This window comes from Polistes fuscatus, unplaced genomic scaffold (assembly GCF_010416935.1).
Source record: "Polistes fuscatus isolate 324 unplaced genomic scaffold, CU_Pfus_HIC Scaffold11, whole genome shotgun sequence".
Classification (NCBI taxonomy): Eukaryota; Metazoa; Arthropoda; class Insecta; order Hymenoptera; family Vespidae; genus Polistes; species Polistes fuscatus.
The window spans coordinates 2010029-2068124 of NW_025113009.1; the positions used below are offsets into that span (position 1 = coordinate 2010029).

General features: G+C 40.9%; 1 protein-coding gene and 2 long non-coding RNA genes across 3 annotated transcripts; 1 reads left to right on the plus strand and 2 right to left on the minus strand.

The window, feature by feature from the left end:
• Positions 1–20635: 20635 nt before the first annotated feature.
• LOC122526318 lies at positions 20636–31698 on the plus strand. The gene is made up of 3 exons (XR_006306022.1): positions 20636–20709; positions 20786–20897; positions 31619–31698. It is a non-coding gene; the product is annotated as an uncharacterized LOC122526318 (long non-coding RNA).
• LOC122526317 lies at positions 29652–47858 on the minus strand. Its single transcript, XM_043649666.1, has 7 exons — positions 46168–47858; positions 45740–45970; positions 38387–38500; positions 38133–38219; positions 31627–31827; positions 31335–31517; positions 29652–31172 (listed from the first exon to the last, which is right to left on the minus strand). Exons 1-7 carry the CDS (start codon positions 46478–46480, stop codon positions 30460–30462), a joined length of 1842 nt encoding a protein of 613 aa, XP_043505601.1. The 5' UTR covers positions 46481–47858; the 3' UTR covers positions 29652–30459.
• A 339-nt stretch (positions 47859–48197) lies between these two features.
• LOC122526418 lies at positions 48198–52087 on the minus strand. Its single transcript, XR_006306049.1, has 2 exons — positions 52003–52087; positions 48198–48435 (listed from the first exon to the last, which is right to left on the minus strand). It is a non-coding gene; the product is annotated as an uncharacterized LOC122526418 (long non-coding RNA).
• Positions 52088–58096: the final 6009 nt, after the last annotated feature.

The following is a 58096-nucleotide window of genomic DNA, read 5'->3' on the forward strand; positions in this document are numbered from 1 at the left end:
TTTGTTTATTCTCAACTTTGAATACAAGTTTTATTTAAGGTTCATTAATTACAATCTTTTTCTTTACGCTTTATTATTTATATTATTATTTATTATTATTTATGTTAATTATATCACGGTGTATTGTATTATATTCAAAAAAAAAAAACAAAAAGGTCGATTATCTCGAACGAAAAGAAACGAGAAAAAGATCGTACGTATCGAGATATCGTTTCGTATTTCTTAGATCACGGCGCCTCCGATCTTAAACGTCGAATTCTAGTACTATGGTCGTCGTCTTAAAATTTCATCTGCCGACGGCGCCACTTCTTTAAGAAACTTTCCTTATATTCTTTACCTTTCTTACCGACTACATTGGACACATTTTTATCCTCCCGTTTCTTCCATGATCATCTCGGTTGATTATCGTTCCGTTGGAGACTATCGTTGCTTCAAAATATTATTGATCAAGTTGATCAATCGTCATCGCAAAATTTAACGTTTTAAGAATTTTTTTTTTTTTTTTTAAATTTTTCTACGAATCCCTTTTTTTTTCTTCTTCCCTCTTCACAACATTCTTAGAGAAAATCTTACCGACATTTTACTTCGTGAGCTACTTTACCAGAAGGGGCGTACGTTTCCTTTCTTACGACCCTAAGAAGGGCGGAAGAAACTCCGGAGGGGTGAGTCTTCTTAAATATCTTTGCAGTTTTACTCGCCGGAGGGCGACACGGGTATCTCGTCTTGTGAAAAAGTACGAAAGAAAAAAAGAAAAAGAAACCTACTGAAAGGTGGGGGCGGGGGGGCAAAAAGGAAAAAGAAAGAAAGAAAGAAAGAAAAAAAAAACTAGCCGTTCGTCCCGGAGCTTATCGACTATCTCCGTCTCTCTCTCTCTTCTCTTTTTCTCTCCTCCGCTTTATCTCGTCCGGCCGCGATTACAGAATTTCGATAAGCTGGTTTTATCGGAGCCAAAGTGTCGCCCGTAGCGACGTCAAAACGACGATAACGATCGCTCGACCAACCGCGGCCGATGTGTGCGGACAATCGATTTGGTTTTGCGCCGTCCACGTTGATTTAAATCCGAGCGGTTGACCTACAATTTAAAGTTATTTAAGAAAGTCAACCCAACGAGGAAAAATTACGATAACCGATAACCGACCGATTTCACATCGGATAGGAGAGAAACGCGGAGGGAGAAAGAGAACGAGAGAGAACGAGAGAGAGAGAGAGATAGAGAGAAGTTTGAGGGTGAGGGCGAAGTTTCGAGGGATTTAAAATAATACACTTAGCGGACAACGAAGTCAATTGTCAACGTTTCGTTAACGATCTGGTTCTATGTATAGCATACGAAAAGAAAAAATAGTGAACCAACATAGAGTAAAAGGAGCAGAAAGAGGAAGAGAGGAAGTTTATAAGAGAGTTTTATTTTTCTTCAACTAATCTTTCGACTTTTAATTAAAACACTTTCATAGAGAATCTTAGATCGTTATCAAAGACTTCTTCTTCTTCTTCTTCTTCTTTTTCTTTTTCTTTTTATCTACAAAGTAGATGCTCGAGATTATCGTAGATAGAGCATATGAGTGAGAGTAAGGAAAGACCGTTTGCAATTTTGATTTTTCGTCATCATCCATTCGCTGACGGTTCGGAAAAGCATCAAAGAAGAAGCTGGTCAAAGCCGACGGAGAAATATGCGAACCCGAGGTGAAGCAGTAGAGAGATCTCGGAGTATCTTGGCCGGGTCTCGCCGGTAGCTAGGCAACCCACCCCCAGGGCCACCACCTCCTTCTCCTCACCTCAATTCAACCCCTCCCAACCCCTTGCCACCTTTTCCTCCTTCTCCTCTCTATCTCCGCCTCGACCTCGACCACCGACCCTCTTTCAAAACCCTCGCCCCCTTTCTCTCCTTCTCCACCAACGAAGGCACCCGACGAAGCCATCCTCCCTTAACCTCCTTCCCCTCTCCTCCTCCGTCTCTTTCTAACTTCCCTTCCTTCCTTCCTACCTTCCTACCTACCTACCTACCTACCTACCTACCTACCTATCTACCTATCTACCTACCGTTCCTCCCTTCTCTCTCTCTCTCTCTCTACTTGTCCTCCTCTTTCCTCCTCTTTCCTCCTTCTCTTCCACGTCTCTCACGCATCGCGCGGGTGCGGCATCCCCCTGCCGTCGCCACAACGGCCACGCTGGGGTACCTCAGAACCCCAGGCTCCTATCCACCAGAGCTCGCCCACCTCCTCCGTCAGGTGCCAAGACTCGTGAGAACTCACCCAGAAAAATTCTACTCTATCACCGACCCGACGAAAGCTCTTTCTCTCTCTCTCTCTTTTTTTATTCTTTTCGTTCTTTTTCATTCCTTTTCTTTCCTTTTCCTTTTTCTTTTTCTTTTATTCGATACCTTCTCTCTTCCTCTTCTTAATATCTTTTTATCTTTTCATTTTCTTTCCTTTTTGTTGTTTGCAAGAAAAGAAATAAAGCGCTCTTCTCTCTTCGTCATCTCATTGAATGCACCTTTGATGACGACGATTAATCCGCGAGTCTTTCCTCGAATCGTTGCGTCCATTAAGAACGATCGAATTCATCCGTCTTTTTTTTTTCTTTATTTTTCCTTTTTTTTTTTTCTTGCTTTGCTTTTCAGAAGTGTATAAGTAGTATTCATTTTTATCAAGTAAAATGATGCAGCTTGACGTTTTCTAGAAGAATATGATTGAAATCGTTTGAGATTGGTAGAGGAACCCTTTTAGGGTGATTAGTTCGACGCCATCCGACGGGTCGGGGTCGACAAGTCGTTTGGATCCGCGGGCTTCGTTGACGAGAAGCCGACGGTGAAAAGCTTGTCTCGTTGTCGAGTCACCATTTTGTTTTGCGGTCGGAATGCGCGGTGCGTGCGTGAACGAGGCGGTTCTGCGCATCGTCTTGCGGTTGGTTTGTGGTCCTGGGGGTAGCTAGGCCCGATCATTGGCCGTGGGGGTGTCGAGGGTGGTTTTTGGGGGTGTGGTGGCACCTTGCGGTTTGCGGGCTGATCTGCCACCAACCAGCAGGGGGCGGCTCTCTTATCGACCTTCCATTGGCTTTTCTCGGACCGAAGACGAGTCGTTGACGTTAATAAGAGAAATCAAAGAAATCCATTATTGGCATAATTCTCTTATCGTAATTCCCTGTTCCTTCCTTTGTCAATTCGAACTGTCGATGATACTGTTTGCCGTTGTTAATCATTCGATGTTCGAAATTATACTATAACATTAATTTCAATAAGTTGAAATAACTGTAAAATAAATCTCGTATTTTATCAACGTACATTTGTTTAATTATGTAACTAATTGATTTTAGTTAAAATACGTATAAAGAGAAGGTAATTTGGAAAATGATCTCTCCCATCAATTCTCTTTCTACGTGGTACTAATAAATATATAGGTATTAGATGATTTTGTAGGCCACTCGCTCGAACTCGGTACTCCAATCGTGTCTGTGTAATCAGCACTGATACAACCCTCGACAGGGGTAGTTCCTGCCGGCGTTTAATTACGCGTCCCTTCCTAAACCAGGCGCGGAGGCTCCCTTTCATTAAGGCAATAATTTTAATAATTTTTATCTTTCCATATAATCTGCCTAATTAAAATTACGCTTTGATCGCGCCCGAGCCCGCGCCCGCGCCCGCGCCCTTAATTCCCCCTTCTTAAAACAGCCCGCGTATCTATCTGCTTAACGCGACGGAAAGAATCATGAAGAATAAAATCGAATAAAATAAAAAAAAAAAACGAAAAAAATATGAAAAGAAAGATAGGAATAAAAAAAAAGAAAAAAGAAAAGGAATAAATCGAAATGTTTGGAAAAATTTCGATGCTTGCAACGTATGGTCAATCTTGTACTTAAAATATGAAAGAATTCGAATCGAAGTGAAAGGATAAGAAGAAAGACTTGAAGCGAGTGGTCGGCAAAGACCTTTTTGTCTTACGAAATGCAAGTTCGCCACTCGAAGGATTTTCAACGGCGAAAATTCGTGGAAACTGGCAAAAAGGTCAGCGCAACAGTAGAGGAATGTCTTTTGGAACGCTCAGCTTCTGTGTTTATCGGTGGATTCGTCTAACGCTTTCTCGTTCCAAGCAACACTTTTGAAAAGTTTTCAACCTCTATCCAGTAGGGGCTCTGTCTCTACAGCTTTTCTCTACGTCTCTTTCCACCATCCCGTTTCGTCTATATCTGTTTCATCTGTTTCTCTTGCTTTCTCTTGCTTTCTCTCTCTCTCTCTTTCTGTTTCTATCTCTCCTTTTCCTTCTTTCTCTTTCTCACCGGGGCCATGCTCTTTTCGCAGACTGCCTGTCCGCGGAGGCAAAGAGATCTAAAGAGTCGGGAGTCGTTTTGGGAAGACCGAAAGATAGAAAGAGATGGTAAGAGAGGCTCGTATTCAAATGTTGATGAAATTGACCAGACGGGCTTTGATCTGGCCTCTTCAAATATTCGCCAAGAGATTGAAGTGAACATCTGAGGAGAGCGTGAATTATCTTCCTCGTTGGACCAGAAGGAAAAGAGAGAAATGCTTTACTTATCCGGGAAAAGCTTTTTACAATAGCCGATTCTACTGATTTCTTTTTCACGAGTCACAAACTTATGCGAACGACGATAAAACTCATTCCGGTTGATGGGAAAGGTGAACGGAAGGAACTGTGCACAACCTTCGTAAATCTTTAGTGCAATTGACCGACTTTTCTTTTTTTTTTTCCTACATTTTTATCCAAGTAGATAGTATTTTTTTTTGTCCTTTTTCTTTAATTTTATTTCTTTTTTTTTTCCTTTGCTTCTTCTTTTTTCTTTTTTTTTTCTTTTTTTTTTTTTTCGAATACGCATACGACGATTTCCCCGTTAGATCGATATTTCTCGAATATTTCTCGAATATTTTATCGGAAATATTTCATGTATCCTACATTACTTCTTTTATTTCACTAATGCTTTACTCTGAAACAACTTTTTATTTATCAGCACGGTTATCGAACATGCTATGGCGAGTTTGGTTAGGAATGTTGTAATCTCGTTCGGATACTTTGTACATCAGGATTACATGCATCAAATAAAAGCTTCGGTACATTTTCTTATTAAAAATCTAGCATTCATGAGTCATAGGGATATATTTCGTGTATATCGTACATAAGCTATACGGGGTGTTTGGAGTACCTCTCTCTCTCTCTCTCTCTCTCTCTCTTTTTCTCTCTCTTCGTAAGAGCATTTCCTGCATTAGTATGCTTTATGCTTGGAACGAGTGGAACGAAACGAAGGTCGGCAAGCTTCTATAGCGTATCCACCCTTGGTAGGATTTAATATTTAAAAGCGCATCTGAAATATGTCGATTCTGGTCTATAAACACGTAAGGGGTGGGTATACTCTCGTGCAATCTCTTTCTCTTTCTTTCCCTTACTCTCTCATTCTTCTCAGATTTTCTCTGTCTTTAACTTTAGCCTCTTAAGATCACGGAATACCTCGAATGATTTATTTCGTCGCATTATTTCCTGACCTACGAAATTTACCATCACCGAAATTTACATTTTTTTAAAATTATTTTCTCTCTATCTTTTGTTAAAAGCTACACAAATTTTGTCGTTGTTGTTGTTGTTGTTGTTGTTGTTGCTTCATTATCGATTCTAACTTGAAATATAAATCATCTCGAATCGTTTAAATTTTCGATTCATCGTTTATTTGTATTTAGATTATTAATTTAACATTTGTTTCATATCGCATTATATAAATTTATTTATCGTCACGAAAAAAATTCTAGCTGCGGAGCGTTGAAATAAAACGTATCTCCATTATTCATATTTGTTCTTTTACACACACATATATATATATATTTTTTTTTTAATTCATAAATATGTATAACAATGTGTATACGGTGTGCGTTCGAACGCGTGATACGAATCGAGTGAGTGTCGAATCTACGCGTAAAAATAAGTCGAAATAAAAAGAGTGATGTTTTTTTGTACGTTATTTCTTTTCCAAGAAAAAACACGTTGAAAAATTCTGCGAAGTATGCGTATACCTCTTCTTCTGTTATCTTATAGATCAACGATAAACATTTCCTTTCGTTAACGTTCTCACGTACATACTAACATTGTTTCTTGCAACGTTTACATTTAACCTTCGACCGTACGACTTGTTCCTTCGACGTTTAGTTTGCTTTCAACAGTCGAGCATGAATCATATCGTTACGACAGTTGCCGAATATTACGAACAATGATTTTCAAATCTTCACCGTCCGAATAAAAAGGTAATTGAGATATTTTTTATTTATTACCACGCATTAGAATTCGTACATTGTTCATCTTACTTCTAACAATTGACGAACATAATTTTCTCGAAAATGTAACCTCGAATGAAAAAACTGTTATTCTTACTATTGTTTTTTCGACTTACTTTTATACATGAAATCCCCACCAATCCTACCCCTCTCTTCTAACTTTTATACCTCTCTTCCGAATACAGCTGTGGTATATATTTTTAACGATATTTATTTTATTATGAACTGACGATGAATAAAAACCAAATGAAATATGAATAAAGGTTTATTATCCTGGCATGGTATATCTGATCGATAACCAATCATATTGATTGCTATATTAGAGATAAAATTACGTTAATAATTTGTAATTTTCGATTTCTTTTTATTTTATTATTGGACGATAGAAATGTTAGTAAAAAAAAAAAAAGGTATCTAATAAAACAATCAGATTCTTAGTAAATAATACGTTGCAGCGTCGTTTAAATATTGATGGAAGTAGAAAGAGTTGGAAAAGTTAGACGTGCACACGTCGGTAGCTCATCAGCGTTCTACCTAATTAGAAAGTTGTAGGAATAGGCAACGAAGAAGGGAAGAGTCCGGAAATTCCAGGAAGAGAAGATCTGGTAAGAACTCCCTCATCTCCTTTGGAAGTTATGTTCGCAAGGTTTCGCCCAGCCCTACAATACAGTAAATTCAACGGTAATGTGCACACATGAGACGAGAGCCCACCCCAAGGTGGCATTGCCTTCCACAGTCGCGCCCCTTAAACGCGAATTTGATATTCGTAAATCTGCCGGCCGTTCTCCATAAATCAAAAGGACCCTTCGTGGCTGGTCCGTGCATGCCAGACAGAGAAAGAGAAATAGAAAGAGAAAGAGATAAAGAGAGAGTTTCGTCAGCCCTCCATACAACACCGTTTAAACAACATCCGTTCGACATCTAACGTCTGCAACATTGATTTCTTATACTATTCTCTTATTTTTGTTAATAATTGTTAAGTAAAATCAACGTTTAAAAGTTTAACGGTGATCCTATGATCGATCGTAGGGACTTAGTTGGGACACTAGCCAACTCTTCGTTAGAAGTTTAACATGAGTTATTAAACAACGTAACGTTCGAGCCGAAGGATTCTGGGTGGTAGCAGATAGGCGGGTGCTGGTAGTTACAGGCAAAGGAGACAGAGGAGGAGGTTTTTCAGCGAAATACCTCGCGTGATACCGGAAATTCTTGGCGTGGGAGTCACCGCCGCCCTTAATTAAAAATCCAACGAACCCCCAAAAATGAGCCTCCGCTAAAGAGAGAGTAAGAGAAATGGAAGAAAAAAGCGACAGCGTGAGAGAGAGAGAGAGAGATGAAGAATGAGAATAAAAGAGAATAAGAGAGAGAGTGAGAGAGAGAGAGGGGGACAACGGGGGTGAGGCAAAGTTAAGGGTAGAAGGGCTAACTGGTCGTACGTCGAGGCAGACCGCATTCTTTCGTTTAATTCCCGCGAATTTATAGGAACCAGAGACAACACACTGTGCCGCAATGCCCCTGCACGTTGTTTCACGGCCTTTTCGTGTCCTCTTGTTGTGGGTCCGCCCTTAAAAAGTATTACCATCCTCGGAAACGTAATTGAATTCGACGTCGCTCCTTTATTGCACTCTCCTCTTTTCTCGCGCTTCGATGATCTTCAAGAGAGAGAGAGAGAGGGAAAAGATAGAAGAGAGAACAGCTTTGATATCGAGAAACACTCTTGAGGTTCGTTTTAACGATTAGTACGAATCGTTGAATCGTCTGATGGAACTCGATCATAATATAAAATTCACTAATTATAATATACGTATATCTATGTAATATCGTTTTTCTATATCGAACACTTTAATCAAGGTTCGATGTTCGATAATTGAAGGAAAAGAATAAAAAAAAAAAGGAGAGATCTGCTGGTCCTGTCAAGCTCGTTTGGCCTTTCAACGAGTCAGTTGTCTCACGAAAGGAGAGAGAGGAAGGTAACTAGGAAGAAGAAGAAGAAGAAGAAGAAGAAGGAGAAGAAGAAGGAGAAGAAGAAGAAGAAGAAGAAGAAGAAGAAGGGCACCGGCTCTAAAATAATTAAACTGGCGCAAGTTTTTACGACAAGGTGTTCATTACGGTGGGTAATTAAGACGCCCCTTAACTAGACCCGCTAACCACCCCTGGGGGTGGTAAACCAACTTCTCAGTCAGTACCGTGGGGAGATCGTAGTGCCTTGAAAGGCGCCAGGAACGGCAGCGGTGGCAAACAATGTCGGTGATGGTGGTGATGCCAGTGGTGGTGGTGGTGGTGGTGGTGATGGTGGTAGTGGTAGTGGTAGTGGTAGTGGTAGGTGAAAACTCTTAGGATGGAGCAAAGTTTTCTCGTTTTTATAAACGAGGACCGACTATTATCGGCGATTATGTTGGAGAAGGGTTCCCTTTTGTAACTTTAAATAAAAGGATATCGTTTTAATCCGTTCTCACCATCATTATCATCATCATGATCATAGTACGATACCTACATAATATATATATATCATATATGTTTGGTATTATATCATCGTAATTCTCTGATCTAACGCAATTAAGTTCCTCAGTAGTGGAAGAGTCCAGCTAAACAACTCACTTTGTTCGCGTGCACTTTGAATCGTGTATTATATAGCTTGGATCCAAATAGCAGCTAAGTCCTTTCTAAGCCGCTTCTTGCCTATGGAATTACCCTGGCCCTGTGCCCGCATTAATAAGTGACCGTCCTGGGCAAACAGTGCCAGTGATCCCCTGATTTTAGGACGAGAACCGAGACTCGGATTTTGCCGTATTAGTATTCTCAGCTTTCAAAATAGATCTACGTTCTCCAAACGAAATTCCTTCCTTATTTCTTTCCTTTTTTTTCTTTCTTTCTTCTTTCTATTTCCTTTTTTTATTTCCCTGTTCGTTAACGATGATTAATACGCGGATAGATAAAATTAAACTAATACCCAAGCATTCCTATTGATTTACATGTAAAAATGACAGACCACCATAGACGTTGGGGAACACCTTAAAGGTATACTACTGATATTTACCAAAGTTCGTAAAAATCCGTGAGGGCACATTTGTAAGGTCTCCTTGTCAGACAGATCTTGATATATATATCAAAAATAGTGGCGTGCGTCCAGCGTCGTCTGTTCTCTGGGAGAAGAGAGTAAAGAATAGTCGGAGTAGATCGGTTGTAGGCACTACGATGCAGGGCCGTACGTTCGAGGGGTACCATAAGTCATTCCCATGGGTCACCGTCGGTGATGTACGGCGGTTGTGGGACAGCACAAAGTATGGGTATTCTCTCTATCTTTTTCTCTTTCTCTTTCTTTTTATTTTTCTCTTTGGAGTTGTTTGGAGAGAGAGAGAGAGAGAGAGAACGAGAAAGAAGGGTAGATCAGCTCTTAATAAGCCAAAGTGCACGAGAGCTGAGTACGAAAGAAATATTCTCTCGAGACATGAGGGATATAGGATCTTCCTTTCGTCCATTATTTAAGAGAAGATGGCGTAACGTGGTCACTTGACGATATAACAAACATGCCGAATAATGCTATATAAATATATCATAAATATATTATATCGTTTATTATCATTATTATTATTATTTCGTTTTTTAAATAATTTTTAAAGAAAATTTTACTAAATACTAAACGATCCTACGATAAGGAGAAAAAAGTTCTCACAAGTATGAAGTAGATTATCTCACAGGGTAGAGTACAGAGAAAAAAGGAAGAGAAAGAGAGAGAAAATTTTAGATAGAAGAATTATGACTCTTCGAGGTGGCGACGCTCGGCTACGTGTTTCCAGGTTCTCCAAGAGACTCCTTTCTTTTTGCATCCGGTGTAAAAAGAGGAAGTACGAGGGACAGAAAGAAGGAGGACGAGGAGGAGGATGGTGGATCGAGGGTGTGGGTGGGATAGGAAGGGGGGATATAGGAAGTTGAAAACGGAGAACGAAGGAGAGAAGAGAATGAGCTCGAGAATATCCTCCAGCCTCGTTTAAAAATGATAAATGCGCAGCTGGGTATATGACTGAGAAAAATAACGCCAAGGGGGTAGGTGGTGGAGGAGGGGCTGGGGTGGAGACAGAGAAAGTCTCGTCGATCGGGGCTCGAGGAATCGAAAAACTAATATCCGCCCCCGGAGGCCGTTTGTTTCGTATTGTTTCGGACTCCCGGCTCCCTGGCGGTTGTCTTTGGCGTGATTGAGTGTCGCCATTCTTCATCAGTTCGAAGCTTTCTTTTTCAAACTCTTCGCCACCTTTTTACTGGCGATCAGTGTATCCCCAGGATTGGCTAACGATTCAAAGTAGAATGAGTTTTGGAAATAAAAATAACAAGTATTATAATCCACGTACGAGATGAGATTTTACTTTCAAACTGTAACACAATCAACGTAGAGTGTTAAAAAAAGATCTGTTGGGAAGTGTGCTTAGAGGAGAAGAAAATTGGATAACTCGGTAGGGCGAAGGAGGAAGAGGGAAGGGGCTGGGGGTACTCGGGTTGGTGCATAAATGCGATAGATCCTTTTGCAAGGGAACTAATGACAATTTAAATGCATGGAATTAAAGTACGCCTAAGAAGGAAGTAGCTTCGAGTCTTCTCTTAACGTTCTTCTGTTCTTATCGTTCGTCGTCGGAATTGTTCGCGAGTGTAGCATCTAATACACGACGTTTTACCCACGTGGCTCATTTCTTTCTCTCCCATGGGCCAATTGCGTCCGACCAATCAGAAATTTAAGTTGCTCTAACCACAAAGGGATGAATGCATTGAGAAAATTCCTATAGATTAGTTTGATACTTCTTTTGTTTTATCATTGTCTTTTTTCTTTATCTTACACACACTCGCAACACGTACGAGAGAATTTCTCCCAATAGATTTGAGATAATAACGTCTGGAGGTTGAGTCTCCCTTTCTTAGTCTTTAATTCGTCGACATCGGGCAAGTCGATTGGCCAAAGACCATGCAAAAATAGGGGTGAGAGATGAAACGGAAGGCAGCAGCCGTCTAACCGAATTTAGCGATTTTTAATTCCCAGGATTCGGCGGACCCGATCCAATACTACGAGGGGTGCCTCACCCTAAATCGCTAATAAGGCTTCACAAACCTCTGTACATCCCGTCGACAGGGATTTTCGTATTTGGTTCTCATCCTCTTCGATGTCGCATCGAATACGCGATCAAACGATGCTTTCTTCTGTTTCTTAATACAATCATATAGAGAGTATTTGGTATTATTGGAAATACCTAACTCTTTCCTATACTATAATTATTTTTCTAATTTGTTCTCATCCGATTTTAATGAATATTTCGTTCTTTGATCGAATTGATTTGAAAATTTGAAGGAAAAATATTCTCTTATCTTCAGCAATGATCTCGTAATATGAAGTATTATAAATTAATATAATTAGATATTAATTCGTATCTAAAAGAAACATTGTCACATTATCACGAAAAATAATTATTGTAGAATTTCGTATGGAAATAAGTTGGAGTGAAAAATTGATGAAATAAAAATGAAAATCTAAATAAATATATTAATGATTTTGACGTGAGCATTGACCAAGCATCGATACACAACGAAAGCGAAGTTGAGAACCATTGGGTATTGATGCTCGATCACGCAACCCCCGGAGGTTTAATTAAATACAACTCCTGCTTCCTACGTTTCGCCACTGAGGCCGACGAAACGAAGAGATATTTTTCACGGAAACCACGTCGCGAGACTAGCTCCTACAACAGTTTCGATAGTGTCCCATCAACATGGTTTAAACATCGAATAACCATGCCGAGTAAACAATATGATGAGAGGGAAAACAAATTCTTCGTTTCTTATATTAGATATTCTCTATTTTTAATTTACATAATTTGACGTCCCGATATGTTCTCCTGTATCGTGTAATTCACGACGGGATATATCGTTTTATTTAAATTGGTGGTACGAAAAATAGAGGGGTTGAACAATAAGAAGAAGAAGAAGAAGAAGAATAAAGAAGAAGAGACGTGAGAAGAGAAACTCATAAGACGAAACGAGATTCCAGACTTTAGTCGGGACGACCGATTTAGTAGCTTTCCGTCGTCAAATATCCCGCAGAGTTAATATCCTTTATCCGAGAGAACGATATTGGTTTGCGTTTTGTTATTAACATTTCTAAAAGGAAAAATAAAATTACGATTAATAATTAAATTAATAATTAAATTAATAATTAAATTAATAATATTAAAAGAAAATAAACGTGTCTCGTTGATCAATACGAAAATAAGAATCAACGTTCGGTAAATGAGTGAGAGAGAGAGAGAGAGAGAGAGAATGCGTGAGTTCATAGATGTGCGTGTGTATGTTTGTGTGTGTAGAAGGTATCCATATTAGATTGATCGGTTGGTTATAGACGATCCTATCGTACCTATCGGTTTGTGACGTTGGTAGCAATGCTAGTAGGGATATGACAGGCGCGCATGGCACGGGCTTTGCAACACCCCCCGCGTCAAGAATTCGCGTAGACCCGATGGGGGACCATAATTAACCGAATACCAATACTCAGCCACGTTCGCCCGACTCCATCTGCGACATACGCGATCCACCATGCGCGTAATTCTCTACGCACCTGTTCTCGCTGTTCGTGCGAATGTAGGTAGATACACGCATACCTAACTGCAACACACAGACACTGAGAAATAGAGACACCGAGAAGAAATGAACAAAATTATAAAAGGATCAAAAAGTAACGTCGTCATAATTTCGATTAGACGTCCGTTTATTTTTTGATAAGAAAAAGGTAGACCAGGTAAAGATTTTTCGAGGGTAAAGGATGAAGTCAATAAATTGAAGATTCTTCTTTTTATGGTATAGAAAAGAAGAATACTAACATAAGAAGAAGAAGAAGAAGAAGAAGAAGATAGATACTGATTAAAAATTCTCTTTCACAATACCGTGTAGGTAACGTCGAGGAATAAAAAGAAGAAAAAGAAGAAAAAAAAAAGTAAAAAGAAAAAACAAGAGAGAAGGAGAGCACCGTTATGTATGTCCCTCCGTGTAACATCTGCTATTCTGCAAAAAGAGGCAAAGAAATAAGTAGGAAGAGGAGAAGGAGGAGGTGGAGGAGGAGGAGGGGGGGGGAAAGAGAAGAAAGAACTACGGTATCTTTCTCGGTTGTTAGAAACATGGAAGAAGGTAGGAAAGAATGAGAAAGAGAAAGAGAAAGATAGTAGTACTCTCTGTAAAGTCCGACCTCCCTCAAGGAGAGAGAGACTCCCACCCCTCCCTGTCAGCAGAACCGAGTGCGAGAGAGAAACCCCCGCCCCTTTACGGGTCTGCCGGTGGTGGCGGCGGTGTCGTATCTTGGCCTCCGTGGCGCGCCGCTCTATCGACGTACAGCCGCGGCCTCTTCCTCACCTTCTCCCGTTTCGTCGTCTCTCCTTTCCTCTCCTTTCCACTCCTTTCCTCTCTCTATTCCTTCTCCGATTTATATATATATAGTGTATATATATGTGTGTGTGAGTATATACGTCTTTCTCTCCTTCCTTCCTTCCTTCCTACCTTCTCTCTACTCTTCCATCTCCTCAACATCCCACAGTATTTCTCCGTAACTCGCGATTGCCGTGATAGCGAGGATATAATTCGAAGCATCTCTCTCTCTCTCGCTTTTCTCTTGGTAACTCTAGTAGAAAAGACAGAGACAACCGGCAAGAACGCAACGTTATTGAGATATCTTGGAAACTTCAGTCAAATCTACTACGAGTATCAACAGTTTCCATAGATTTTTGCCGTAACATCGATCAACGAGATTTATTTATTAAACTTTGTATTATTAATAAGGATAAAAATTGATTATTTTTTTTTTCAGTTAGACTCTAGATACGTCTATGCATAAAATGTATGTATTTATATATATATATACAGGAAAATATTTTACCCACGAACTCATCACTGCGCAGGAGCGTTGAAATAATTACATAAAAATGATAAAAACACTAAAATCGGAACGTTATAATCTTAGATTCTATTTATTAGTTAGATTATTCCCTTTATACACATGCGCAACGTTCGGAATGGAATATAAACAACATTTACGAAAAAAACTTTAACAGAGGACAATGACTCATTTCAACGGTGGATTTCGAAGGAGACGGTACATAGATCATATATTCCGAGCTTTTAAACATCAATAGACACTTGCATCGATTAATTAACAATTATTTTAATGCACTAATGCACTTTACTTATGTATATATATACATGTGTTACATAGTTATACCTATATACATTGGAAAAGTGTGAAGATCAAGAGGACCGGTCAGGTAGTACTCGCGGTGTACTTGGGGAATACGCGTGGTCCTAAATCAGGGTTGATATGCTCGAAACAATTCGACCCTCGGAGGATGGTGTCCGGCTACACAGGCGCTTGCCTCGGCATGGGTATAGCACGGAAGAAGATTTAATTAAGCCGGGACCGATTTATCTCCCTGACAGCTAACTCCGTCCTTTCTACCCGTCTCTTCCTCCTCTTTCGAATTCTCGTCCCCTCAAACCCTACGACACGTTTCTAGGCGCCTGGACTTGCCGAAGGGCGAAACCCTTTCGACGGAGAGGAAGCGACTCCGTCGTAGGTGTTTCCGCTACCCGCATTCCCTTTTATCGATACCTTCAAACCAGTTCCAGGGAATCAAATTAAAGCGCGCGATAAATACCTACGTTTGTTTCATGAACACTTAGGATCCCGACATGATTTTTCTTCGTTTTATTCATCTCATTCTTTTTCTTTATGTTTTTTTTTTCTTCCTCCGGATAGTAAAGAAAAAGATATTCAAGACAGTAATTTTATCCGGAAGAAAAGTAAAGGAGAATATTTCATCGACGATCGATGATTTCTAACCAAGGTTGGGAGCACGTATGATGCTCTCTTCTCGGTTCACTCTTCTGCCTCACTCGAGGGACCACCAGCAGCACCCTCCTGCAATTATTAATTAACGCTCCCCTCTCAAGGCATTAACGCGGCTAAGAGCAGTACCCTTCGCGTCTCTACCACCCTCACGGCTTCCTCAAACCCCTTGCCACTGGCTCAAAGCAGCTCGAAGTAACGATACACCTTTCTCCGAGAGTACCGAGTCGTGTGAAAGTGCGAGTAAGATGAAAAGAGAGAGAGAGAGAGAGAGAAATTTCGACTTACCGATCTTTACTCTCTTCTAATAAGAAATATAACTATATTTTTCAAATAGCTAACAATCGTGCAAATGAAATCGTCGGTGCAGTTTAACAGACAATAAAGTTAGCCACCCAACGAACGGTATGATATATACGTCATACTTGTGAACGCGCTTATGTGTGTGTGTGTAACTCGCGATGCGGAGACAAAGGGCTCGCGAATTCAACATTACGTATCCTTGGGATGGAGGATAGAATTCTGCATTTATATGTATTTGCATATATATATATATAAATGTATATGTATATGTATATGCAGTACCAGCAGCTTCTCTGGGTCCTGGTGGTCCGCGTAGCGGGATAAGGATTTATAGTTTAATATCTCGAGCGGCCGGGTCGCCGTCACATTTTCAACCCCCGAGAGAAACTATACGTACGACGTCGCTACACCACCAGGACCTTCTCTCTAACCCCCCCCCCACCCCCGATTCTCCTCCTACTTTCCCCTAACACAGAGTCCGTCTATTCACCGAGAGCTTTCTAGTCTCAGGACATCCGAAGCGATTCCTTGCTACATATCCGTGTAAGGACGATCACCGTTTTAGGATTCCAAAGAAGATTTGTTTCGATTTGATAGGGTCGTTTAAACGTGTTGATACGCTCGTTAGATTGGAAATGCGTGACCCGAGCTTGATGTTCACAAAGCTTTGCTGTTTTTCTTTAAGGGAAAAAATAAAGAGACAGATGGGATATACCGGTGGAAAATAAAAAAAAAAACACCGTGCGATGTTTTATTTGATAGCTTCTGCGAACTGAAGAATTCTTTTCTTGTCAATTTAAAAGGGATTACTTTAAACTAGAATTTGTTCGAAATAATGTTGATCGTTTTACGATCGATGATGTTGTTCGTTGGATTAATATTATCATATTTTGAATTTTTTTTTTTAAACAAATATCAGAGAGAGAGAGAGAGAGTAAGATTTAAATTTTTCAAATAAATTTAAAGTACACTCTCGTAGTAAGCGAAAGAATCTTCTCAGTGGGTAGATGTTTTCATTTTAATCCGTACTCTGCTATGTACCCTTTCGATTTCTCTCTCTCTCTCTCTCTTTCTCTCTTTCTCTTCATTGGCCAAATTTCTCACAATACACGCACGTCATTAGAACGAGTTCGGACTATCGATAGCTATATTCGTTCGCTGGACGCTGTCTCGTGTTCACCGAATAAAAATCCTATTTTACGAGTAATTTTTTTTTCCGTTTTGTCCTTTTTTTCTCTCTATTACTCTCTCTCTCTCTCTTTTTTACTCTTTTCTTTTTTTTTACATACAATTTATTCAGAAAAGATTTTAATGATCTTTCCTTGAAAAGATATTACATATCGTTCAATGAACTCGTTCATTAAGGAATCGCAATTTTGGTAAATTTTTGATAAATATTAATTCGTCTATTTTTTTTTTCTTTTTTGAGATAATTTTGTAAGAATCATTTTAAATAATAAAAATGTGAAAACGTTTAGACACCGGATACAAAGTATCCTCCGGCAATATAATCTCATCCGGAAGTCTCTAAGATTCACAAGAGTACAAGTCTGGATCGACAGGTACCGAGGGTCGCCGCCTACGGATATTAAAGGAAATGGCGGTATGATTAGTCGAATACGTGCGCTGGTTTCGTTTTAAGCGAACTGAATTTCTGGCCAAACTTTCGTCGACATTTTCTAGCCACTTTTCCGTTTGATGAAAAACGCTCGTTTAAATGTTGTTGCTTCGAATCGGAGACGAAAATTTCTTCGTATTTTCAAGTAAAAGTGAAATAAAGTTTTTTTCGAATATTTCAAATGCAGTTTATTAAATGAAATATGCGTTGTTTCGTTCGATAATTATTTTCGTCATTTTTGAGATAAAATCATAATCATCTTGTTAAATATTATCCATAATTTTATTGACTTTTCCATCTATGATTGTTCGATCAGAGTCAACATCATTGACATAAAAATTTCATATCGAATGTAAAAATTATTGGAACTATAAAGCATCGTTTAACGAGGGAAGTAGAAAAGTGAAATGGTCGAAAAATCGTCGACATCGTAATCCCGTGCATTCTGGTGACCACAAATGACCAAGAGGCGGCTGTTGAACTGCCTGGATCCTCGTGTTTTCGGAGGCTGTTTGCTTGATTTAGGGCCACGAAGTCTATGTAGTAAATAATCCTTTCTTCCACGTGTTACATGTAACGCGGAGAGTAAATCATTTGTTTTCAACCAAAGTATTAAAATTCTTGATAGAAAGAAAAGGAATGGTCCCTTTTTCGATGAATTACCCCACAGTTCGAGAATCTTCTAGACCAAAGAGAAAGTTAGAGTTAGAAAGTCGGAGAGTTTCTAGGACGACAGTGAACGCAATTAAAGCGTGTGTACAAGTCGAGGGAAACCGGTTCGCAAGTGCAAACATTCGGATTATTTACATACGAGCGGGTGCAAGCGGTCTCTCTTTTTCTCTCTTATGGTTTGTCTTATAATATTAATAAGGGTAGTTTCCGGGCTTGCGTGCCGCGGATTCGGGGAAGGGCTCTGGCAAGAGCTATGCTCGCAATGTCCGGCAAGGGTGGTATGTTGTAGATAGTCGTTCGTGTGGACCCCGAAGGGATGAAGTCTGGACCTTGTTAGAATGAGAATGCTAATTTATTAGGGCTTTCTGGAGGATGGGGATTGGGAATACAGATGCTACGATTTTTGGATTCTTCCTGGACGAATTCTCTCTTAAATGTAGATGGAAAGAAAAAGAAAGATGTTGGTGAGAATATGTCGAGAAAAATATAATAAATATAACGATTGGTGGTTATGTAACTGTCGGCAAGAAGATTATGTTGATCTTGGTAAAAGTCGATAGGTGGAAGACAGGTTGGTTGGTTGGTTGGTTGGTTGGTTGGTTGGTTGGTTGGTTGGAAGGAAGGAAAGTTGCAAGGCACATCTTATCCAAGACGGCTGAGTGCGAAGACGCGAGTGGAGAGGATGCGAGACGAAGGAGGAGAGTAAGAGAAGAGGAGGAGAAGGTGGAATGTGGAAGGTAGGCGAGCCGAGGAGGTGGGGGTTCGGTGTGTTGTAGCCGAGTGGGTACCACCAGAGGTGGGTCTGGTTGGCCGCGGCGTCGGCGTCGGCGGCGTCGGCGGCGGCAGCGACGGCGGCTGTCTTGGACAAAATCAATACTGTGGCCACCCATCCCTCGGCACCCCTTGCCTCATCCCTAACTCCCTCCTCTTGCTCACCCACCTAAGGTTGCGGAGCAAGTCGGAGGACGAGGCGGAGGTGGCGGACGTGGCCTGGCGCGGGGAGGATGGCTGCAGATGCCGCGTAATTACCACCCTCAAGACACGTGTGGCGCTCGCGCATCCCCCGACACAGCCACCCCAACCCCTGCAACTCCGACCCCGTAACACCAGCCACGCAACTCAAACGCAACGTTGCATCGTACTCGATCCCGATCCTAGACTATCACCATCTACCTCTTCCTTCCTTCCTTCCTACCTTCCTCTCACCCTCTCTACGTTCCTATCTCTCTTCCTACTTTTTTTCTCATCCTCCTTCTATCCAAGGATATCTCTTTATTAAAAGTATAACTCCCGATATCCTCCTCATCAGTGTCGGATTCCTCTTATCCCTTTTTCTCTGCAAGCTGCTTCTGCTATTGCTAACGGTGGCTCGTATCCAACCCACGACGAGTTCGTGTTCTTCTCTCATTCTTTCTTCCTTCCTTCCTTCTTTCTTTCTTTCCTTCCTTCGTTCGTTCGTTCGTTCGTTCGTTCGTTCCTTCGATCGTTCTTGCTTACGAATAACTTTCTTTCTCCTACGGAAAGCTTCGCGCAAAGGAAAACTTTTCTGAACTTTCCGAGTTACAATAAAGATTTTTAAAATGATCGTGACATTTTCTTTATTTTTATAAACATTAATTATCCAAATTAGGAAATATATTTGATATCGATATCTTAATGCACTTTGATGATAGACAGTATACCTATTCAATTCTCTCTCATCGCATATACGTTTATATAGAAGTTATATAACAGATACATATGTGCCCTTACGATTCGGGACGGCTCACCCTTAGCCGAAGTAACGATAGTTGAGAAACTTGAGGATGCCTGGACGGCGACGGGGCAGCGTGAGATCCGCGGCATCTGGTTGGTAGTTAAAATGCATGTAGTCCTCTGTGAGAGTCCCGTATTCAAATACAGGATCAGTCCTTCTTCGGCCTCTCCGTAACTGATCCCGATCCCGATCTCGAACCCTATCCACCTCCTGCCTCGGGAGAAGAAGAACTTTTCTTCCTCTTGCTTTACCGAGGGTTTTCAGGATTCCTCTTTCTCTCTTATGTTTCTTTCTTTCTTTCTTTTTATCCCGGACGTGTATACTCGACTTTTTCTCAACTTAGATTTTCCCACATGCGTTTCTCGACCAACCGATTTTTGCAAACTTTTACTATAAGTTTGTCAAAAAAAAGAAAAAAGACAAAAAATTTCGACTTCGCGTCTTCCTCTTTTTTTTCTTTTTTTTTTTATTCTTTTTTCTATTGTTCTCGAAAGAAAGTGAATTATTGAAAGCATGGAAGCGGTATAATTTTCGAACGATAGGATAAAAGAGAGCACGAGTAACACAGAAGGAAACATCGAAAAGTTTCTCGGTATAATGGTCAGAGGGGGAAAACGAACGAAGCGTTCACAACGCCTGAAACGTTTTTATCGTCCGATCCCGAGAGTTCGTTCGTTGGTTGGGTTGGTTGGTTCGTTCGTTCGTTGGTTCGTTCGTTCGTTCTTTATCCGTAGCTGGGTCTCCCTTTTTCGGCCACTACCATTCGATATTGTATTCATAGCCAGTGCTAAGAGACAGCTATCGGAGTGATTCACGATCGCGGAACCGACAGAATTCATATTAGGAGAAAAATGTCGTAGTCGTGTTCTTCCTCGCCCTATTTCATCAAAACTCTTTCCTTTTTCTCATCTACCCCAAAATCGAATGGTCACTTCTTTCTCTTCCTTTCTTTTTTTTTCTCCTTCATTTTATTTAAATCGTTTTGATTTTCTTTTAGGACACTGCACAAAGCAAGTGGAAGTTTAGCTAGAAAATTGACTCGCATTTCTAGTGACACCGAGTCAGAGTCGTCCTGTTGTTACGTCGCGATCTGCGAAAAGAGTAAAGAGGATCACGCGAGAAAGAAGAGGACAAAGGAGATGGAAGCTGCGAGAGCTCGCTACTCCATGCATGTATCCAGCTTAGCCGTGACCACAGTTTAAGGAGCTTTGGCTTTTGTTTAATCCCGTGTGAGTAAAAATGAGACGAGAGCCGATCCTACAGCGATCCTAACACACTCGCTCACACTGAGTTTCTGATTCGCAGGAAAATCCCTTTTCCGGAGCTCTGACGCGAACGAAAAAGGGTCACCCATGGAACTAGAAAGGCTTCTCACCTGTTAAGTTAGCTGAACAACAGACCGATGTGTCACAACGTGGTAAGGGATAGATAAGTTTAAGCGAAAAAAAAATAAAAACAAAAAGATACTTCCTGTAATAAAATAATTGAGAATCATAAAAGAAACGAAGGAAGGAAGGAAGGAAGAAAATAAGAATCATCGTTTGAAAGGGAATCTTGGAATATGGTCGAGTCCGATGACCGTTTGTATCGCGTTTTCTCCTCAATTACGTCAATCCACTCACGACCCCCGCGTAACGGAGCGTCGTACTCGAATCGAAGCCCTCTGCTCGGTCCTTAATCGGTCAAGTGATCGTAGTCCAGGCTCGTCCTGGTCGGAAAGCGAGAGGAGAGAATCGGTTGGAGAAGTTGGAGAAGGCGGAGTGGAGATAGAATGAGATAGAATGATAGAAAGAGAAAGAGATAAACAGACAGATAGATAGATAGAGAGAAAGAGAGAGAAAGAGAGAGGTCAGGAGAAATGGCTAATTCCGGATATTTATGTAGGGGGTAAAGTAGGGGTTGTTACGGGCCTCGAGATCGCCGCTATAACCCTAGAGAGCCAGAAGCGACCAACTGACCAGAAAATTAACCCTCCAGTCGATCCGATAGACCGGACCAGCGGAACCGGACGAATCCTTCCTTCCTTGGCTTTCGCGTTGAGAAAGAGAGAGAGAAAGTCCGGACCTGGTCTCTCGACCTTTTTCCACTGCGCATGAATCCTCGTCGGATTAGTCTCTATCCCGGATCCATCTCCTATTAGACGTACTCTCTTCGATCGCGAGTTGTATCGCGAGTTGTTCCGCAACTCACTCGACTCCATGCCGTACACTTATAACTCGGTATTAGAGGATCCGAACGACTATGATCGTCCTTCATTTATTATTATTCTTATCGCGTTTAAATTCATTTTATATCGGACGGATGAAGAGAAAAGAATAGAGAATGGAATGTAAAAAAAAAAAAGAAGGGAAGAGGGAGAGAAAGACCTTACTTTATTAATCAGAGTTCACGGTGTTCGCTCAGAAGACACGCGTTCCTAGCAGCAGCGTCGGACGTTTTACCAACACCAACTCGGCTGGCAGCAGCCCCCAATAAAAGTCAACAAAAGACTAACGATTCATCCGGCTAATGGAAAAGTCCGAAAACAGAAGCGCAGCCACGCCAGTATCTTTCTCTCTCTCTCTCTCTCTCTCTTTCTCTCTCTCTTTCTCTCTCATACTTTCTATCTCTTGTTGCCCCGGTGCCTCTACTACCGCTCATAATTAAGCAGACTTTTAGCAGATTAGATCCGCAATTTCAGCCAGGCCACGTTCACGGAGCATTCCCTGTCACGAGGATTCACCTCGTACTTATAATTTTTTCGTCCCAATTGTAACGCGAAAGACGTAAGTAAGACTTTGAACACCGCCGGAAACTATTCGTGACATTTTCGTTAGATCTTTTTTAGGAACGTTCAAGAAAAATATGAAATGATACATTTTATTGTCCCTTAACCCTTTGAGTACTATGAACGCATATATGTGCGTTTATCAATTTTTTTTATCTTCCATTCCCAACGATTGCAATCGTTAGACATGGTTCGCACTCAAACGGGTTAAATAAATAATACGACTTTGAGGAAATAACTGGTAGTTCGATAAGTCGTCGTAGTCGTCGATTTGGGATTAGTCGTACTTAAGTCGTTGAAGAAAACGAAAAGGAAGGAGGGATGAAAAAAGAAAAAGAAAAAAGAATCCTTTGCACCCTCTTAATCTGTCCTCGGAGTTTCTCAGGGTACCAAAGTAAGCCCCTTGTCGGCATATTGCAACGATTCGCGGCTATAAAAACTCGCACGAGACTGGGTTTGCGTGAGATAAAGAAAGAGAGAACGGTGAATGGGAGAGTAAGAAGAGTAGGAGAGAGAGAGAGAGAGAGAAGAACGAAAGGGGTTGTCGGATTGCCCGAGTGACAAATGGTTCGGAATAATACCACCCAGCCGAACGCCCGGCAGCCAACATCCAACATCCGGCACTGGTTCCCCTCAGCTTCCCCTTCGGCTTCCACCCCCGAGGCACGATTTCGAAGGATCGTCTCTGACGGGGTGGCTGCGACAATATCGTTAAATGCTCGTCTTTGTTTTCCTTGGTGGCGCTTTCGAGGTCGAGACGTTTTAGAAAAGAAACCCTCCTGTAACTGTTCCAATCCTTTAGAATATTCTCCAACTAAAAAGAACTTTTCAACTTTCTTTTTTATCTTACGATATATTATAACTTGCGTGATACGACAGATAGATACTTTATTCTTAAAACATGACGACATGATCGCGAGTCGGATAGAAACACCTGTTAAGTTTGGAAATCTTAAACGATGACTATAGGTATATTACCTTTCATCCATTATTTTGCTCAATATCTTTGGAAACTTCTTTTAGAGATAGAAAGTGACGTAGTAGTTCGAGATATAGATCCAGATTCGGTGGGTTACGGGGAGAAGAATAGGCTTCGAGAAACGGAGGACACAAAGCTACTTTAAATAAAGGAACGCTCCACCCATTGAACCCATTGTCGACCTCTGACGTTGACTGAACGAACGGCAAGTCCGCCGAATCCATCATCTCCATAGAAAAGCTTAATTATTTTCTGATGAAAGAAATCCCCTCGACTCCTGAATTGCTCCTTTTTTTCTTTCCTTTTCTTTTCTTTTCTTCTTTCTTCTCTTTACTTTTCCTTCATCCGCAACGTCTTCTAGTTATTGTCGCGTATCCTTCATCGAACTGTACACGAAGAAGATTGGATAGAATTTTTCAATTGGAAAATTGTTTGCCAAAGTTCGCTTTTCCCATATAACACATTGTATTATTATCGCGAAACGAAGGAGAGAATTTTTGTTAGATCGATAGAATTTTGAGCTAGCTATAATCAATTGTCTCACGTTTGTATCATGGATCTGGGCTCGATGTAAATGGAAAAAAATAAAAAGACAAATATTTAAGATAAATAGGAACTCGTTCGTTTCCGATGACATTCAAATGTGGCCTTTTTTAAAGCCGCTAACCCTCGAAGAAGCTCATCTCTCGTGTCCCTTTCAAATACCACCCTCCCCTTCGTAAAGAGTAGCGCCACGAGCAATCATGCTGAACCATATACACGAAAAGTTATCCATGCCGGCAAATAAATGGCGCTTGAAACAAACGAAAGACGACAACGACGTTTGTCTTTTCTCCGTGTTGGCGCGCATGGAATTCAACAACCACCCTCGCTTCGTCTTTCTCTATCCCGCGAAAGAGAATAAGAAGTAAGAATGGGGTAGAGAGGCTGGGAAGGAAAAAAAATATCACTGCCGGATTTTTGTGTCGGTTAGCCAAACGCCTCGGTTTAATGGTTCGTAAGTCTTCGAAGGGACGCCTCGAGCCGCGACTAAGACACTTTTCCAAGCGGAAAAATGAGAATCTTCGAGGTGCATGGATTTTATAAAGAAAAAAACAAAGAAACATTTGTCTTCATAGGTTCGAATAAGAAAAATAGAAAAGTTATTTTTGCGTTTTATTTTTCTTTCTTTCTTCATTTACACGTAGTGTCAAATATTTATCGATTATCGGTTTAATTAACGGAAAGGTTTTTCTCTTATAAAAATGGAACCATCCGAATCCTAATCGTTAGCTATTGGAAAACATAAAAATAAAAAGGCAAGAACGTTTAGTTGTTCGTCCCTCTTTTATTTCGTCCTTTCAATACGTTAATGTCAATCGACGTTAGGAGTCTTTGTCTTCTGCTTCCCTCGAATGTTAAGGAGTGCAAAGGGGTTTTCACCACCACTCAAGCCCCGTACTCGAGGATGAAGCTTTATTTAGCAGATGATATTTACGACTTCCAATCCCGCGAGACCCTTCCAACTTTTATATTGTCTTTGGCAGAGTTACGCTTTTGGCGTTCAACGCCACGACTTTTGCTATATTCCAAACCTCCTTCCTCACTTTTTTTTTCTCTTATTCTTATTCTTATTCCTTTTCCCTCCTTTTCGTTCGAATATTTTCTCTCTCTCTCTCTCACACACACTCTTTCCTTCTTTCATTTCTTCTTCGATTTCATTCTTTTCCGGCAGACACCGAACGGATCGTTCTCCGAAAACGAACCTAAATGGAATTAAGGCCGTTCACCCTTTTTCGCGATAACATTCGAATCATCGTTTCGATATTCTTCTTCTATTTCTGTTTCGAATTCCAATGGAAACCTTGAACTTATCCTGATTCTACCAGCGACCTTGCGAATATTTTATCACGCGAAACGCATCCGCCACGTCCCTTGTTTTTACTTTTCAAATGATTTTTCCTTTCGTACGAATCGATTTAGAAAAATAATCTCATATATTTTCTGTTATATTTCCGAGGGTTAGTTATAAGCGTATCCGCAGTTTTGTCGTCGGAATAACCCTCCTGTTCATTCGGTTATGAACCGAAGCAAACACATCGTAGGTAAACATAATATCATACGTAATAAAAATTTCCTTCTTTTCTTCTTTTTTCTTTTCTCACTTTTTTTTTATTCATTTATTTATTTAATCGAAACAATCGATACTTCGCAAACAAATATATCGAGTACGTGTACGCGATTAAAGATCATTTTTCTTATCGAGGATCGGTAATACGTACGAACGTGTAACTTTTGGGAAACAAGAAAATCGTGAACGGACATTGGTCGAAAGTAAGAAAATAAGGGTATACCATTTTTCATCGGACTAACCGAATTTGTCGAACACGGAGCTACGGGCAGGGGTTGGATCTAATTTCAGGGCCATTCCGATGTATACGAGCGGCTACCCTCGCACGGCCGATAGTCGTGAACTATCATTTGTTCGAATTACACTGTGCGACCCTCGACCTTTGTATCGGTGATCGTTTGTTACAATGAGTTCGAACGTGGCTTTTAATGATATCGCTATGTAACATCGTTGGTTATTCGAGAAATATACATATATGTATGTAAGTATGTATATACGTGTGCGTAATTATAAATCGATTATAAATCAAATCAAATCGAATAAAACTGAGAAACAAATTGAAAATAAAAAAAAAAGAAAGATAATAAAAAGGTAGATTAAAATAATCAAATTTTCATGAAAGAACGAAAGAAAGTAGTTTCTTTGACTCGGTTTGGTTTGAAAACTTCAAAGAAACATCGACCGAAGGAAGAAGACCTTCCGATCCTTTAGCCTTAGAAGCAAAACCCTTTCATCCTCGATCCACCATCAAGAGGTCCTCTCTTGGTCCTGGTGTCCGCTGATGGGCTTCGAGCGTCCTGATCCACTCGAAGGGAAGGAAGGAAAAGGGGATGCGAGGATGAAAATTATACGTACATAAGAGAAGCGGAAGGTGAGAGACTGGTACGTTAAAGAAATTAGAGAGATAATTCCTCGGACGAATACCCAATTTACCCTTTCGTCCGTACCAAGCGCCCTGGCCTTATTATCTAAAGTGCTCGGCTGGCGAAGGGTAACAAAAAATAAAAATAACATCCCTGACAGGAAGAGAGAGAGAGAGAGAGAAAGAGAGAGAAAACGGGGGGTGGGGGGAGGGTCAAGAGGAGTGGCAGTGCACGCTGATGCCACTGGTGCGAACGAGAAAAGACAAAAAGTACCGAAGGATATCCTCTTTCCTTTTTCACTTCCTCTTTCCCTTCTTCTTCTTCTTCTTCTTCTTCTTCTTCTATTTTTCTTTCTCTTTTACTTCCCTTCTTCTTCTTCTTCTTCTTCTTCTTCTTTATCATTTCTCTCTCTCTTTCTCTTCTCCTCCATTTCTACTTTCCTTCCAACTCTACACCCCTTTTCTGACTCGCGGACTATTCGGAACTTGGCCTGACACACGACGGGACGTCGAGATGCCAGGAAAACTTTTTCAGCGCTTTTATAATTTATTTATACCAGAGATATTTTCAACACTTATCTACCTTTACTTACATACGTATAAATTCACGTGTCACACATACACACACACACACGCACACTTTTTCCTTAAACTCTTCTTCCATCTTTCTTACTTTTGTTTTTCGTATCGTACCAAGCTCGGAAAAACCTTGCTAGGATACTTTAATCCGTTTCGAATCCTTTACGAGGAAACGTTCTAATCATAGAATGCATTTCCACTTAATCGTCTCCTTTATCTTATCGGATCAAGAAAAGTATCGATGTTATTTCAAATTGATAACAGCTGAGTAAAGATCGACGATTTATTGAAAACGTTGTTTAAATTAGATGACAAAAAATATCGGCAGAGTAGTTTCCAGACGAACGTTTACGTTGATCAAATTTTTTTCCACCTATAAATACAAAAAAAAATCTCACTAGAGATGTAATAAACGGGTGAAAGACGCGCGTATAAAAAATTTGTCTACGCGTGTATAAACTTGATTGTAAAACAGATGGAAGAAGAGGAAACAGTCTTTCTCGCTATTTTGGGAGATGAACACAGGAACATGAATACGTTCGATCGATGAATCACTTCGTACAGCGTGACGTTGACGTTATAGAGAGTGGGATACAAAACGCAAGAGGGAAAGAGAAAGGATTAGAGTAAAAGAGAGAGAGAGAGAGAGATGGTTGTAGAAGGGTTGGATGCACCCCTTTGGCATATATGGCAACGGCAGCTCACCGGTTGCAAGTCTAGGGTATGCAGGTGCGGGTGTATTAAAAAGCGGGGGTGGCTGCGGTCGCGTACCAATCACCCAACAGGGATGGAGGTGGAGGTAGAAGTGGTACAGAAAGAGGAGGAGGAGGAGAACAGAGTAGTAGTCGACTCTGCTATAGAAAAGAGAAAGAGAGAGAGAGAGAAAGGGATCGTACGGAGACAGTTTGTTCGATGAGAGGGAAAGAGAGGGAAGAACATAACCCACGTGACCCTGTGAAATTTTAATCGTATCGTCATTGGGGTAGTTTGTTGCGATAACTCGACTGGTCGGGGAACGTGGACGGATTTGGAAAAAGTGTTGGGGACGAAAGAGAATCGAGAGAACAACGGAGAAAAGAGAGAGGGAGAGATAGAAGGGGAAGAAGGATAGGGACTCTCTCTCTCTTTCTCTTTTTCTCTTTTATTTTTAGGTTGGATCCAGTGACTTTTCGTAAACTCCTCTACCGGAAAACACGTGGACGTGCTTGTCTTCCATAATGGATACGGTAGTTTGCTAATAATGTTATCCATGATCCTAAACAGTAATATTTGATATTTTTCCAATAAAGTTTTATTACATGGCGAGTGTGAGATTGAGTAATTGTTAGACTAACGTTAAAAAACAATAGAAATTTTTCTAAACCTATTGAAGATTGGATAGATTCGAAACTCGTCGAATTATCAACGTTCATATATACTTAACAAGTTGACTTCAAATGTTCTCCCAGTTTAACGTCTAATAACCGACCACTTGAATATTATTCGCGAAAGGGGAAAAGTGATTTATAACGAATTTTGTAAAAGTACTCGGAAGTCGATGGAACGCCATCGGAACGGATCGAATATGTATTTTATCGAACGGTCAGCGCGCGAAAGGATATCAAATCTATCGCGGAAAGCGGTCGGCCGTACGTCATACATCCCACGTAAAACACAGACGAGTGGCGTGTGTCGACGGATATACGTCTCTCGTTCTAGGCACCAAAAATACAGACACACAGAGAGAGAGAGAGAGAGAAAGATAGATAGATATAGGAAATAGAGAAAGAGAGAGATAGAAAGATTCATGTGCAACGTGTCAGTATTATTGCTCATTTGATCCGGCGTGCATCGGAAAATAATGTAGAAAATTGTTTTGCGGTCTTTTTATCTCGATTTCAGTGAATCGCACGAAACAGAGAATGCAACGGAGAGAGAGAGAGAGGGGGGGGAGGAAGAGAGAGATAAAGATAAAAAGAGAGAAAAATATCTACGAAAAGAGCGCGTACCCGATAGAGAAAGAGAGAAAAATAGAAAGAGAGTTGGACCAGGAGAACCATTGTATCCCATCAATCACGCGGACCTTTTCACCAAGCGGATATCGGGCCTGCCCGTTTTTGCGTGCGGTGCATCCCGCTCGATTGCAATCGCGGCGAATTATTGAATCCGCTGCATCTGCTTCAACTCCCTCACCTCCCTTGCCCACTCATTCTCTCTCTCTCTCTCTCTGCCCTCAACCCTTCGCCCCCGTACCACTTTCAGATTAGCTTCGGTTACTTCGCACGGCTTGTCGAACAGATTTCCGTAATGTAATTCGTAATTTTTGAAAGAAATACGTCGATTCCACTTTGTATCAATCTTTCTCTCTCTCTCTCTCTTTCTTTCTCTTAAGGTATATCGATTTATCTCCGTAATTATGTTAAACTTACCTGTGAAAAATATCCGTCGTATTTTTCTTCGATCTTTCTGAATCTGAATACGTGAATTGTGATTAATTAAAACAAATAAGGGACCAGACGTGGAACGGATGATATTACTTTATTTGATGACGTAGGTAAACAGTGAATGTTCTTTTTGTTTTTTTCGAGATCGTACGATGTCGATTTGATGACATATTTCGTGACCGACGCAAGTGTTTTTAAGAGAGAGACTAAAATTAATCGGTCGTCTATCCTTCTTTTCTTTTCTTTTGGTTTTGTTTTTTTTTTTCCTTTCGTTTAATCATTTTAACACATCGATAGAGATTTTCCCGTAAAAATAAGGGGAACTTTTTACTTTGTGAGACACGGTGATTCGATTTTATTTTATTCATCGTTGAAATTGTTTTTTCGTTTTTTTTTTCTTTTTTTTTTTTCGTTATTATTATTATTAATTTTTTGTTTTTTCTTTTATTTCTTTTTTTTTTTTCAAAGGATTATTTAATATTTACAACGACACGAATATTCGCGATAGTATCGCCCATATCGAATGAAATCAAATTCGTCGTCTTATTTCTTTCAAATGAATTTTTATAATCTTCTTCTAGCCTAATGACAATGATGATGCGTGAACGATTTATTGTAACATAACAATAATAATAATAATAATAATGATAATAATAATAATAATAATAATAATAATAATAATGATAATAATAATAATAATAGTCGTATCTAACTGGACAAATATCGTTGAAAAGTCATTTTCTCGTTTTTGTCTCGATTATTGAATAAAATTAGTTTGACTCGAAATTGTCCAGCAAGAACGATCGATTGTAATTAGAACAACGAGAGATAGGATGAGGCTTAATGAGTTTGACTCGAAAATCTAATCTAAATCGGTAATGATGATTGGACGTTACATATAGTATTTACATGCTATTACGAACATAAAACCCTGGTTAGTCCTCGAGTCATCAAAGTGATCTCCACGATAAAGTCTTAATGTGTTTCCTAAATTTTTATCTTTTTGATTGTTGATTCTCGATCGCAGGTAAAGAGGTTGATTATTTACATTAACTTATAATTAATATTTAAAATATTTGAAAATGCGTCGATTTTTCTGGCGCATTTAAATGTTACATTTAAAAACGGCAATCGCGCGGGTCGTAATCGACAATGCCTACATTTTCCTATCCATTGGAGAAATCATTTATCTCTACCTTTCTCGATTCCAATCATATCAATCGTTTCCTTAAACGTATCGATCTTAGATTGGAACCCATTTAATAAGGTCTCCAGACGTGTCTGGGCTTGGGACTTCGTTCCCTGCGCGGTCTGATAGGTTCGATATTATCATCCTTCTTCCTAATGGTCAAATCCTGACCTACGTTCTCTTTATCCTGTCCCTTTTTTGTGCTAAGATCAACGGTACCTTCCAAACGAATTTTCACCGTGTAATCGTTCCCGAGAGATATTTCATGATCGTTTTGACTTTCCGTATCGTTGAAATTTTCTATACTTGGTCGAAGTAGTATCGGCACGTCCCGAGAACTCGCATCTCTCGATGTCGTATCGTCGAGATCGCTTCTGCTTGGCGAAACCCTAGGCGAGTCCTGTTCCAGAAAGGATTCCTCGCTAACGCGATCCCTTTTACGATCTTGATCGTTTCTATCGTCAACCTCTATACTACCATCTGGACTATCCATGCCGGATCTGTTCAAAGGATCTGGATCCTCTTGATCCGTTTTCCTGTCTTCTTTCGAGCTACCTTCGGGACTATCGCTGGTACCTCGTAATTTTCTAAGTTCCTCCAGCCTGGCCTGATCAGGTCTCTGTAATCGCTGTTGGGCCATTCTGAGAGCTAGAGCGTGCCATTCGGGTTCCAGGATGTACTGTTGTGTGTGATAAAGCGGGTTGTAAAGCCATGAGGATTGAGGTAACAGTGGAGCGAATATCGAGCCAAAGATCGATCCCGTTGCTCCTAATAGATGAAGACCTGCGTGAGTCGAAAGAGAAAGGCAGATAGAGAGACGGAAAGAGAAAGAAAGATAGAAGAGTTAGAGAGACGAAGATAGAAATAGAATGAAAAGGAAGAGAGTTAACACCTTCATGGTTTTTACGTTATTCAACACAGGCTAAATATTAATTTGGAATATACCTTGGAAATGCGGGTGATGTCCCGAGGGACTTGGGGTCGTAGTGGTCGCCGATTCGGCCGGTGGTGTCGGTGCAGCTACGGTAGCTGTCGTTAATAATCCTGGTCCGGGATTTCCTGGCGAAGTTGTCGGTGGTACTTCTCTCACCGAAACACTGATAGGACCCAAATCGTTTCTCGTCGAATCTTTTCGACCAAATGTACAAGAAAAACAAGAAAATACAGAAAGATCATTTTAATGAACAATTCATCGTGTATAATCTTATTTTTGATAATTTTGTTTAGAGATTCTTACCGGTGTTGGAACTAGGCAGTCTAGGGGACCTCTGCTCGATAGCATGATGAAAGGGATTGAAGGCCGAGCCACCGGCCGGTGGTGGATGTGCGTGCGCGTGATGACCGGGTGGTGGCGGAAGACAATGCGGTGGTAAAGATCCTCGGGATAATCCACCCCATCCTTGATTAGTTCCTTGTTCCAAATTTAAATGTTGCAAACCTAAAAACGTAAGTGATCCTAATCAACGAATATTCTTTAGAGATCTTTTTTTATTCTCGTTGCGTAGATGATCCTTAGATTTATATTAAAGACAATAGAATAATGTTTCGTTTCAAGTTCGGATGAAAAGAATCTCGTGCGGTTTTTCTTTATACGCGTATGTACTTTTAAACGATGGAAATGATATTATATTTTTTCTATTTTATTTCTTTTTTTTTCTTTTTTCTTTCCTTTATTTTGATTTTTGTCCAGAGAAAACAACTCAGCTATCTACTTTAATGGACAGACTATGATCGAGTGGCAGGTAGAGATAGAAGAATGCTTCCCTTTGACGTAATAGCATTCGCTTGACATGGATGGACAGGTAAATTTTTCCGGCGGTGAGTAGAAAAACGATTGTTCGGTCGTCTCTTTCTCAATCGTGGCCGATATTGCGAAACGATGGCCCCATGTGTGTATGAATGCAATTAAAACTCATGACATCAAAAGTTTGGTTTGAATGCGATACTTCAAAGACGCCGGACGGATGGTTAATTCGTTGGCAGGATGTGAACTACGAGAAATGCTCGTTGGGAAACGCTTAATAATGGGAATATTCGTCAGGACGTTTGATAAAGAAAATAAAGCACATGTGATGTAAAAGCACATTACGAATAAACTACAATGATCCCCGTGTAGAGCACGAAGAAAAAGAAGAAGAAGAAGAAAAAAAAACAAGAAGAGGAAAAGGAAGAAAAAATAAGAAGAAATGTAGAGTGAGAGAAAGCGAGACGGGCGAAGGGAGGAGGGAAAGAGAGACGAGGTAAGCCTCGCCAGTCATCGACACGATATCGGTTTTTCGAAAGACCTTGATCAATAGCAGATTATGCCGTCATCTGTGCGAGGCAGTTTAAAAATTCCGTGAAAGCTCCGAAGCCACGACGCGGCGTGGCGCTTTGGCGGGGGAGGAGTGCGCACCGGGGGAATAAAGGAGGGGAAGGTAATGGAAAGTGGTGGGGAGAGTTGTCCATCGAGTGGCAGGTGGGCGTGTCGAAAGGAGCTTGCGATGTGTTTGATTGGTCTAGCCAACATCCCCACCGATTCTTAACCTACCGCGGGTGGGGATAGAAAAAGCTCGGTAGGGGTCGAAGGGGTGATTTTTAAGCTCTCTTTAAGCCGAGCTTGCCAGAGAGGACACCACTATCTCGCGTTCTACCACACTGCCGTGGTGCGTTGTGCGCGCACAGCACTGAGTCGACGGAGCTTGCGAGAAGAGCTTGGGAGAGGAGCTTGTAGTCCCGCTACTTTATGAGAGGATTAAGAAAACGATAAGAGCTCTGCCGGCACCGTGTGCCACGTTGGACGGCTTTGATTCTACTTTGGATGCCTATTTTCCATTCCTCGCTTTGAATAATCAAACTTTTCTACATATGAAAAATTGTCGATAGAAAACTATTTTTTCGTCGTGATTGTTCCATCATAAAATATATATATATACAAATTGAGAACTTGCGTTTAAAATCAATGAAAATTTGTTGTATAAAAAGGAAAAGGAAAAATATAATCTAGATTAGAGTTTATCCAAAAAAAAAAAAAAAATTGTAGACAACTTTGAAATTGATGGAGTTCAAAGAACAAGGAGTCCCAAGGCGATTGTAACATATTTTCAATTTAATAAACCCCCGAAAATGGTTGGCACCCTTTTCAGCGTAACTCGTGTGTTGGAATAGAGGTATGGCGGTGGTAGTAGTGGCGGCGGGCGATAATTCCGAAAACAAATGAAGACTAATGAGGGGAGGGCCCTATGAGGCTTTCGGAGTGTGCGAGGGTAAGAAAGGTGTGGAGGGAGAGAAAGGGTTTTGAAAGGGTTCAAGGAGCCGCTACCCTTTAAGGGGTGAGAAATGTTAAGCTTAAACGTTACGGCTATAGAGTTAGTTGCCTTTGCAAAGCGCGCGCCTACCGATGGGGAAGCCGCGCTTTAAGGGATGACGTATTATCGAGTAGCGTGTTCAAAATGTGTTCGGTACTGGTCGCGCCACTTTGGGATGCGGTAATGTTACGTCACGTGTAATCGTTCGCGGGCTTTCCGGCAGTTCATTATGTGTCATTAATTTGCACTTTGGAAATCGATATCATTCAATCCATTTTCGGTGTTCACCACTTGATATTACAATAAAATAGACCCTTGGCTTAACCAACAACGAAAGATATATTTATCACGGTTAATATCCATATTTTTCAGTTGTTTTTCGTTTTTTTTTTTCTTTCTTTTTCTTTCTTTTCCTTTCTTTTTGTCAATTATTTACTCTTCCATTTAGAAATTACTTTAAAAGGTGTTAAATCTTTTGGTCCTTCGAACGAGAAAGGATACCAAAGTAAAGAGAGTAAAGCCGGTCGTTCTGGTTCTATCGTTAAGCCGTTAGAGCCTCGCACAGTAGATACATAATAAATTAATTCGCGTATTTTCCTGTCCTCCTTATCTATTCAAATCTATGCAAAACAGGCGTTAAAACGCCCTTCTTACTTCTAAGGCGTTAACCCTTGTGAAGCTCGCCTTCTCTTACCACCCCTTCCTTTCGCCATCTCTAGAGTTCTCTCTCTCTCTCTCACTCTCCCGTTCTCTTCTCTTGCTACCGTCGGTTAGATGTCTTTGCACACCCACCCTTTACGCCCGTTCTCATTATCGCGTCGCAGCAACCCCTAAAATGCCACCCTAGAAAGGTCTCTGGCACCGATCTGAGCTCTACCAACAGATATTTCCAGAAAGGACGAGAAAATTGCTGTCTCACTCTCTCTCTCTCTCTCTCCCTCTTTCTCTCCCTCTTTCTCTTTCTCTTTCTCTCACCCTCTTTCTTTCTTCTCTTTTCACAAGTTCCTCTTCCTTCTAATGATAAAGGAAACAAAGTGCATCCTCCAATCGACTCTCGACTGCACTTATTTCTTTCGATAGAAGTATCTTTGGAAAAAGAATGTTATGAACAGAACAAAGAAAAAAACAAAAATGATAACAATCAAAAACCAACGCGACAATTATTTTGTATGCTTCATTTTTTGGATAAACACAAGAGAGGATAATTTTCGTTTCTCTTTAATTTCTAAGAACGGAATATTCCGGCGTCTTAGGTTGATGGTTTCGATATCTATGGTAACCGAGAAGACGACGGGAGGTTGGGGCTGAATAGCAGAGGAGTGTCATTAGTTACCGTCGCTTGCAGAGAAAGGAGCCGGTCACCGGACCTGATTAAAAGACGGGATACCTAGTCGAGGGACGCCTTCCGAAGACTCCTGGGGGTGAAATGTGACGCGAATTTAAAGGATCCGCTGTGATTCGACACGGGAGTGGACAGGAACAACCCTTAAAAAGGTTCCCTTTAAGGACTCACTGGCGCATCTCCTGAAGGGTTGCTCAGCTTTCTCTGAAAAGGGCTCTTTAAGAGAACCTTTACCATGAATCAAGATTCGATGGCTTTTCATTCGTGTTCCCGGGAAAAGTATTATGTAATGCGTGCTCGACAGTTTTTTTTCTTTTTACTTTCTTTCTCTTTCTATTTTTTTTTTGTTTCTTTTTACTGGACTATTAATATCGACGAAAAATATTTATTTCGTAGGGAAAATAGATTACAAACGGCACGATTTTCCTCGTATCTTTTCTCGATCATTTCTTCGTTCTTTTATATTATTTTATTTTATTTTCTTTTTTTCTTTTTAGAAAGAAAAATCCACTTTGAGAGAATATATTAAAAAACAATTTTAATGTACGTAGAAGAAGAAGAAGAAGAAGGAGGAGGAAGAGGAAATAAAAATGGTAAATAGAGAAAGAGAGAGAGAGAGAGAGAGAAAATCATCTCCTTTAAAAGAGGCCACGAATTTACTGCAAAGCGATCCAAGAACGAAGCGACAGTTTTTAACTTAGCGCTCCTAACAATCTCCCCCAAATGAGGTAAAGGCCACCTTATTGAAACAGGGGTCGCGATTTTTCCCGTGCTCTTTCTCCGCCCCCTCAAGCGTAGGCGGTTAATTGACACGGGAGGGTAGAAAGTGGGTGGGTTGGGGCCACTGCTAGCTTCTCTTGTTAACTCGAATCCCGACTCTCGCGATTTTTCATCCCCTTAGGAAGACTGACAAAGACGATGCCACGGCATCTCGGGGGAAGCACGTGATCGGGATGTTTTTCTTCTTGGGCAATCTCGGTTAAAGATTTTTCACGTCTTACCTGTCGCCTAACGCATTCCATTATTTTCCATCCCTTTTTATCTAATACACGAAGTTCGAAGTTTTGATCGTATAAAATAATAACAAAAAGAAAAAAAGAAAAAATACAAAATAACAACAATGAAGCTTTGATTGATCGAATTTTTTTATATTCATCCGACACAATAAGGTCAAATTAAAATAAGAAGGAAAGGAACTCTTGCAAAGGTACTCGGTTTGCCGGACTTGAAAGACTCTCCCGACAGCTTCGGGAAACGCGTAAAATTCGCCCCTTCTGTCGAGGTAGGCCGAACGAAATTTAATAACATCCCCCTAGTTACACCTCAATGGGCACCTTAACAACCCCGATATGGCTAGCTTCTCTCCACTTTCTCTCTCTCTCTGTTCCTTCACGCGTCGATCGTCCTCTTATTTACCCTCTACCTCTCTCTTGGAACCTCTGATATCTAATAAACCAGCCCTTGAAATACGTCCTTATCCAGCCAGCGATATACCCTTGACTTCCGTACTTCGAAGTTTCCACGATGACCGGCCGTCAGACTGGACGGAGGCGCGATCTATCCGCGAACGTACGAACTTCTAACGAAAGGGTTGAAAAATCTGGCGGGCACTGCTCGAAATAAACCGATCGATATTCCCTTTATTTCCCTGCCCATTTCCATCGCCTACCTCAAATGCAGTATTATTGACCCAGTTAATCCAACCGATTGACAAACTTTTTTGAACCCTATTTTTCTCGAAACAAAAAACATCACAATTAGTTTAGATCAAAGCGCTTACCTTCAATCGACTAATTGTAAGTTAGATTCGCGTTAATCTTCGCATACTTGATCGATACGTAACAACTCCTGTCTCTTCTGCGTATAGACTAATAAATAATAAATCTTGAATGTAGAAGGAAAAATCCGACTAACGTGATCTTTTCTTATTGGTTAAAATTACAATAAAACGGTCCGAGGGTAAATTGAAGTTTTAGAGAAATCGGGTGCGGCAGTGCTCGGTCCTTGATTGAGTAGAACGGTTATATATGTTGGTAAAGAGAGAAAGAGACAGACAAAGAGAGAGACAGAGAGAGAGAGAGGGAAGGGGGGATTGGCCGGGGAAGAGGTAGCGGAATGGTTGGCGAGAAATCGACGGCAGGACGGGCTAACCTCCCCCGCCGCACTACCCTCGAGGGCAAAAGGGAGCGAAGCTCCGTTAAGCCGCTTATCATGCCGAAACAATACACTGTCGGTGCACCAGTATCAGTACCCGACCCTCGGTGCTCGAGGCTAGTCCCATCAAAATTTCGAGCTCCGAACGAGTTTCAATGGAATTCGAGCTTTCGAGCTTGCCCTGTCGAAGCAGCTGCAGTTCAAAAAACATTGCGCATTTGCGATATCGTATAGTTAATCACAAGAGAGCTTCGTGGGAAGGGAATGCGATCTGATTTCTAACGGGTTCGATGCGCTTAATGGAAAATTAAGGATTTTCTGGGATCGAAAATAATGGTAATGGACTTTGATGTACCCGACGTGACAGAGTCCAGTCGAAATAGTTGTCGCGTATATGAGTTAGATAGTACAAATAAATAAATGAAAAGGAGAGAAGAAAATAAGAGGGGGGGGGAGCGAACAAAATATAAAGAAAGTAATAAAATGAAAATAGTTTTATAGGAGAGAAGAAATTCGATAGGTAGGTGTATACCTGATCTCGAGTTTATATAGAAGGAAAGGAAAGGAAAGGAAAAGGCAGCAGTAGTAGAGTTCGCCGCGTCGGGAGCTTAATCAGAGTCTTCTCCACTTAGGCAGCCGGTGGCAAAACTCAATTTTGAGTCTACGCCTGCCGACGCTCAATTTTGACACCCTTCCTAGCCACGAAGTCGGGCAAGTAGGAAGACGGATGAGGGTGAGGTGTACAGTGGGACGAGCGAGTCTGGTGTCGTAGAAGGATGAAAGCGAGGATCTTGCCTTCGTTCGGCTCGCGAGAGGGTGCAAACTTAGTTATCCATCGACGGGGAAGAGTTCTGGATGGTCGAGTAGGTGATACAGACCGAGAGCAGGTACGATGCACGTTGAAACTTCGAAGAAAGAGACGAAGTAACGCGTATCTTTGATTAGAGAACACCCACTCACCGGACAGTTTGAATCCCAACGGATCCTGCGGGTGTCCGAATGGGAACGGTCGAGGTCCGAAGTGAAACGGATGAAAAGCTTGGTGCCCTGGAACGTGAGACGAATAACGTTAGTCCGACCCTACTTCATCGTTCCCTTTATATTTTTCAAATGCTATTACCTCTCGTTCGTACTTAAAGAAATTAAAAAACTCTGTTTGAATTTGTTTACAGGAAACGATGATTGCCTACGGTAGGTAAAGTCGTGCGACTCACTTGTCTTGGACCTTGGCTCTCTGGGACCATCCACGGTGACCTTGATCGCTTTCGATAAGGTGGCTACCTGAGGTGGCGTTGTTTGCAGCATAATGGTCAGGGTAAAGCTCTTTCCTGAAATGAAATAAATTAAATAAAGTAAGAAATAGAGAAGATTAAAGATCGAAAGCAATTATCGTTAGGTGGTAAATGGAAGAAAAGATGAGTAGTTCCCACAGGATTTTCAAGACTTTATCTCATCGTCGATGAAACATTAAAAGTCATAAGAGCGAGAGCAATCTTTTGGTTTCTCGTTTTCCACATTCTTTCATTATTCAGGTTTCATTCTACTGGCCACGAAGATGACTAGCTCTCACCTAACAATCTCGTCAATATTTGAAGACATAACGTTCGGGGCATAACGTACCGTCGTTTAATCTTTGTTTTTCCCCGTCTGGGAAAGATTCTCGATACTCTCGATAGGATATTTTTTATCGTCTCCCTCCGACTACCATCCCGAAAAACACGTCCGTTGACGCGCGGGAAAAAGGGACGGAAGAGCTATGCAATTCGCTCGTTGGAAACAAAACACAAATGTGCCGGAAGTAAGGGGTGAACGAGTGGCGCCACTGCGTCGACCTCCGACCAACCCTTCTCCCCCAAATCGTTCTGGATATGTTAATGTTGTCGAGCGTTAAACGTTACCCTCAGAAATGTCACTGATCGTCATGCGTGATGTTGTCCACAAAAATTTGAACGATGTCAAATCTACGTTGTAACGCGTGCATGTATAATAAATATAGGTACGGGTATGTTACACGTACGAGCTTTAAGTTTCCATGAACGACCCAAAGAGAAAAAAGTTTACGAGGGATAAAAGAGAAAGAGAGAGAGAAAGAAAAGGTTTGTTTCCACAGAAGCAAACAAAGTACTCGCTCACGCTTGCATCGGTGTATGGGTTAGAGCAATGAAACAGGAAGCCCGGCAGGTTTTCCTGCCGTTACCGAGTCAAGTAGTACAGCTTATAATGGAGTTCCCAAGCTCGAGCGTACGCGTATATGCACGCTTCCGGGGGTAGTTTTATTTTATGGTGTCGAGACCAGCTCGGTAAACGAGTCGGTTTTTACGGTGAACCACGACATTTAACCGGCTTACCGCCGTCGCCAAGCAAAATATTCGAGTGGTCTTTGACTTCCAACGAGATGGAGTATGAACTTGCCAAAAAGGGAAATAAATTCAGGGGAAAATAAAAGAAAATACAATCCAACTGTGGATTCAATAAAGTTCAACTTTGTTTAAATTGCAAGTCATTGAACTTGCTCTTACTGAAAAGGGAAAGAATGAAAGAAAATAATAATAACAACAACGAAAAAAGAAAGAGAAATAAAAAAAAAAGGAAAAAGACAAATAAAATGATTTACAAATGAAAGAGAAGCGACATTTTAACGGAAGGCAAAGCAACGAGAGGAAAGTTTATTGCCAAGCCGTATGGTGTCAAGTCCGCGAGGGCGCCGACAACACGAATCGAGGGTGATGCCAGGCATTTTGAGGGTGTTTATGAGGCATTATGTGTAACTCGCTGGAAGAACGATCCTCCCTCTTGAGGTCTATTGCCCTCCAACTACGTGTACGCCTAGCGAAATTGTAATTTATTCTCCGCGTAACCCAAAAACGACGAGATTTTCTCGGGAAACGTTTAAAAGCTAGATTCGCGTGTCGCATTTTTGATTTGATTTTTTTTATCATGAAACGGTTTGTTTGAAAACTACGCTTAATCTTTTTTTTTCTTCTTCTTCTTCTTCTTCTTCTCCTTCTTCTTCTTCTTCTCTCTTTCTTTCTATTTTATTTCTGACTTGACGATAGTCCTACATCCAACGTTTATTCGAAAAAGCCGACAAGAATTAGCACACCAGCCGTAACATTCGCGTTCGCCCTAAGTTTACTCTGGGATCATGCAGCGTTAAAAACTCCCCTGTTTGCTGGCGAGCCAAGCGCAAAAGGGGTAGTACCTACTACCTCGGATCGTTATTTCCGAGTGTTTGTCGTCTTTTAAGATTCTGACGTTTTGACTAGCCGAATCGGGATGGGTCAGGCCTGTACTCGGTAGATCGATTGACGTGCATCGCAGTTTTAAAAGAAGAAGAAGAAGAAGAAGAAGAAGAAGAAAACGAAAAGAAAGAGAAAAACTTATTGTTGAACGATAACGCTTGATAGACTTTATCGAGAACAAGAAAAAAAAGAAAAAGAAAAGGAAAAAGAAAGGATGAAGTATCTAAATTCGGCAAAGAAAATTTCGATTATATCAAGAAAATTAGCGGTGAGGGAAGAAATGATTTCGGTGCGAAAATGATTTAATAAGTAGTAAAGACCCGTCCAAGTTGAGAAGGGTCGACATTCGTTTCTCCAAGACCTTTTAAAAATACTCCCTTAGCGTGTTCGGTCGAGGGAAACAGCTGTTGCGATCGTTTGCTCTTCGAACGAACGACTCTATATCGAATCTCGACCGAATTACCTCAGCAGTACATGATCCGAGTGTAGACATAATTGCGATTATACTCTTTCTTAAACTAAATATCTTTATTACTAATATTTAACTTCATTCTAACCGAATAAATAAATATATTGTTAAATGTAAACTCGTATAATCTTTTTCGGGTTAGTTTTCTAAAAGAATAAAAAAACAATCGATCTTAGGATGAAAAAGTTTAATCAATTTGAGAGAACGAGAGAGAGAGAAAGAACGAGAGATAGAATAAATTTCGGGAAGAGGTAATCCGTTCTCTTCGATTCGAAGAATCGTGTATAGGTGATAGCAGAATATCATGAGAATGCAGTACAACGTTTAGTCGTATTCTACGACATGGTCAGTGAATCTCGTCGACCACCTCGACGACGTTTTTTCCAATTAAAAATTAAAAAATCCAGTTGCCAAGAGCGGCATAAGGGGGTCGTGGGTGAAAGAGAGATGGTTAGAAAAGGGAATGAGTGAGTGTGAGAGAGAAAGAAAGAGATGTAAAGAGAGGGAGCAAAAGAAAGAACTGGACTCGTACGGTGGATGACTGCGCCCGAGCCTTTCTACCGATTAAATATTATTTTTCGCTCTGGTCTCCGAGCGACATTTCTACGTACCGACGATTCCGTTTCTTTTTTACAGACGCTAATCCTGCGTTTTCTCTCTGTCCTCTTTCGACCTATCTCCTATCCTTCCACTTTATCTCTTTCTATCTCTTTTCGAACTACGCGCTTATATTAAACGGAAACGCTTCGACGATCGTTCAATCCTTCGAAGTAGAAACTTTTCTCGCTCGACGACAGCTTCCACGATTATCCTTCAATGTATATTTCTTTCATCGTCTCCGAATGAACCTTCCCTTCCTCGTACTACCGGCCATCATCTCTCACCCTATCATCTTCTCTTCCCCCACCCTACCTCCTACCAATTTCTTCCTCCATGAAAAACATACAGATGAATCAGGATGCAAAATGCAAACCAGGAGCGAGACAAACATTAATTTCTTAAATGCGATACCCCGTCTCGAAGGAAAACTCGAATATACGTGTAGGACCGGTTAAACGGTGAACTCTACGTACGTAGAACGTTAGCGATATCATAGAAAGGGTAGGAAAAAGTGGGGATAGGAACCAGGGGGTGTTTCCACCGAGTGAATCGCTGCGATGATCTAAAGCGAGTTCCTCCTACCATACTCGAGCCGTTCGGATCAGAGCTCCACGAATCGAGGCGAGGGATTCCATTGCAGCAGGACATCGGTCAGGATCTGCCTGTCGATAGTCCACGTTTTCTCTCGCTTTTTTCTATCTTCCTCTATATCCCTTTTCTTTTTTTCTTTGCTCTCTTCCTGCTCGTACCTCGGTCGAACCGTCATAAAACACAGGTAACTCCGGTATTTATGTCCGTCGTTTTTACGGGCGTCGTTGGGTCGAACGTAGGGGCACTATGGATATACATATGAAGGGAAAGATAGAGAAACTCATACGTGCACACACATATACGGTTGCACTCATACCACCACCATCATCACCACCACCACCACCACCTCCCTTCCAAATACACTTACGCACACATACATTTGTACAAATAGGACGAAGAGAAGACCGACGGCGCGTCTCGACGCGAACGGCCCGTGACTCCTAGCAGTCGGAGGTTGACGCTAATCCCTGTCCGGGATAGCGAAAGGGGTGGCCGAGTGATATACGCCCCTGCGTTGGTATGATAATATTCCTCCACCCACGAGCCCTCTTCCTACCTTCTCTCACCCTGTTTCGCTCGACGTACATGCTCGTTATGCCCACGCGCGCAACGAAACATCGACGATTTCGAACCTTAACTTAGCCCTTTTTTTTTTTTCTTTTTGTTTTTTGTTTTTTTTCTTCCTTTTTTACCGTCATTTTTCAACGATCTTCTTCATTCCCTTCGGTATATGTGCTCGAAAACATAACTTTTACTTCATCAATTTTTTTTCTACCCCCGTTTTTTTCTTCTCCCATTCTTTCTTTCTTTCTTTCCTTCTTTCCTTTTTCAATTCGCCTGTCCTTTTTTCGTTCGTTTTCGTTCGTCTATAAAACGGAATTCGCACTACCTGATATCTCTATCTGTCTATATTTTCTCTCTCTCTCTCTCTCTTGACTACGGCGAGTGAGAGAATTTGATAAAACTACGAAATTGTAAGAGAGACGCGAATAGGGCGCTATTAAAGTCTGTCCCATTATTTACAGCTCGCGAAATGAAGTACAAAAGAGAGCTCCGGCAGCATGCACACACAGGGGTAAGGCCGAATCGGTTTTGATATTTCAGCGGGCGTCATTCCTGGGCAATAATCATTTATCGTTCAAATTCGTGATATTAAATTTGTCTCACAAAAGCCGCGAGCAAGGGTGGTGCAAATATTTGCATTAACAAAAAAGTAAAAAAATAAAAAAATAAAAAAAAAAATAAAAAAAAGCCAGTCTATATTCTCATATCCCGCGTGTGCAAAACAACAGCCGGTGATATAGAGGAAAGAAAAGAGAGACGAATAGAAAGAAAGATAAAATGAGAGAAAAAGAGATAGAAAGAGAGAGAGAGAGAGAGATAGCACCTAGCAAAAATGCATACAAAATCTCCGGTGTAAAAGGGCTGGGAGTGAAATTATGCGCTATGTACGACGAGCCCGTCCGTCGATCGGCCGGCCAGTCGACAATTTCTCGTTTTACTTAACAATCGCGCGGGCCACGACTCTACAATGTAATCATTCTATTTTTATTCGTATAACGATATTTCCAAGAGTAAATACGTATCGATATTTCATCGAACCTGTGTAGAAAAAATATTTTATTGCAATACACTTTTATACACAGATAGATATAAAAATATATATATATATATATTCGCGCTCTCGATTTATTTTCTATCAAACAAAAAATAAAATCGAAAAGACAATATTAATAGAAAAAATTAAGAACGATCATGAATCGTGGGATCAGATCGAGAGTTCATTTTCGCGAGAAAAGTGGTTAATAATGTCGGTTGGTGGTAGTGGTGGCTAGTGTAGAGATCAACGACGATGATTTCACGAGCAAAGTTTATTCACGTTTGACGATACACTAACGATCTTGAATGATCCACCTTTCTCATAAAGGTTATAGAGGCAAATCGTTGCGTACCGACGGTAGTTAAGGGCTACCCGTAATACAGTAATGAGGGCTTACTGCCATGGAAACCAAAGCCGCTTACAGCCAACCACTCTACCTCCGCGTTTTCACGTAGGCACCTACCCATGCTACTCGTCTCATCGTTCCGATTTCCTATATACACATTTATATATATATATACATTTATATATACATATATATATATATATATTCGTAGTATATATACATCATAGATATCCTTCTCATCTGCGGCTCTTTCGACGGAAAAAAATCCAAAAACCAACGGGAAAAAGTCGACCATTGTTAGCTTGAACGAAAATTAACGAAATCCTTTGTGAGCCATTTTTCTCGAATTTTGATATATGATTTAATTGTATCTGTATTTCTCATATTTCCCCATGAATTCGTCGTTTTGTTAAAAGCAACCGTTAATGATTCGGTATCGAATAATTCATTATAAAGATCAAGAGAAACCGTATATACGAAATAATAGTCGAACCGCATCGTTTTAAAAAACAATCCATCTCTGCTTGGGAAAAAAAAAGGGATGCTGCGTTTGCTAAGGAGCTCCCAATATCACGAACCCCGCAATTTCCTTTTCCAATTTGCCATAAACAAGTCGAACAGCCCCTCGTTAACAGGCTACGTTCTCGCGACTGCTCTCTTGAAAGTTCGACGTCGCGAGATCGTAGAAGAGAAACAGAGAGGTGGGTGAAGTTTAGAAGGTAGTAGTAAGGGATCGAGAATTGAGGTGGTAGTAGTGGTGGTGGTGGTGGTAGTGGTGGTGGTGATGATGGTGGTAGTGGTACTACTGGTTGGGTGCAACTTGGTCGAATTAAAGGAATTAAAGGACGCCTCGTTTCTCGTATCTTTCTTTCTCTTTCCATCACTTCCTCCATCCCTAGGACTCTTCTCATTCTCCTACTCTTTATTTCACCCTTCTTGTAAAAAGGGCGGAAGGAAAGGGAAAAAAAAATACTTTACTCTTCTTCTTCTTCGTCCTCTTCTTGTGTTCTTGTTCTTATTCTTCTACTACTTCGAGCCGAATCGGAAGACTTCCACTTATTCGCGATTTTCTTCTAGATGCGCGCGACGTTTGCATTAAGCGCCCGTAATGGTCGCGATTATTAGCGCGCATTATTCAGAGTCTTCTTGGAAGAAACCCCATTTCTTTTCCTTCCTTTTCTTCTCTTCTCTTCTCTTCTCTTCTCTTTTCTTAGGTCTTCATTCCCTTTCTATCTATCTCTCTCTCTCTTTCTTTTTTTTTTCTCGAAGAAAGTAAAGCAACGGGAACGGTGAATTATTGATACGCGGAGAAAGGGAGAATTAAAAAAAATCTGTGGATCCAAAATCGCGAGAGACGACGGCACGCTTTGCCACTGTCACTGTCACCGCTACGCAGTATTCAACGAGTGAATTAAAAATGAAGATTCTCGAGTGGTCGTATCGTGGTACGGGATTTGCTTTTCGACGTTGGAAAAACGAAACCATTGGTTAGGACCAACCCCCCTATCTTAATGTATCCTATTTACTTTTGAATCATTTAAGATATTGCTACGTTGAAAAAGATCGCGTTTGAAAAAAGAGAGAAAAAGAATTTCGAAGATCGAATAGATCAAAGTTTTCTCTCGATTAATCATTTATTTTCTTTAACCGTTATATTTTTAATTATCTTTTAATTATACCGACATGTTTTTTTAATAAACGTTGAAATAATTCACTTACCTCTGCCACTTCTACCGACGAATCTAAGATCATTGAATTTAGCGACTTGATTCTTCATCAATGCGGTTGAATTCCGTAACTCCGCGCAACAGTTTTCATCGTTGCCCGCCCGAACGGTGACCAAGGTGCCGTCACCGACCTCACCAAGTGCCACCACTTTGAAAGCTACCGGGAGAGTCTTGTTTGATCTCCAATGCGACGGAAGGACCGTACAGACCACGTGTGGACAACCTTTCGAATAAACAGATACACTTATTGATCTATTTTTCAATGATATCAACGATAAATTTATAATAATAATAATCGTATAATTCTAAACAAACATATACAAAATCTGAATCATATCATAAGACAAGATATTAATTGTTCTTATTAAAGATCAACAAAATCATTTCATTTTAATCATTTGTAAACGAAATATAAATTACCCGTTCGCACGAGTTCTCCAGGATGTTCAGCGAGTAAACCATCCAACGTCCTTTCAGCGAGCAGATCAGCTGTGAGTGCATAATCGGAATGATGATTACCGCTAGTAGAACCTTGAGGAGGTACGTCGTTAGCTAGGTGCATTCTTCTCCTCGAGGAAGAGGCCCTAGTCCTACGTATCCTTGCACCCCCTATTTGATTGGCTGGAATCGCTTGATGTCCTTGATGATCACCGCGTACCGACCTAGGATCGGTATAATCTAGGCCAGGAGGCCGATCTTCGGGGCGGACGACATCTCGCGAAGGATTCGTCATGAGAGCAGGATCATCAAGCTTTTTCTAACTTTTTATAAAATAAACGCGTCCTCCTATTTTATTTTTTCTTTTTTCTTTCCTTTTATTATAACTGACGAGATCACAGGAAGAACTCGATCGATCGAATTCTTATCGATTTGTTGGATCTATGAATAAAACGCGATTCTTACGATCAAACTGATGGTCCTCGTGGATCAAGAAGAACGCATTAAGAACGATAGCTACTCCCCGAAGGAATCAGATTTGTTGTTGGCTTCGAAAACGAATGCCATAGAGGAGAATGGTTCACGATGTGCTTATTTGGCCTACGAACCCCACGATCCTTTGATCCTTATTTCATTATCCCGCTTTGGGAGAGGAGCATCCGTTTGCAAATTCTTCTTCCCGTCTCGATTGCCAAGTCGCGGAGAAAATTCGTTTTATTGGAATCGACAGGAAGTACCACCCTCCCTTCCCTTTTACTTTTTTTCTTTCTTTCTTTCTTTCTTTCTTTATTCGTCTCTTCGAACTTCTTACTTCTGATTCTATATTTTTTTCTTTTCTTTACTCGTCTGTATTCACGTCGAACGACATTTAATACAATGCTATGCCGTCTTCCCTTCTTCGATAGAGAAGAGAGAACACACTCGAGAAACTGTTCGATGCTACTCTTAACTCTCTTCACGTCGTCAGATAGCACAGAATCCCACGGATCGAAGAGATCTCGTAGTGGAAGGAAGGATCTCTACTACGCTTAAATTCACCCGCGTTCTAGAGTTCGCACGAAACAGAAGTCACGTGTATCGAATTGAATCAGTCCGTTTGAATCCGTCAAACTACTTCCCTCTCAGAACTTCTCAACGATCATGAACGGTTATCACGTTTCATTAAAAATGTTAATAAATCGTTTTTAAAAAAAAAAAAAAAAGAACAAAATCTTTCAAACTCGACGATTTGAATATCCCACTTGGTTCGAACTCGTTTAGCGACACACAGGACACTGAACGAAATCACTTGTTCTCGATCAACGAATAATTGTCTCGTTAGATCGGTAGGAGTTGTTTCCGCAACGAATATCCAAGATCATCCGATTGAAAAAAAAAAGAAGGTAGAGAACGGTAACTACTGTCGAGTGGATCCAGTGGAGAAAGCAGAGACGAAGTGAGATCTTCGTAGGTCGTCTTGATAACGTTTCTCGAACTGCTGGCAAGAATGACGAAGGTAGTTGTTCACCTGGCGATACCTCGGCGGGTGGCAGCGGCAACTTGTACGGGGTAGGATAGGGTGTTTAACTCGCGCGGTCTCGTTTCGGTTCGGCGGTGGAAGATGGCGGCTTCTGCGGTGGAGCCGCGCGGTGTGGTTGCGGTGTATTTTTGAGGCTGCCGCCCCCAGCCACCACCGAGACCACCCCGGGTAAACCCCCTTCCTCCGCCGCCCCGTCCCTCCACCTCTTCCTCCTCCTCCTCCTCTTCCTCCACGCCGCCACCACCCCGCCGACCCTCTCGCACCCGTAAAACTCTCTCTGGTGGGGGATGCTTTTTCCAAGCGGTGGGGAAAAATCTCTCTTTCTCTTTCTATCTGGCTCACTTCTCTCTGTCACTCTCTATCACTTTCCTCCACTTCGCTTTTCTCCTTCTCTTCTACTGCTTCTCTCTCCCTCTCTTTTTCTCTCTCCACCTAGTTTTATCCCTTTCTATCTTTTTCTCTCTTTCTCTCTCTCTCTCTCTTTCCTTCTCTCTTTTACTGATGCCAACGATGACACCTCACCGGATGACGCCTAACGTTCTTCTCTCTACTCCTTACTCCGATATCACTGTGTGGTGTTGGTTCCTCTTCTTCTCATCCTCTTTTCTTTCGACTTTTCGAACTTTTATTACGATTCATCATCGCCACTTTGAAGCTCCTCCCGATATCTCGGATAACCTCGGATGTCTTCCTCGATGATCTCCATGAAGATTCTTCTCGTTCCGTTCTAACTTTAACATCGCGACTATGATTTCTCTCTCTCTCTCTTTCTCTCTCTCTCTCAAAAATTCGTAAATAGATCGATTATCGATAAAATTGTCTGCTTATATCTACGACGAAGGATATAACCGCGTGGATGATTATTTTACATTCGATCGTTAAAACGCGGATAAGTATCGCGAACCCGTATACAAGCTATCACTCTCTCGTAACATAATTTATCGCTAATAATCATTGTCGCCATTGCTTTTTGCTGATACTCGAAATGATGATGATGGAAAGGTTTGCGGGCTGAATTACGATGGGTTATATTAAACATATCGACGAATCCCTGACCACGTAAAACTAAAATTAACCATCGTCATAGTCATCATTGTCATTTGTTTCTACGTTCGTTCGTTCGTTCGTTTGTTCGTTCGTTCGTTTGTTCGTTCGTTCGTTTCGGATAGTTAATAAGAACTATCCGTAATCAACCGCACGATTTCTATATTAATCGATTTCCACGCATCCTCTCCGATATTAGATATCTCCGATTGGCTGGTATGTATAGTTAGCGCCGTTTCATCGGGCTAATTACTTATTCCATTATTATCGATTATATCGCGACCTGCCGTAAAATCACCGCGCGGTTACGCATTTTATCTCGTTAGCACGCTCGTCCTTTTATTTGCCTCTCTTTTTTCTTTCTTTTTTTTTCTTGTTTCTCTTTTTTTTTTTAATCCTTTTTTCTTTTTTTCTTTTTTTTTTGCTTTTTTTTTTTTTTATTCAGAGAACAAAAAACCGAACACGCAGTAACACATTGTAAAGCCGCGATCACTGGCTCGCTCGTTTGTCCATGAGATTTCTCACAATGCTATCTCTCTTTTCCCTCTCTCTCTCTTTCCCTCCCTCTCATTTATCTCCCTTTCCCTTCAATAGATTTTTAAACAGATCAAAACTTACGTTCCTACGATCTCATACGTTAGAGAAATTTGACGAGTCGCGAGTATAATTCTGACGCGAAGGAAAAAAAACCCTCTTTCGTATTTGGGAATAGTAGTTCGAGAGGTGGAACTAAAGGGAAAAAATAAAAAAAAGAAGAAAAAAAATATAGAGTCTTTTTCTCGTGTCCTTGTTCCTTGAAGTTCGGCGACGTCGTATTATCTTTCTTCCCCGTCCGATTCCTTCCTGCTTCCGTCGTTGAACGACCGCCCCGCCGCGCGAGACTGCGAAACGACACTGTGAAGAAAGGGAAAACAAAGACGGCAGAAAGGCCCCCTCGTGTAGTTGCGTTTAGCACCGAGTATATACCGGGGGTTGCGCGATGCTTGGGGCTCCTCTCTTCGAGGGTGCAAGCTGTTGAGTGAGCGAGCGAGAGAAAAAGATGGAAAGAGAAAGAGAAAGAGTAAGAGATAAAGAGAAGGCAAAGTTAGGGTGGAAAGTTGGAGTGAGATGACTACGACGGAGAATGAGAAAAAGAATACGTTCGGTGGGGGGGAGGGGATGAAAGAGACAGATATAGAGAAACAGAGAGAAGAGAGATACACTTTCCCTTAACGTCCTCCCTTTTAGCAATAAGTTGCCTTCAAGATTCAAATGCATATTATAAAGCTAAAACTGGCGTATCTCCTAATGATTTCTAACGCTACTCGACGTTAAATCGAAGATTTACGAGAACCCATCCCAATTCCGTCGCGTCGGGTTGCGTTACGTTTCGTTTCGTTACGTTACGTTACGTTACGTTTACGTTACGTTGCGTTACGTTACGTTAACGTTAACGTTAACGTTAACGTTACGTTGCATCCCATGGCTCCCTGTTACGACGTTTTTTATGTAATCGCATTTACGTACGATTAATCGTTTATCTTACTTGTTTGCTATCGAGCCTGGATTTATCGCATTCTGGATTTAACCGATAAATAATCTAACGAATGAATAAATTAATAATCTAATAATACGATGTGTTTATCCCCTACGTATTACAGTTGAAATATCATATTTAAATGTTCGTTTCGTTTCTTTCTTTCTTTCATTCATTGGAGATAGTTCGGTGATGATTTTCGAATGAAAAAAAAACAAAAAACAAAAAGAAAAGTAAAAAAGAAAAGCGAACTTCCGCGAGGTGATACTTTATCGCGATATGTTCGATCGATGTTCGCGATGAGTTTTTAGCAACTTAATATGCGAGATCGAACGAAACTCGACGAGAGAGCGTACGAGACGCGTCACTTTTTCGAGCGCTGACAACGAGACTATCGATCATGACGTATCTATAGGAGAACCCCTAAATGAGAAGAGAGAGAGAGAGAGAGAATCTCGAACCCCCTCTGTATATGTGTATGTGTGTATATATAATCCTGCACCCCTATGGCTAACAATACAACGCCTTTGCAGACCCCTAAACGATGCACTTTGTTGCGCGAATTCCACCTACGATTCGTGTTTTCTATATGTACTTGCTTTTTTCTTTGATACATCTCTTAGGGAATGGATGTAGACGTTTGTAAAGGATGACAGTCAAAAGCAACTGTGAAAATACAAACTAATGTACGACTGCTATTTCATTCTATCGTGATTAGGGTAACCGTGTTATTTGTATCGCATTTTTTTTTAAGTTAATGCAAATAGAAGATAGTTGACAATTGTTTGGCACGTAAGAAGGGAAAGAGAAAAGAAAGGACAAAAGTAAGGATTAGACTCGTGGTATGCCAAAAGGAATTCAAAGTACTTCGATTTTGTGTTAGAGAATGAACGATAAATTTTACGTTTCTACGAACGATGGAGATAATCAAAAGATGAGCTTATTTTTTCTGTAATTTTACTAACGCGAAATGAAGTATAGATCATTAGATCGGATCGAAACTATCCGATTGGTTTATTACTTTGATGTCTTGACTTAGATTTGTCTCATCTTTCGTAAGATTCGTAATCGTTGTTAAGGATATATGAGGTAGAACATTTTTAATCGTCCCGTAGGTAATTCGTCGGCGTTTAAATGAAATAAACAGAAGAGAGAGAGGTGAAATAATTCGACGGCCATCATTATTAAAAACGATTGGTTTTCGCCACTATTTGGTATTACCCGTTCTTCGTCCGAAACGCAATTTCGACTATTTTTCTCTCGCTGTCGGATGCCCTTTCGACGGTAACGATACTCTATAACCCGCATCCGACACGGTCCACGTAACCAGCGCGGCGATGAATGCAGGACGATTATCGACGCACTTTTCCGTTCAAATTAATTGGACCAATTATCGGGGCCGAACAATTACCTACTAGCGACCAATTAGATCAGCAGGATTTGTTGTCACCCCGTAGAGCGACAAGAAATAATTGGAGCTCGTGCATTTTTCGTTACGAGAGATAGAAAAAAAGAGAGAGAGAGAGAGACAGATTTATATATATATATATATATATATGTAGACATACATACATGCATACAAAGAGACAAAGAAAACGAGAGAAAGAGAGAGAGAGAGAAATGAGAGAGATAAAACAAACTCGAATAAAAATACTCGCAAACGGATAATCAAAAAGCGCGCTTAAATGCGAACCGATCTCGGCCGATAATCCGCGTACGGTCGGTAAAGTCGTTTTACCGTAATAAAACCTGATCCTGGATCAACACTAATCGACACTCACGTCACTGTTCGCCGATGTAGTAATGATTTGATTAATATATTTCACAGATCGAACTATAATAATATATATATATATATTTAAAATAAAACTCTTACACCAGCACCGTGTTTAAATATCACTTGTTTCTCTAAAATTCACGCCGATTTCTTACGCCGATATCACGCGTTTTCCTTGAGGAAACAATATATACATATATATCTCTATCTCTCTTTATCTCTCTTTCTTTAAGTAGACACTTGGACTGTGACGATCGCACGAATATTTCGCTTCTCGACACTTCCTAGAAGGGGTTGATGACAAGAGTAGAAGAGGAGAGGCTAATCGCAGAGAGTTAGAACACGTTGGCCGTAGGTAATTCTCGAAAAAGGCCGCAGCTCGGGCCAGCCGAGACGTCTTGGGGGGTCCTGGGGGTCTCGAGACTCTCGCGAATAGGGGGTGGAGGGTCGTCGTAGACGGTGGAGGCGGTGGAGGCGGTGCCAGAGGCGGGCCGCACTTTTTCACGGAAATGCGCATGCGGCTACTTTTATACCCCACCAGAACCTTGTACCACCGCCTTGGCGTTCTTAAAGGCTTCTTAGGGTGAGTTTTGTCCCCCACGAAGGCACCCCACACCTTTCTACTTTCTTTATTTCTTTCTCTCTTTTCATCTCGCTCTTTCTCTCTCTCTCTCTCTCACACACTCTCTCTCTCTTCTCTCTCTCTTTTTCCATCTTTATCTCTTTTTCTTTCTCTTTCTATTACTCTCCGTCTCACACTCTGAATCTTGTTCTCGCGGAGACGAAAGAACGGCGTGGCTGGCACGACGATGCTTCCAAAGGGTTGCACCACCACCACTGCTATCACCACCACTACCACTAGCACCACCACCACCACCACCACTACCACTACCACTAACACTAGCACTGCCATTGCCTCTATCCTACGCCGCTACTACCACCGCTCTGTGTTTTGCGGACGTCTACGGATCTCCTGGAATTTTCGGCCTCTCGATACTTTTATTTCTTTATATCGTTTCGTTCGACATCTTTCTAGGATCTGTTAGCTATTTTTCTTACTTTTTTGTTTTGCCTTTTTTTCTTTTCTTTTCTTCATCATTCTCTTCAAAACAATATTACATTTTTGTGATAATAATGTAAAAACATTTATATTAGAAAATAGGACAGATAAATGGGTAATTTAATCTCGATATTGTTTATATATATATATATGAACATGTTTTTATTATTTAACTTTCATAGTTTAATCATTTATATCTCTTGAGATGATTCTATTTTGTAATAATTTTATTACACATTCCTTCAAACAAAAATGGAAACGCAGAAGATAAGATTGTATTATCATCTTCTTCGTAGTAATAAATCTGATCGTATAAGTGCGATAATCGTTCGCATAAGAACTCGATGAGAAGCCTAACTCTGATTACTCGTTTCACTGGCTAATTTGATTTGAACCATCTCCTCCAGACCGAGCTCTCCTTAACGCTATTCCTTTGGTTTCGCTCGACAATCTTGTTAGGTCGGATTGACGTAGACCCGATAACGTGGGTTCATGTATTGCTTGTACTATGAGCAAGCGAATTAAACATGTAAGGAACCTTCTTACCTTCGCGAAAAAATGTCCTATCATTTTGTATTCCATCCCTTTTCTTTTGTTCTTTTTTTCTTCTTTTTTTCTTTTTAACAGATAAAAAAAAAAGAAGATGATTACATTCTGCGTAGGATGTTCGTTCTGTGATTTAATTCACTTATGATTTCCGACGAGATCAACCATTTATATCGAGATGAAAATTGTCGAGAGGAGACCACGGAAAGTAAGAAAGTGAAAAATATATAAAGAGAGAGAGAGAGAGAGAAAAGAATACAGAAGGAAAGACTCGTCTCGAAGAAAATAAGAAAGCAAATTACCTAGCAGTCACTCACCCCATCAAGGAAGGGTGAGAGGTGTCGATATGACATGTACGGGGTGAGAGGGGTTGGGGTGGGTAGAAAAAGAGAAGCAGGAGGTATCCATGGGTGGCAACCCCTGGGGTTTATTACAAGGGTGGAATCAAATACACCGGGTGTCAAAAAATGAAACGCCACCCTACCAACGCGTTCTTTTTCCCCAAACCCTCTTCGGTGTTCTGCGGAAAATTCGGTGGGAGGAGGTCACGGTGAGTTACAGAAAGAATGAAAGAATGAAAGAAAGAAGGAAGGAAGGAAGAAAGAAAGAAAAGAGGGGTGGGATTATATAGCCAGTCGAGAATTCGTTTTCTCGTGGATAATAAAGGATCGTATATACTCCGAGCTGATTTCATTTCTCAATCGCGTACGTTATCCCGTTTAACAACGTTCGAAACAAACGCTTCGTTGAGCTTTGTTTTTCTTATTCTGCATTTTTTTCTTACGCGTTGTTTTCTTTTTCTTTTTTTAAAATTTTTTTCCATCTCCTTTTCTCGTCTTCAAAATCAGAGAGAGAAGAAATCATTCGAGACTTGATCACAGACGTCATGCATTTTCCTCTACGCGTTTCTCCCTTTCGGTCCTTTACAGAAAATTGTTCCCTTTAGCGAGGAGCACTCGTCTCACGAATACCATTGGTGCTCTTCATAGGGCGAGCTTTTAAAGGGGTAGTGCCACCCCCGTTCAACGTCGTCACCCCGGTTTGCCGGCTTCGCGCTCTTGTTTGTTTCGTAATCTTTAAGATCGGAAAGGGTTCCTGCCTTTCTCGACAACTGCCGAGAATCTATTGTCACTTTGTAAGATTTCGTCAAATTCGATGCGCCATTCGAAAAACGTGATTACTTTTTTATTTTTTAAATCTGATTCTGTTAACCGTTCGATGAAATAGATGGAACGTATATTCGTAAGAACAAAAATATTGTTTATTACAATAATAGTGGATGAAAGAAATGATAATATTGGTCGTAGAAATCGGACGATTCATTTTCAGCGTCTCGAAGGACTAAACTTTTCGTAGGATAGTCGTCGCTAAAGGAAGATGGAACGGGTAGCGATTAAATATTATGACCAGCGAAGTCGTCCAAGATGTCTCCTTTCCTATGGAGGAGCCACCACTTAGCATAATTAAAATATCTCTTTACCGAAAATCTTGGGAACGAACCAGCCGATACTATCTGAAAGATAGTAGACAAAACTTTTCTTCTTAACACACTTTTATCTTTTTCTCTTTTACTCTAATTCCATAAATATATATATATCTATTTATAAGAAAAAAGAAGAAAAGAAAAAACACATAAAGAAACAGAGAGAAAGAGAAAGATATTAGATAGTTGGAAATCGAGAAGTTATTAAGTGCAATTGCAAAGGGAAATTCCTTTGTGCTATTAAAAGTAGACGAAAGATAGATGAACATGAACAAATCGTCCATGATGGAGAAACGTCTCGTAGAGAGTAATGTCTTCTTGGACGTATACGAAGAAGAGGAAGAAGAAGAAGAAGAGAAAGAAGAGGAAGAAGAGAAAGAAGAGGAGGAGAAGAAGGAGGAGGAGGAGGAGGAGGAAAAGGAGGGTTTATGTCAGAGGCAAGAGACGACTCGTCATCCAAAGGAATAGCATATAATGTCTCTCTTACTTCAAAGTCTCTCTCTCTCTCTCTCTCTCTCTTTCTCTCTCTCACTCATTCTATCTTTCTCTTTCAGTCTTACAATCTTTCTTGATTTTCTCACCGTTTCCGAGCAACCTCTGATTACCCTGGTTACGTCGTATTTGGACTCCGACGTATCTTCGTTTCTTATTCATCAAATTCAATAACCGAGTCAAGGAGGAAAGAAAGAATCAGTGAAAGAGGAACGATTCTTAATCAGAATAGTTTCTATCCCTCGTCGTCGTCATCGGGTTTGACCAAGAACGACCCAAGAGAGAACGCAGCAGTAGCGATTCCAGGGTCATTTCCATTCGTCCCTTGCAAAGTGGTATCATTTCCCAAAGGACCCACCTCCGGATCTCTCGGTCTCCGTGTCCTTCGTCAGAACCAGCTGCCGTTCACTCGCTCTCTCTTCCTCTCTCTCTCTTTCTCGCTTTTACCTCTAGCACCTTTTCGAACGTACGAGAAATCGATCGTCCATTTTTTTTTCTTCAGAAGAAGCTAAGAAAAGATAAAAAAGAAAGAAGAAGAAATGACGAGAATCCATTGGTGAACTTTTTAACCAAATTCCAACTACGAGAAAGAAAAAGAAGAAGAAGAAGAAGATCGTTCTGCGTTGTTCCGTACATCCACTGTAACACTTCGGTGGCTTCATCAAACACGATCATCGACGCGGAACTAACTACTAATGCTATCATTTTTTTCTCCTCTCTCTCTCTCTCTCTCTCTTTCTTTTTCTATTTATCCCTCTATCTCTTTCCTCAAATTCAAAATCTCGTCCACAGGAATAACAGTGACTGCCGTCGTATTTGCATGGAAATGGAGATGCTTTTGAGATTCGAAAGTAGTACGGCTTATTATCATAATTTGATCATAAGTTAAAGAGAAAGGAAAATGTTGTGCTAGTAATGGAATTTCTCGATAAAACGAGAGGATAATTTCGATGGACAAGAGGTTCGCTGTTCTCTTTCTCTCTCTTTCTCTCTATTTCCCTTTTAGTGGATTTAGTTCCACTACGCAGAAGCGTACGCTCGTGACAGTTTATCAAATTGCAAGCTTGCCCTCTGCGCCCGTAAAGGGATGTAAGGGTCGTAAGGTGGAACGAGCAGCTCGGAAAAGGAGGTTGAGGGAGGAGTAGCTTATTAGAGCCACGACAGCATGCAGCGTTCCACCTTGAAACCTCCGAACAACCACCAGGCTACCGTGAGTCTTACCACCTTTCCTTCGCGTTCCTTCGACCCTTCGATCCCTTCCCCCGTCGTTGGCACGAGCCTTCCTCAGCCCTTAACTTCTTCGTCCTGCTCGTTTTACTGGCTCGAGATCGCATAGTTCCAACGGTAGAAAGGTGGCAGGGCGTAAAGGGTCGCTTGGGACCGACGTACTACCTTCCTACTATCCACCTACCTATTCCTACTTGCTACTCCTCTTTAATCTACGAGGTCACTAAGCAACGAGCTTCGAGCTTTCTACCTCCGAGGTAGACGCCGACGAGTTCCGGGATATCGACGCTAAACTCATAAAAACTGTGTGTCCAGGTTAAACCCCCTTGAGGTACTTTCTTGAGAAAATTTTTTCATTGTCCTCTCATTCCTCTCTCTCTCTTTTTCTTTTTACATTTGTTCCTGGTAATTCATCATACAACGTCATCATACAGTGTTATTTTATCGCATCACATATCGTATAAAACAAATTTCGCAAGAGTGCAGAAAAATAAAAATAGAAATAAAAAATGTTAGAGGGAGTACTCAAAAGTAGTCGAAAATTTTCTATAAGTTTAAACCGAGCCCGTCAGAGAAACGGATCTATCGAAGACGCGATCCCAAGGGACTTGTACTTTCTTACGCAACAACAGGACCGCATGCAGCCTGATTTGGAAGGACGAGACGCCCCGTGTATCTCCAGGGGGTAGTTTTAAAATTCAACCCCCATACGAGAACGAAGGGGACGAAAAGCGTGGTACACGGTACTCATATCAATCCAAACAAGATCGATATCAGGAATAACGACTGATAGAGCTTCCTTCGTTTTATTTTTTATTTTTTGCTTTTTTATTTTTTAGTCGCCATTTAAAAAATATTTAAACTTTTTTTCCAGGCGAAAGGAGAGGAGAAGGACGGGACAATTGGGGATCCATGAGAATCTTATTATTTTATTTAGAGTATAGCGTATGTAACGTACCTTCTCGTTTTAACTAAAATAATAGGTTCTCAGTTAAGTTTGGATACGTGTAGCGTATATCCGAAATGGCTGGTCACGCTGCGCTAATCGTATCGATCGAGCACTCTTAATCCATTAATGAACTTCCCAGGCTCGTTTTACCCCGGGTACCCAGGCTTTTCGCAGGCGCCATCTCTATCCGTTACAGGCTACGTACATACATGCATAGAGATACGAGAACGAGTTTGATCTCTCTCTCTCTCTCTCTCTCTTTTTGTATCTCTTTCTCTCTCTCTCTCTCTCTCTCTGT

Coding starts and splice junctions, on each gene's coding strand:
- LOC122526317 (XM_043649666.1), bottom strand. CDS start 46,480: ATGACGAATCCTTCGCGAGATGTCGTCCGCCCCGAAGATCGGCCTCCT. Junction 38,501..45,739: donor CGTCGGTAGAAGTGGCAGAG/GTAAGTGAATTA, acceptor ATTTCATTTCAG/GAAAGAGCTTTACCCTGACC. Junction 31,518..31,626: donor ACTGCCTAGTTCCAACACCG/GTAAGAATCTCT, acceptor TTGGTCGAAAAG/ATTCGACGAGAAACGATTTG.